This window comes from Triticum urartu, chromosome 3A (genome assembly GCF_056163025.1).
Source record: "Triticum urartu cultivar PI428250 chromosome 3A, HENAU_Tu73, whole genome shotgun sequence".
NCBI classification, from domain to species: Eukaryota; Viridiplantae; Streptophyta; class Magnoliopsida; order Poales; family Poaceae; genus Triticum; species Triticum urartu.
This window is the reverse complement of record NC_141875.1, coordinates 669,219,394-669,291,482: the sequence shown is the minus strand read 5'-3', so window position 1 is coordinate 669,291,482 and position 72,089 is coordinate 669,219,394. Positions and strand designations below refer to the sequence as shown.

The window sequence follows — 72,089 nt, the reverse complement described above, 5'->3', positions numbered from 1 at the left end:
TCTTCTGGAACTACCTTCAGGGGGTGGGCTTCTCCACTCGAGCCAAGGAAAAGGGAGGAAGTCCAGTCGACTGACCCGGGGTCGGCTGATCCTTGCAGTAGAACCAAGGCGACTGCCAGCCCCGGACCGAGTCGGGAAGGATCATGGCTGGGAAGGTACTCTTGCTCCTCATCTGGATCCCCAGACCCCCGCACATCTGGATCACTTGTGTCTTCTCGTCACTCGATTTGGCCTTTTTGACCGACTGGGAGCGGCAGGTGAAGATGTCTTTGAAAAGACCCCAGTGCGGTCGGCAGCCCAAGAAATTTTCACGCATCGACACGAAAGCAGCCAGATAGACTATGGTGTTTGGAGTGAAATGGTGTAGTTTAGCCCCAAAGAAGTTCAAAAAAGCCCGGAAGAAAAGATGGGGAGGCAGTGAGAATCCGCGATCTACGTGGGTGGCAAGGAGAACACACTCACCCTCCCTTCGCCGCGGCTCGGTTTCGTTCCCCGGGAGCCGTGCCGACTTGTGGGGGATCAGTCCCCCCCTCCACCAGGTCGTCGAGGTCGTCCTGGGTGATTGTCAAGCGGATCCAGTCACCCTGGATCCAGCCCGGCGGCAGGCCGGATCTCGACGAGGATCCGCCCCGGCTGGTCCGCTTGCCCTTCGCCTTCGCGGTCGCCTTCTTCGCGCGCTCCAGCGCCACCGTCTTCTCTTTCCCCATGGCAACGGGTCGAGCTCGAGCGAGAGTCCGGCGACGAGAGCGGAAGCGAGCGTGGTGGAGAGATCGGGAGAAGAAGAAGAGAGAATGGGAGCGCACGGGGCAGAGGCCTGGTCCGGGGCTTTTATAAGGTCGTCACCCGAGTGACTGGCTGGTGGACCCAGACGATCTAAACAAATCCCGCAACAGTCGCGCGCGCAGTACGTGGCGAAAAAGGTGGCGCGGGAATCGAGGAGACTTGCCTAATCCGTCCCGATAACCTCGGTTCCATCCGTCTGGCGCGCTTCCCAAAATTCGAAACCCGCGAAATCCGCGGAGAGCAGAGCGACCTGTCAGACTGAAGACAAACATCCTCTACATCATCATTCGAAATTCTACCGTCAAAATTCACTCGACAAAAACCAAGAATGAACCAAGGCGACTGAGAAAGGAGTCGACGTCGTCACCTGAACTCATTGTTCCAGAACAAGATATACTCATAGCACAAAGAATGGGTCGGAAGTGTTCCCAACTCCTTCCTCACTCAAACCCTGATCCATTCGGGGGCTAATGATGAAGCTATGTACCTAGGGTAGGGTCATGGATCTGTCCAACATACCCTCCCCAAGGACATCTCTACAAAGAATCAGAAGCAGTCGAAGAGAAACCATCATCCACTCGACCATAAAGATGTGCTCACTCGACCACCTTGAAGACACTCGACCAGCAGAAGATGAGAAACCCTCCACTCTGCAACGGTCAGGACTTAAACCATAGCTTTATGTGAATTTACAACACTTTATTGCAGACGTTACCAGTAACGCCCCTCCTTTTATGAGCATTGAACCTTGTATAACGGAGGGGAGCTGGGGTCCTGGCGCACTCTATATAAGCCACCCCCTCCTCTGAGACAAGGGTTCGAACTTTCTGTAATTCACACACATATATTCAGTCGACCGCCTCTGGGCTCCGAGACGTAGCGCTGTTACTTCCTCCGAGAAGGGCCTGAACTCGTAAACTCGTGTGTACAACTCCTTCATAGCTAGGATCTTACCTCTACATTCCTACCCCCCTATTCTACTATCAGTCTTAGAACCACGACAGGTAGCTCGGGATATTTTCAACCGGTTTGGATGGCGGTCATGTAATAGGATAGGCATGTAGTGCTCCTATTTTATTTGCCAGCCGGTTGTGGCTTTTTGTTTAGCTTTTATGAGCATTTGTTTATTTCACACTTCAAGACTTGGAGACTTGTTGCTGGATTTTTTAATCAATTTGAGCCGTATGCATCTTTCTGATGCAGAGGCTGGGGTAAAACCCCTTTTCGAAAAAATAGATATTTTCCGATGCCCCTTAAAAAGATGCCCCGTGACCCCGTCATGGTGGAATATCTGGAAATTTGACCTGTTGGATGTTAGTTGTTGATTTATTTTCCCATCTACTGTTTTTGTTTGTGTACCATCATCGCCTGCGGTGATGCAAACCATGCACCAGTGCGTTGTTGCTTCTACGTTTGTAGACGCTTCCCCGTCCTCTGTTGGGTTTGGGAGCCTTTGCATTGCAAGTGAGGCAGCGTGGTGCTCCCCTTTCCTGTCTCCCGTGCTTCTAATTTTCAATACAGATGGTGCGCAGCCAGAGCCATTGATTGATCCGAGCCGGCTGTAGCAACTGGAGAGTCCATTGATCTATGTTTGTCCTGTTGTTTCCGTTCGGAGATATGGGTGCATTGGAGAGAGAGGGCGGGGGCGGAGGTGGGGGTCCTAGGATTTAATGTAGCCAATGATAGCCCTTAGACCCGCCGCGTTACTGTTAGACTTTTCTCTAATAGTGGCCGTAGATTCTCTTTCAACGGCAACAAGGAGAACGCCGGCCAAATGCTTTCCGGAAAGCTGGTGCGAAGACAGCCATGGCATGCGCGGTGCTGGTTGGGACAACCCTTGTGAAAGACGGCACGGCTGGGGAGGGTGGTTGCGGCGGCAGTGTCGAGGCGCGGAGGGAGGTAGAACAAGAGAAAAGGGGGGGTCTGTCTCCCTGACGGGCGGGTCAGGGCAGGACAAGGGCACGCGCCTCTCGTGTTCACGCGTGTTCGTTCGGTCGCAAACTCGGCTCATACTTGGACCAAGAATGGGTCAAAAGCGGACAGAAAACGGACGATGGTATATTTGCAGCCGCGTATTGGAAGGCCTACATTATTCGTTTACCCCCAAACCGACGCGAGCAGACAGGATGGAGTCGCGGTTGGAGTTTGCCTTAGCAGCCCATGCAAGAAGTTTACTGCCGGATCTTGCTAAGAAGGATTTATACCATAAATCTCAGGTTGCTTACATGCTTTTTGATTGAGAGAGTAATCTTCCATATCTAAATAGCTAGCCCCCATTAATCTATTTCTCTCAGCATGCAAGTATGACACCTCATCAAGCAACATGCATTAGAAAAGACCCACTTCAACATTCAATGAGTCATAGGAAAAGATTCACTTCAACATGCAAACATGCATGATATATTTAATAAATATTTTACAAAAATACAATAATCAAACACAAATAACAATATGTATTTTTAGTTTTAGCTCACATATTATTTCTCCAAATATTCTTATTTCCATAAAATTATTAATATCTTAGAAATATATTGCAAAATATTCCCGCAACAACGTGCGGGGCATTGTCTAGTGACTAGTTATGGTGGAGTGCCTGATCATTTCACCTGTTGGCTGTTTGGTTCTCTCCAGCCCGCTGTTGATTTATTTTTCATCTACTGTTGTGTACGTACTATCGGTGTGTGATGTCTCACCTGGCCCCATCTACTGGGCGAGGAGTACAAATGATGGTTGATCAACTTAGAGTTTCCTCTGCAGGATGGCAAGCTGGAGAGTTAACTGAAGGAGAATTTCTATTTTATTTGGGCTTTTACTACTCTTACAATGGTTGACGACCTGCTAGTATGTATTATGTTTTTCTCTTCTTTTGTTTAACTCCCAGATAATCAAAGAGGACCAGGACTCCCACTGAGAATTGTTGTAGAGCAACCGACGCGGCGAGGCAGGTGTATCATTCTAGTCTGCTGGACGCGCAGGTCTAGCTCTCTTGGGACACCATGCTCCTCAACAGTTACCTCCTATCTTGCTACGGTGACTGCTGAGATGACCGTAATTAGGTCAATCACACAAGCCTTAAGAAGGTGAGTATGAATATATTCCTGGATGCCTACTATTCCGAGCACAAGCAAGCTACATGTGTCTCACTCCCATATCAAAAGTCCCATGGCTTCCTCTTCATCTTAACTCTCGACATTCGAGAGATAGTGTAGTAGGCGGGAAGCCATAGGAAGAAGACCACACGAGAGCTAGATAGATATATACCGAGCTCAGATTGTCGGCAGTGATTCTCTAATATATTTTACAGCATGAGATCCAGGGTTGGTGTGGTGGTGCGAATTAAATATTTACAAACCCAAATCAATGTCATAGTATCTTCTAGTACAATAAAAATTCATATCTGAATTCATGCCTCAATTCATTGGTTGTTTTGTAGAATTGTACTGTGTTTTAGTAAAACGATTGAGCCACTGTAAAGGGAATTAAATTCAATGGTTGTGCAAGAAGAATCACGTGGCAGAAGCGATGGAAATGAGTGAATACTCTATTCTTAAAAAGTTCATCCGCACTACAAGCAAAAAAACTTTAATATGCAGTCTTCCACCTCATCAAGTGTGCCAGGTCAGCATCCACTAGCACTATTATACATCCATGCATCACATCCACTAACTTTAATTCTGACAACATGCACACTCCTACCTCATAACTCATGCATGTTTGCCACATCCTAATTAGTTATGTACTTATTCATGTTGTGCATCTTAGACAAACTCATGTCATTAGCATGTCGTCCTATTAATATGGTATGGAAAATTGATTGAAATTGGCCACGTCATGCATCTTAGTCTTCTTAGACAAACTCATGTCACTAGCGTGTCATCTTATTCGTGCGGTATGAAAATTGACTGGAATTAGCAGTAGACATTGATCATTAGGCTGGATTAAAGACTGAAAATATGAATTGAAGAAGACAATATGTGCATACAAGTATTGACTGGTGTGTCATCTATTAATAAACAATAAAGCACGTTTTCTTGAAAAACTCTACAATGCTACTACCTCAGTAAACCTTTATAAGACCATTTAGGTCACTAAGGGAGTACAAGACATTTTGGGGATACATTATTGCAAATGAAAAGAAATACCGTGTATTAATCTGACAGTCTGCCTTGAGATGTTTTTTCGTTAGAAAAATAATTTAATTCATTTCAAAAGTTCCTCGAATCGTTAAGTTGCTAACTTCACAAAAAAATGTTAGGATGTGGTAATAATATTTCATACCTACATGTCTCTTTGTTTTTCCGCAGCAATGCGCCCGGAATCATCTAGTGACTATATGTATTGATCGAGTATATTCCCCTCCCAAATCGCCCCGCGCGCGACCGGGAGGAAACCCTAGTCGCCGCCGGCCGGGTCCCCCTCCTTCTTCCCCTCTCCCCTTGCCACCGCCAGAGGGCGCGGCCAGGCAAAGCCCGGTCGTCGCCGGCGGCGGCGGGGAGTCCCTGTCCCCTCTCGCGTCGAGCTCGGGGCGGGCCGAGGCTAGCGGGTCGGGGTGCCTCGCTTGACGGCAGGCGCGGCAGCGCGCCGGTGCAGTGGCGGCAGCATGGCGGCGGCGTGACGGGCGTCGTGTGGGGAGGCGTGCTTGGGGGCGGGATGCGGTGGCGGCTCGGCCGGATCTGGCCCTCCGGGCGACGCGGGCCGTGGGCGGCCTTCTCTGCCTTGGCCGTCTTGGCCGGGGAAGGTAGCGGCGCAGGTGTGGTGGTGTGTGCGGCGGTGCCGGTGGTGCGTCCGGTGCGCTGGCCGCTCTGGTGGCTGCGTGCCCGGCGGATTCAACGCTTGGAGTCCGGCGGGCAGCACGAGATGGGCAGTGGCCTGGTGTGGCTGCTGCTCCGGCCGTGGAGGGTTCCACGGTAGCTTGGCAAGTCGGCTGCGGCGACGGCTGACATGTTTCAGCGTCGGTTCGTCCATAGGCGGCGTGCAGCGGCCTTCGATTCCTCTCCCCTTCGCCCGCACACCACTTCCGTCGAAGGACTGGGCTTTTCCCAGCCGTGGTCCATCGCGCATCTCACGCCCGGCAGTAGGACTGCGCTCGTCTCGCGCCCGGCAGCAGGACCACGCCCGTCTCGCGCCCAGCAGCAGGACCGCGCCCGTCTCGCGCCCGGTAGCAGGACCGCGCCCGTATCGCGCCCGACAGCGGGACGGGCCGATGGCGGCCAGTTGGGGGCAGCTCAGGGGTGCGAAAGGCGGGGCCTTTCCACCCGTCTCTATAGGTGGCGTGGCGCTGGGTAACTGGTGAGGTGGCGTCGAGGTCTTGGATGCCGGGGCGGCGGCCCTGGTGGTGGTGTCGCGGTGCTCATGGGAAAAGCTCGTGCCTGGGTGTTGCACTATGACCATGGTCGTGTGGGCGGCATGGTCGCCGGGGTGTGGCGTTCGGTGGCGGTGAGTATTGGCCGGGGTGAAAACCTATTCTATCTTCGGACGGGCCGGCGGTGGCGAAGCTCGTTCCCTTCCTGAAGGCATCGTCGCGGCCATCATTGCCTGTCGTGTTGCTCCAGGGAAAACTCTGACTCTCGGGTCGGGCGGTGGCGGCGCTCCGGTGTCGTATCATTTCTGAAGGCACCGCCTTGGAGCCCACGGTTCGTCATATGCGGCTTCATCTCTTCGCGGTGGCGTGTTCACAGTCAAGGACCCGGCTGCTCTTGTAGTGCTTGGGGTGGTGTTGCTGCGCTCAGCGCTTATGTATCTTGCCTCGGGTGTGTGCGTGTATTGTGGTGGCGTGCGTTTGTACCGGGTTGTTGTTTATCAATGCTTTATATATAAAGCGGGGCGAAAGTCTTTTTCAATATGTATTGATCCTAAAGAAAGTTCTTTCTCTGAGAATCATGTATAACTCACTCCCCGTATCCATTTTACTGAATGAAACCAATAGAGTTCAGAAGCTTAACATGGCTGAAGCCCTACCAGAATCCTAAGGAATTGTAGAATAGCGCACATAGTATATGTCCAATATTACCTTCGTCCCGAAAAGGTTGTCTTAGGTACAGATGTATGTAACAACAAAACGTGTTTAGATACATCCATCTCTAAGAAAACTTTTTGAGACGAAGGGATTATATGCTAATTAACAAAATGCCAATAACTTCTGACAAGTCGTCTGAACTATATTGTACACACACAAAAATACCATTTGGATGTGCAGTGAGACATCGATAAATAAGAAGTTGACGTATATCTTTTGATTATACGTAATTGTAGAATTGCTCTTGCACTTCACTTATAAATATTAGAGCGCAGGGGAATGACATTGTTTTGTAGAAAATATTAGGACTCTCTTGATTCACTTATAACCTTTTAGAGAGCTGAATAGTAATTGGTAATTTGCTTGGGTTATATGTTGGTCCTAACAATGACAGGTATACATTAGTGATATGACAAAAACTTGCATATGACTTGTGGCTCATTGATAAGTGAAGCAACCATATTCATACTTCTGCACTCGCTAAACTGCCTAGTGTGAGTCCTCGACAAAGTGTGAGTCGATACGGAAGTGGGCGCTGCGGTTGGGTCAGTGCCTAGGAGACAGTCCTTCACACTTGTTCTGTTATTCCTACTTGTGCACTCACTAAATTGCGATACGGTGATTGTACTCCCATTCATTTCCTCCTCGGGGTGGCATACATGTTTCAAACGTCACTGAACATGATGGTTTATACACAAGACACGGGAAGGAAGACACTATAGCTCGAATGTGACGCAAGGTATGCGGTGCCTTGCCTCCCCCTCTGTCATCAACGTCCATGGTAGAGCAGACAACCCACCTAGGAGTGTGTATGATTATTGTCTTCAAGACATGCAACTCTTGGTCTCTTGTTGAAACGTTGCGTCCTCCACGAGCAACCCTCTACCTAGTTGTGGTGCCTAGAACAATGGCCAAAAATAGACTAGTTACATCACGTTCAGCACTGTGTGGATGAACATATTCCCGGATGTCTACTATTCTGAGCACGTTGCACATGCCTCACTTCTATATTCTATGTGCAGCTACTTTCTCTTGCTCTGTGGTCTCGACATTTGAGTGAGTGTAGGCGGGAGGCAATATAAAGTACACCACAAGACAACGATATGGGCATATATCGAACCGAGACTGAAGCCAGTGTGTCCCTAAATAAGATTGAAGATCCTTGTGGTGGGTGCGCGTTAATACGTAGAAATTCTAAATCAAGATCACTATATCTTTTAGTACAATGAACAACCAGATATCAAACTTCGCACTCCAATTCAATGGTCGTTGTATGTTGGGGCAAACTCGGGACTCTCTCTCTCTCTCTCTGTGTGTGTCTTTCTCTAAGACGAAAGTGGAAGAAGGAGCACACTAGACATAAGGAATTTTCCGGGGAAAAACTCCTCGCCGCACGAACGGCGATTTATTTTCTCAAACCGGGGACATACCCGGACTCAGCAACTCACCGTCATATACATGAGAGACTAAACGCTCTGGAGACTAACTCCGACTACTACTCCTCATGGTGAGCACACACATGTGAGAGACCATCAGAGATTACATTTTTTTTCTCTCCTAGCTACTCACTGCTGGCCTTACCTACCAGGGGCCGCGCTCGAACGCACACCTAACCACCTACCAGGCCAGCACGCACGCACGCACTAATCACTGACCTTACCTTCTGCTGGAAACTCTCTAACAGCCACACACGACTTGGCCAAGTTATTAACCAACAACCACACATGACCCTGCTAACTAACCTATGCATGTCAAGATTATGTCTAACAATCTCACCCTAATCTTGACTTGCCGTAGCAGGAGTTGTTGCAGCTCCCGTCGTCATGGCCATGGCCACTGTTACGGCCTCCGCCACGCTTGAAAAATCCTCCATCCTCTTCCTCGGCAACACATGCCTGATGTTCCGGCGACATATGCCATCTTTCTCTGGCTCTGGTTGCGGCGACATAAACCATCTCCTCCGGCTCCGGCAACACATGGCAATGACAGCCGCAGCGCCATGCATCTCCTTAGGCCGGCCCACGACCCGATACTCCATCGCGCAGTCATCAGCGAACGCCGCCACCGCCAGCACGCCTCTAGCAAGGGGAGCGACACCCAAGACAACCAAGCTCTGATACCAAATGTTGGGGCAAACCCGGGACGAACCCTAGCTCTCTCTCTCTCTCTCTCACTCACTCACTCGCTCAGACGAAGGTGGAAGAAGAAGCACACTAGACACAAGGTATTTTCCGGCGACAAACTCCTCGCTGCATGAATGGCTATTTCTTTTCTCAAGCTGGGCACATACCCAGACTCCGCAACTCACACCGTCACATACATGGGAGACTACACACCCTGGAGACTAACTCCGGCTACTACTCCTCATGGTGAGCGCACACACGTGAGAGACCACCAAAGACTACATTTTTTCTCTCCTAGCTACTCACTGCTGGCCTCACAGCCGAGTACACTTTATAGCCCAGACACAGGCACGCTAGCCAACCACAATACTAACGAAAAAGGGTCCCCTCCCCCCGCTTTCTATATACAACAACCATCACCGAACAAGCCGAAACCAGCCCACACACACACACAAGGCTGGATACCAGGACGCTTAAAACAACAACACCACCTAACAAATTCCTAGCAAACAACAGATGAAACACTAAGCACTACTATGAAGTCGTCGGGGCTCCCAACCGTGGGAGAGTCATCGCGAAGTGGAGAAGCCATGTATGATGAACAATGGGCTCCAAGGAGGCGCCTTCAGCAAGGGAATGACACCATAGCGTCGGCACCGCCCAATCCAAGGATTAGGGTTTCCCCCGAAGCACCACAGTGATCAATGAGATGCCATGAAGGCACCTTCAAGAAGGGGACAACACCAGAATGCCGCCGCCAGCGGCCTGGCACGACATAGCGGGTTTTCACCCCGGCCAACAGTCATCAACACCGGATTGGGTTACGGACAACCGCAACGCCGCCATTGAACAACACACCTCCGTCAACATGCCGCCCACATGGCCATGGTGACCGGACAGCGCCTGAGTCGCGTGCTCCGCCCATGAGCACCCCGGCTTCCACCAACCGGGCCACCTCCACGACATCCGAGCCACACCATCATCCAAGGACAGACCAAACCGACACGGCCGACCGGGACAGAGTAGAAAACCTCCCTTCCACTCCAAAGCTGACACCTAGGAAGGGTTGGTGTCCTCGGTGGCCAGATCTGGACTAGGGGAACTCCGGCAGCCACCCGAAGCAGCCGCCATATGCAACGGAGGGGGCACCTTGCTCCCATCCCGAAGTCCCCTGCCACCTCTGGCAGGCCTCGCGCACACTCACACCGCACCAGGGAGCCACCCCGGCCTGACGAGCCCGTCACTGAATCCTTAGAAGAGGGAGGGAGCTCATCCGAGCCTGACGTAGACGAATCGCCGCCGGAGAGACCCGTCGTCGCCACGTGCGGACCGGACGACCACCGTGGCCGCAGCAGCGCCGCTGCAGACCACCCCACGCAGAGGCCACGATAGACCTCTGCCATCACCTCACACCGCCCGCCGCCAACCTGGAGCCGGATATGAGTGGATCTGGCCGGATCCGCGCCAGCACGTCACCGCCCAAATAGGGACACCCCACGGCCGCCACACCGCAGGCGTTCCTCCCGCTCGCCGGCGCGTCCCCACCAGGCGCACCCCGTCGCTGAACAAAAAGCACGCAGCCACACCACTGGCCCGGCAATAGCCCAGTGTCCCCGCTCGACCGGCCGTCTCGCGCCAGCTCTGGTGCACGAGGGGAGGGGAAGAAGAGGCCCCGCCACCGCCGACCTGGCTTTACCCGACGGCGTTGCTGGGCAGCGGTGAGGGGGGAGAGAGGAGGAGGTCGAAGCTGCGGCGGCTTGGGTTTCCCCCGGTCTCTCGCAAGAGTGACTTGAGAGGGCATCTAAGCTCCAGCCACCCACGATACTCGGCGCCACTAGCACACCGCGCGCAGGACGCGCTCGAACCACACCTAACAACCTACCAGGCCACCACGCACGCACTAATCACTGACCTTATCTTCTGCTGGAAACTATCTAATAGCCAACAACCATGCATGACCCTGCTAACTAACATATGCATGTCAAGATTATGTCTAACATTGTATACTATTCTTTTCTTTTAGTACTAGAAAATTGAAGGGTAAATGCAATTCAATTCAATTGTCGCTGCATCCGGTATTGCGAGAATCACATGGTTGAAGTGATGGAAACAGTTGAATGACTTATATGCACTGACTAGCGCATAGTATGTGTTATACTCCCTCCGTCCGGAAATACTTATCATCAAAATGAATAAAAGAGGGTGTATCTAGATGTATTTTAGTTCTAGATACATCTCCTTTTGTCCATTTTGATGACAAGTATTTTCGGACGGAGGGAGTACAAATAAAAAAAATGGAAATAATGTACAACAGTAATGCATCATGCATAAATAACAAGCGCATGGTGTCCGGTCGGCGAGCAATGCTCCGAACCATGTCCAACCATACGCCGGCCACCACCTGATCTTTCACGGGAGGTCAGTTGGATGCCATTATATTAAGGAAAATGTTTCTTTTAAGGCGGATGAAAAGAAGGAGATGTAAAGCCTCGTCCTACAATCGACACGCGTCCCCTGGCTGGGCCCAGCCGCCGCTTTACCGTCTGCCTTATCGCACGCAAAAGCCCACAGCCATCCACTTCTCTACCACATCGCCGTCTTCCTCCCGACTCAAATCCCCTCCCCTCCTGCAGATCCCCCTTTCCCTTTCCCTTCTGCTGCCCACTGCCATGCCCATGCTCTCGATCTCCTGTCTCGCGCTCATCCTTCTCTTCCATGGCAGAGTTGTTGCTTCTGCAAGGGGCACTGCTGCGCTGCGACGAATCTGTTGAATAACACGTACATGTATATTCTATCCGTTGTAACTATGTAACAGTGTATCTCTATTTCTTAGGGTAGTTAGATCGTGGCTATGCATGCACCTGCGCGTGCCTCTGCATGCCACCGCAAATCCCTCTCTCCCTTCTATATTTGTAACCATCTCGGTATGGAATGAGATCATTGATTGTCGTGGGTAATTCTTCCTTTCAACTTGGTATCAGAGCCTACCATGGCCGGCACTGCGGCTAACACCACGCCGGCCACCAACTCATCCACTCTGTCTTCTACCTCCAGCCAACCTTCACCGGCCCTTGGCACCAACCTCGCCGGCTCCCTCTCTACCACTGCTCCCTCCTCGTTTTCCCACCACCCTCCCCTCTCTGTTCACAACTGCAACATCACCAACTATATCCGCTTTCAACTCGATCCGGCTCTCGACAACTATCATCGCTGGCGCCATCTCTTTTGGTCTGTCACCATCAAGTACAATGGCCTCGACCATATTGATGAGGACGCCGACCCAGACATCGATGACCCGGAATGGCGCCAGGCCGACGTCTCCGTTCTGTTGTAGTACCATGCCACCATCGTGGACGGCTTCCTCGACATCGTCGCCGACGACGACTCCACTGCTCTCGCCGTCTGGACCCGCATCGAGCGCTACTTCCTCTCCAACCGCGCCTCTCGCTCGATCCAGCTTCGACGGCAGTTCAACAACCTCGGCCAAGGCGATCTCTCCATCGCCGAGTACACGCGTCGTCTGAAATCCCTCGCCATCGCCCTCAAAGACGTTGGTAAGGCTGTCAAGGAAGATGATCTAACCAATCAGCTCCTCAGCGGCCTCGCCAAGCCGTTCCATGGGATCGGCGACTTCATCAGCGAGACGGTGCCTCTGCCGGACTTCGAGACTGCCGTCTCCCGCCTCTCCGCAGCCGAGGACAAGATGAAGCACCGCGCTCTCCTTGAGGGCACCTCGGCGCTCGTCCTCCATGCCGGGTCCAGCGGTTCCTCCTCCTCGGACCCCGGCGGCTCCTCCGGCGGTCGCGACCACGACTCCTCCGTCGGGCGTGGCGGCCAGCGACGCAGCTCCTCTCCAGATCGTGGCCATGGCAATGGCGGCCGTGGGCGCGGCCAAGGTCGTGGTCGAGGCCGGGGCAATGGTGACCGCGGCCAGTCCACCACCCGCGCCCAAACTCCATGGCTGGGCTATTTTGCGCCATACGGGATGGCGCTTCCTCGGCCGCCCTGGGTTCTGCCGAACGCTGCAGGCGTGCTTGGCCCGAGGCCCAGTCCACCTACCCAGGCATACCCCGTCATGTACTCCACGCCGGCACCGTACACCCACCCCGTGCCGTACCATGCTGCTCCTCCGACCATGCTGCCCGGGCCGTCCAGCTGGGATCAGGCTGCCCTCTTCCACAACGCCTTCAGCAACATCGCCCATCAGCACCCGAACAGCGGCACAGAGTGGATCATGGACTCGGGTGCCTCGTCTCACGTGACTGGACATTCTGGTAACCTCTCCCATTGTCATTCTCCTTCATGGCATCATTCTTCTGGCATTGTTGTTGGTAATGGCAATAGGCTTCCTGTAGTTGCTGCTAGCTCCACCACACTTACACCTTCACCTTTTCCGTTTAGATGACGTTCTAGTCACACCTTCTATTGTTCAAAATCTTATTGGTGTACGCAAATTTACAACTGATAATTGGTGCTCGGTAGAATTTGACCCCTTTCGCTTTCTTGTGAAGGATCTGGTCATCAAGGCTCCTCTGCTGCGCTCCAATAGCCCCGGACCGCTCTGCCCCTTCCATGGTGGTTCTACTCACAGCTCTGCGGCGCTCTCTCTCACTGTTGATGCGACACATGGCACAAGCGGCTCGGCCACCCGGGACGTGCTGCCTTCTCCCGGCTCTCTCATGATTTTCTTCATTCCTGTAATAATGCTAAGTCCATGTGCGCCACTTGTCAGCTTGGACGCCACACACGGCTCCCTTTTAATTCCTCACAACATTGTACCACGACTCCCTTTCAAATAATACATTGCGACCTATGGACCTCGCCGGTTGCTAGTTTCTCCGGCTACCAATACTACCTCATTGTACTCGATGATTTCTCTCATTTTTCATGGTCCTTTCCCTTGCGTTGCAAATCCGACACCTCCCCCACCCTCCAACGCTTCTTCCAATATGTGCTTACTCAATTCCACGTTCTCATCAAATGTCTCCAATGCGATAACGATGGCGAATTCATCAACTCTTCCCTTCGCACCTACTTCTCCAACAACGGCATCACATTTCGCCTCTCCTGCCCATACACTTCCCCGCAAAACGGCAAAGTGGAACGTCTCATTCGATCTACAAATGACATCGTGCGCACCCTCCTTATACAAGCCAATTTCCCCCCTCCCTTCTGGGTTGAGGCTCTCCATACCACCACCTACCTCCTAAACCGCCGACCATCCAGCCCCATTAACTTTCTCACTCCATTTTATCGCCTCTTTGGTGTGCACCCCACTTATGATCATCTACGAGCGTTTGGATGCCTATGTTTTCCTAACACCTACCCCACGTCCACCCACAAATTGGCCCCACGGTCCCTTCGGTGTGTTTTCGTTGGGTACCCTCTTGAGCACAAAGGCTATCGTTGTCTGGACCTCAGCTCACGTCGCATTTTAATTTCTCGTCATGTAGTGTTTGATGAATCCTGCTTTCCTTATACAGATCCCGCACAACCAGCTACACCACACCCATGCACACCGGATCCCATACAGCCACACCACCTGATCCCCCTCTGCCCTCCCGCCCCACCTACCTCGTCCACTGCCCACCACTCTCCCCCGCGTCGCGCGCCCCATTCCATGCCGACCGCATCACCCACCTCGACCCCACCCAGATCTCTAGCACGAGGCGCGCCCCACTCCGGGACTACCGCGTCCCCCACACCGATCTCCACCAGATCCTCCTCTCCTTCCGTGCGCAACTCCCGCCCATCTGTAGACCAGATCCCAACCGGATCCCCCTCTCCATCCGTGCATCCCGCTGCCCACAGCCCCACCGACCCTACCACTGATCCCGGGACGCCGTGTACGTCTCCACCCCGTACCCTCTAGTTGCCACAGAAATCAATTCCGGTAGAGCCGCCCACTAACGCCCACACCATGCGCACACGCTCCAAATCTGGTTATCACATGCCAAAGCAAATTTATTCCCTCACCGCCTCTCCCGCCATTTCCCCTATTCCGGCCACATACAAAGCAGCACTTAAGGACCCTAACTGGCACAATGCGATGCTAGATGAATACAATGCTTTGATGCAGAATGACACTTGGTCTTTGGTTCCATGTCCTGCAGGTGTGAACGTTGTTACCGGCAAGTGGATTTATCGTCACAAGCTCAATCCGGATGGTACTCTTGCTCGCTACAAGGCGCGATGGGTTCTTCGTGGGTTCACTCAAAGAGAGGGCGTGGACTATGATGAGACCTTTAGCCCCGTGGTCAAGCCTGCCACCATTCGCGTTGTACTCAGTCTTGCCACCTCCAAGGATTGGCCCATGCATCAATTGGACGTCAAAAATGCTTTCTTACATGGGCATCTCCAAGAGACGGTATATTGTCAACAACCTTCTGGCTTCATTGACCCTCACGTACCCTCTCACGTTTGTCGCCTTCACAAATCTCTATACGGTCTCAAGCAAGCACCCCGCACATGGTTCCATCGGTTCACCACTTTTCTCCATACCCTTGGGTTTGTTGCCTCCAAGTGTGACTCCTCGCTGTTCATCCTTCACCATGGTAGTAGCATTGCATACTTACTCTTATATGTTGATGACATTATCCTCACCGCCAACACATCCAAACTTTTATGCTCCATCATTCATTCTCTCAAGTGGGAATTTTCTATGAGTGATCTTGGTGATCTTCATCACTTCCTTGGCATCAACGTCTCTCGCAACAAATCTGGTCTCTTTTTGTCCCAGCAACAGTATGCACTTGAAATTCTGGATCGTGCTCACATGCTTAATTGCAACCCCATTTCAACCCCCATAGACACCCGCGCCAAATTATCATCCACCGATGGACCTCCATACACCGATCCCTCTCACTATCGGAGCCTCGCCGGAGCACTTCAGTATCTTACCTTGACACGCCCAGATTTATCTTATGCTGTCCAACAAGTATGCCTTTTCATGCATGATCCCCGAGACGCCCACTTTCAGTTGATTAAGCAGATACTCCGGTACATCCGCGGCACCACTCACCTCGGGCTTCAGCTATACCGCTCCTCCTCATATGACTTGACGGCATACTCCAATGCGGATTGGGCGGGCTGTCCGGATACGCGCAAGTCCACGTCCGGGTTTTGTGTTTTCTTGGGTGACAATATTGTTTCTCGGTCCTCCAAGAGACAACACACGGTATCACGTTCCAGTGCCGAGGCGGAATATCGCGCGGTTGCGAACTGTGTCGCCGAGTCCACATGGTTGCGCCAACTGTTGCATGAGTTACATCTACCTCCATCTCGAGCTACTGTTGTGTATTGCGACAATGTCTCGGCCATGTACTTATCCTCCAATCCGGTGCAGCACCAAAGGACCAAACATGTTGAGATCGATCTTCACTTTGTACGGGATCGTGTCCATCTAGGTGAAGTTCGAATCCTACATGTTCCCACGACGTCCCAGTTCGCGGATATATTCACCAAAGGGCTACCATCAGCAGTCTTCACAGAATTCAGGTCCAGCCTCAACGTCAAGTCAGATGACATTGCCACTGCAGGGGGGTGTTGAATAACACGTACATGTATATTCTATCCGTTGTAACTATGTAACAGTGTATCCCTATTCCTTAGGGTAGTTAGATCGTGGCTATGCATGCACCTGCGCGTGCCTCTACATGCCACCGCAAATCCCTCTCTCCCTTCTATATTTGTAACCATCTCGGTATGGAATGAGATCATTGATTGTCGTGGGTAATTCTTCCTTTCAACTGAATCGACAGAAGCTTCGACGCCGACAATCGGCTGCCATGGTCGTCGGAGTTGCTGCTGCGTCGGGGAGCATCTGCCATGGCGTTGGACCTGTGATTTTGAGCATCGCGCATGGCCTCCCTGAGCTACAATGGAGCGTGGCCGGTGCTGCGACGATAGCCGCAGCGGAGTGAGCGACGAGGGGCGGCGCTGCAATTCCGACGATGTTGCTTGAGACTCTTGGGATCATCGTCCGTGGTGCATTGCAGCAAGCCGGAAGCATACCTGGGGCTGCAACGAATCCTCGCCGGAGTTGCAATGAAGCTTCGTCGGACGCGTCGATGTTGCGTTGAAGCCCCGCCGGCGCTGCAATGCAGCTTCGTCGGATGTGTCTATGCTGCGTTGAAGCTCCACCGGGGCTGCAATGGAGTTTTGTCGGACGCCATCGGTGCTTCGTTGAAGCTTTGCCGGACGCTGGCGGTGCGCCGTGAAAACTGCAGTGTTTTTGCCGGCTGCAGCAACGCTACGTTGAAGCAGTTGCGTGCCTACTGCTGCCGTGGCATCCCTGTGATCCAACGACCATCAACGCTATGATCGGACGGCTGTCTAGCTGAGAAATCATCCGGCTAATTCATAGCACTCGCCTTATATTAATTATACAAATTGACGAGTTGCGGAGGTGTGGTTAAACCATCAGGGCGCGTAGGTTAAACAAAACCATCATTACCACAAAACAGCACAGCGTGGCATAGTATGGGGCTGTTTACTGTCTCGTGGGACGTGCATGTCCAAGCACCACCTCGAAGAAAGAGGGTCGTCGCGGGTGTGGTGCACCGTGCATGTTTGCTTGCTCCGGCCGGGGCAGTGTCCAGCAGGGGAATCACATTGTCTGTCTGCTCTTAGAGCATCTCCAGCCGTTGGCCCCCCAGGTGGCATAAAAATCGTTGCCTGGGGGCGAGCCGGCGGTACAATCGACGCTGGGGTGGTTGGACATCCAGCCGTCGCCTTCAGGTGGCCCCAGGTGTTGACACCGGCCTAGTTTTTGGCCTACTTTCGGCGAATAAAGGCCTCATATGGACGAGAATCGGTCCATATTCAGCGTGGTTCGACGTTGAATTCTCAACATAAATATTTTTTATCACATAGTTCATCATAGAAAATCAAATAGTTCAACAAAATAGTGCAACAATAAATAGTTCAATAAAAATTATATAGTTCAACAAATAAAAACTCATATTTCATCACACGTCGAGCCCAGCGTCGACCTTGAGCCTCCATAGGTGCTCCACCAGATCCTGTTGCAGTTGATGATGCACCTGTGGGTCTTGGATCTCCTGACGCATACTGAGGTAGGCAGTCCAGGTTGCTGGTAGCTGGTGATCAACTTCGGCTAGAGAACCCTACCTGTAGTATGGTTCAGTGTCAAACACTGGCTCTTCCTGCCCGCTCTCGCTGATCATGTTGTGCAAGATGACACAACAAGTCATGATCTCTCACATTTGATCTTTCGACCAGGTCTGAGCAGGGTACCGGATAACAGCAAATCGAGATTGGAGCACACCAAATGCCCGCTCGACATCCTTCCTGCAAGCCTCCTACACCTTGGCAAAGTGGGACTTCTTGCCTCCTGGTATAGCGTTTGAGATAGTCTTCACAAATGTAGACCATCTCGGATAGATGCCATCAGCTTGGTAGTACCCCTTGTTGTAGTGTCGCCCGTTGACCTCGAAGTTCACCGGAGGAGAATGACCTTCAACAAGCTTGGCAAAGACAGGGGAGCACTGCAGCATGTTGATGTCATTGTGAGTTCCTGGCATACCAAAGAAAGAGTGCCAAATCCAGAGGTCCTGTGTGGCCACCGCCTCAAGTACCACACTGCAACCGCCTTTGGCGCCTTTGTACATCCCCTGCCAAGCAAATGGGCAGTTCTTCCATTTTCCAATGCATGCAGTCGATGCTTCCAAGCATTCCAAGAAATCCTCTTGCTGCATTCTGTTATAGGATCCGATCAGTGTCTTCCGCATTGGGTGTTCGCAAGTATTGCGGTCCAAACACTGCCACCACTGCCCGACAGAACTTGTAGAAACACTCAATGGTGGTGGACTTGGCCATGCGCCCATAGTCATTGAGTGAATCACCGGGAGCTCCGTATGCAAGCATCCTCATCGCTATCGTGCACTTCTGGATCGAGGTGAATCCAAGTTTGCCGGTGCAATCCATCTTGCACTTGAAGTTGTTGTCGAACTCCCGGATGGAATTCACAATCCGGAGGAAGAGCTTTCGGCTCATCCGATAACGGCGCCGAAATGTTTTGTCGCCGTGCAGTGGAGCGTCGGCGAAGTAGTCGGAGTAGGGCATGCAGTAGCCTTCGAGACAATGCCGGTTCTTTGCCTTCATCCGCCCCAGTGCCGAGCCACCTCGCTGCGGCTTTTCATTGCTCGCCAGCAGGGCGGCGAGGCCGACGAGCAGTGGCGGAGCTTAATGCAAAAGGTTGGCGGGCCAGGCTAGCCAAGCTACAGAAGTTGACCCTTGTTTTGACGTTCCACAGTTTAAAACTGAGTGTACAGTAAAGAGAATCCTGTTGAGCTGGGTGGGCCAGGGCACGTGTTGGCCCTCACGTAGCTTCGCCCCTGCCAGCGAGGACCATGAGATGTTCCTTTTCCTGGACGTCGGCCTCGGCTTCCTCCTCCAGCAGCGCGGCGAGCGCTTCCTCGTCGTCCGAGTCCATTGCCGAGGCAGGCAAATCACCGAACACCTTGCGGGCACGGTGGGCCCGCACCCGCCGCTACACCGCCCTCCGCGGCCGGAAACGCCGGGAAAATCGCCCAGCCGGTGGTGGAGAGGCTACCTCGGTGAAACCTCTGCTCTTTTTCCGACGGGGTGGGCTATCTAGCGGTGGCGGGCGGTGGGCGCGCCGGGGTACATCCGGTTGGTGGCCGAGCGCGCGGGGGGTGGGAGGAGAATCTAAAAGAAAGACTTGACTTTTCGCCTGACGGTGTGGGCCAGACGTGTTTTTCCCTTGCGCCTGAGCCCCCGAACGCCCCCCAGTGCGCCAGGTTCGTCCTGCAATCGCTGGGCCCAAAGCGGGCCGAACCGGCGGATTACGACGTCCTAGGAGCGCGACTGGGACGTTTTTCTGCGCCGGCGCCGAAAAAATCACCTGAGGGAGTCTGTTGGGGGCGCGGCTGGAGATGCTCTTACTTCCACACTTGCTCAATAGCAACATGATGCATGTGTCGCGTGATGTACGTGTCGCAAACATTACCGAGTGGCATTACGATGGACCCTACGTGGGACACAGGAAGACAGGAAGCTTATAAAATTTTCCAACAATTCGGACTTGATGCAAAATTTCCTATGAAATGGACTAGAAAAGTTCCATGGAAATGGCTCCTATAGATTGCATTTCTACAAACCAAACAACGTCCATAGGACAAATTCCATAGAATCACAATTCTATGAAAATCCTCTGTAAATATCCAGTGAATCGAAGGTGCCCTATTTCTTAACTGAACTGTTGTTTCTATTCGTGGACTAAGAGTTGGCCGCATGCACCAGATTGGTCCTCGTGCAACACAATTCATTAGCCATGCCTGCTGCATGCGTGCTGGCTAGCAAGGTTTTTAATTAGGGATAAATCAGTCTACCTGTTCTTAGAAAAACAACATCGTTCATAGTAGTTGAGGGAGTATGTTATGTCATAATTTTGTATTCAATTTTTGTTGACGAAATTCACATGGGCTTTGTTCTGTTTCCAAGTTGGCTTCTAACTTTGTCGGTGCTAGCGTGAAAGATAAAGCTCACAACATAACAGACAACGTCAATCGTCTGATAAAAAATCAGGAAAAATACATAACCCTCCAGATAATAAATAACCACTAGAGAAATAATCAACACTATAGTACAGGTTTTGATTTGTCTTCTAGTCTTCTCGATATGCAACTCTCATTGTCTTTAAGAAGGTTTGCCGTCTCCATAAGCAACGATGGTCATAATTAGGTCAATCACACAAACAAATTCCCGGATACCTACTATTCTGAACACGGTACATGTGTCTAACTCCTACATTCCAGGTGCCACCGCTTCTTCCTCTTAAGTCTTGACATCTGTGAGATGGTGTAGGAGGAAGGCCATATGAAAAGACCACCCGATAAGTCAATCGGTAATATGCCGAGTTGATATGGTAGGAAGTGCGTCCCTATGTTTTGCGAAACGAGATTGCAAGTTAGTGTGATGGGTGCATATTAAATACTTTCAGAGACCAAATGAAGATGGTACTATCTTATGGTACAAAAAAATATTCATATATATTCACGCTTCAGGGTGCAGTGGTCATTGTATCAGGTCCAATAAAAATATTACATGTTTGAACTGTCGGAAATGACTGGCACATGTAGTATGTCCTATGCTGGTAACGAGTAATTAACTTGGAGAGAGCCAACTATGAGAGAATATCGCATGAAAACCATGCTTCCAAGAAATCTTCGTTAAGGCCTCTTTTGGTTCATAGGATAGGATTATCATAGGAATAGGAATTTTGTAGGAAATGAGATGGCATGTATCTCAAATCCTATGAGTAGGAATAGGAAACGAGATGTCATTTGGTTGACACCAAAGGAATTTTTCCATTGAGTCTAGGCTCATTTTTATTTTCCTATGAAATGTGGAGATAGGAATCAATCCTATATAGGAATAGGAATCTATTCCTATGAACCAAAGGGCTCTAAAGGAAAAAATCCTATAAGAATTCTATCCTCTAAAATTCCTATGAAATTCCTCCAAACCAAAGGAAGCCTAAAATTGTGTTTCAAAGTTTTGAATTTTTTTGAGAAAAATATAGGATGTTAAGTGGGTGATGCTCTATGTTAACCGCGCCGGGTCCGGGTGGAGAACCTGGATGCAGGCGAGTCTCTCCCCCTCAAGCGACTCCACATAAATGGCCACTAAATCTTGCCCACTGGCTCCGAGACTGCCTTGATGATGTGATCCTGCTTGGCCTTCTTAGGCAGCCAGAGATGGAGATCAGACATGAGACAAAGCGAAAGTCCCCTCTGGCTCCACAGAACCCTCCCTCATATTGAGCAAGTACTTGTGCAGCCGAAAGAATTAGTGCACAATTGCAGCATCTCCGCAGAGGGGAAACAGAGAAGTCTCTCAGACCTCCCAAGTGAAGGTGTCATTGCGGAAGTTGGCAATGTAGGGGGTGTTTGGTTCTGGAACTTTTTTGTGTTGGGACTAGAAAAAGTCCCTATCAAACCAAACAGGGTGAGACTTTTTTGAGACTTTTTGCTAAAAGTCCTTAGAAGCACCTCCTTGAAAGTCTTTTTCAAAAAGTCCTAGGGACTAGAAAAAGTCTTAGGACTAGAGAACCAAACACCACCGTAGTCACAGAGCTCGTGGTGATGATGTCGACGGTGACCTCAATGGCCCGAGAGGATCCTAGCCCGGGACCCATGATGACGTCCAGGTGCGATGGGGTGGGCCATGGACATCTCTTATTAAGAAAAAAAGTTTAAAGTGCAAACGCGATTCAATTTGACAGCCGTTACATCCAATCAGGTATGAGGAGAATCACATGCATGGCTGAAATGAAGGAAAAGAGTGAATGTCTGCATGTACTAATCCTAAACAAGTGTAGAATAGCGCACTGTATGTTCTATGCTAATAAACAAAATAACATGCAAAATTGTTTGGGGTGCCCGGTAATGCATTGTCCAGAAACAATAAACACAACAACTTGGACATGGGAGGTGTCATGTTCTGGTGTAGGTCCGGCCATACTCCAGCCACCTCCTTTTTCTTGGGAGAAAAGATCGACAACAAGAGGATCATAGTGTAGCAAAGGGGGAGCAACCGGTGGCGGTGGGATTCTTACTCCATAAAAGAAAACCGACATGGAGCACATTGTGCATTATGTTTTCTCCGACCGGGATAGTGTCTAGGAACAAATTTCTCATTTTCTTTTCACACTTGTTGGTTCATCCTTACTTTCACACATGTTGTATTGCAACAAGCTGCTGGTGTACGCCCGTTGATTTTCATGTTTTTTTTGTGGCTATGTGTCGCAAATAATATCAAATACTTCCGCCTGCTAAAAAAATGACGTAGTTTGACTTGTTAAGTTCGTGCTTTGACCATCAACTAGTCAAATAATATGTTGCTTATATTGCACAAAATAGACATCATTAAATTCGTACTCAAAAGCACGTTCGCTTGATTAGGATGTTATGACCATTGTACGAAAGAATTACGGCTAAAGCAAGAATTTGGGCAGTCAAAGTACACATTCTTTTGGGATTCGAAGGGACTACATATGATGGTTCCTACACATGACACAAGAAGCTAGACACCATGAGGGTGTTTGTTTAGTCCCATCTAAACCAAACAGGAAGGACTTTTAAGGACTAAAAGTGGGCATTTGGAACTAAAGAAAGAAGACCCTGAGTGAGAGTATTTTGGGACTTTTTCCAACAGTTGTCCCTGCCCCGCATCGCACCTTATCTCTATTAGTTCATTACTAGGGTAACATGGTCTTTTAACATGTCATTTAATAACCCTTACACCATGTTTAGTCTCTAAAATCAAGTAGGTAGAGACTATAGACTTTTTAGTTGGGACTAAAAAAAGTCCTAGGACTTTTTAACCAAACAGGGCCTATAGCACGGACGCAACAAATGGTATGTCCTCCCTTGCTCCGCGTTAACACTAGCCAATCCAAATTGTAACCGTCCTTCGGTACCACGCTCACTCAGTCCCAGCTGAAATGGCACAGCAGTTAATAAATGACCTACAAATACTGCGTCGAGCCTGCCTACCAGTGACCTACTTGCTCGTGCTATTGCCAGTAGTTATTCCTAACCATCTACCTCCATGCGTCGCACCTGCAAACTCGTTCAACCAAGCGAGTTATTGTGTAGCCCCAACTCTCTCACGAACTTTGTCACCTCCTCCTCCATGGAAACACCGGGTACCCAACCCTAGCTCTCTCCTGAATGACCCGTTGCTCCCAAAATCATATGCAGGAGTTGGTGTTACTAGAAACCAAGGCGTGGGAGCCGCTGGTGCAGAAACCGAAACCATGGGAGAATAAGGTGTTTACTATTTCTGGATGCCTACTATTCCTAACATGTTGCATATGTGTCAACTCCTAGATCCTAAGTGCCACTTATTACTCTTCCCCTTAAGTATAGATGGTGTAGGCGATATGCAATAGGAATGGGACTATACAACTAGATTGGTATATATTGAGCTAAGATTGAGGGCATGCGTCCTTAATATTTAAAGTACAAGAATGGAGTTGGTATGGTTGGGTGCACATTAAATATTTACAAAGCCCATATGAAGACCATACTTCCTTTTACTACAATGGAAATTCATGCTTAGTTCCATTATCGCCCAATCCTTTAGTGAAAAGAACTGTAAATGTTATTAAATTTTTTGAGGTGAAGAGTTGGAGGAGGAAGCTTACTCCCACACAGAGGTTTGTGGTTCTGGGGAGGGGATTAGGAGGATGCAGTAGAAGCCAATATATTTGAATTTGTTTAGTAAAAACAGAATGCCTCATGATATTTCTTATTTGTGTGTACTAGCTGTAGCAGGACTGTTGGACAATGGAGCGCCCGATGGAGTGGACCCTAGGGTTTAAATTTTTGGTAAGACCATTATTTTGGACGACAACAAATATCCACGAAATTAAAAAAAATAAAGTTTACTCCATGTAAATCCCATTGATTTTGAATGAATTTTGATCAAATTCAAAATTGTATTTAATCACTCAAATCTTGGCAAACATTTGAAGGTAAAAAATGTTTTGATACCAAACAAAATATTAAAAAAATCTCTTTTTTTTTGAAATTTAGAACCCCTGTTGATCCATTTGTACTTGAACACAAAACAATGCCATAGTCAAACTGCACTCGCTATCAGCTATCATGATCGACATGCTTGCAGATCGGGCACATAACACCACGATGTCCACCTTGTTAAACATGTGCAATGGTAGAGCTTTTGATTGATGGGTGAGCATGTGTTGATGTCGCCATCTATTGATTGGGTCGAGCGAGACCATAGTACTGACTGTCTCTCGAAACAGACTTTCGCCCCGCTTTATATACAAAGCAATCATTGAACCAAGTACATGGGCGAACGATACAAGATGGTGAGGTAGCCCTCAAACAATGTCGATCCCAAGATAGCTGGATCACGTAGAACTACGACTACACTACCGAAAGAAAGCATTGGGAAAACTGAGTACAACACTACACAGTGCCCTTAACACCTAAGCTCCACAACAACGCCCCCCCCCCCCCCCCCCCCGGAGGAAAAATGACGCAAAGCATCGCCGTCGCCATGTTTAGAAGGGACAAGGGTATTGATCTGCAGCTCTGACACACAGAGGAGCACCACAAGAACGTCTTCAGGAAGATAACGGCGCCCGCAAGCATAGTCTGAAGGAAATATGCCCTAGAGGCAATAATAAAGTTATTATTTATTTCCTTATTTCATGATAAATGTTTATTATTCATGCTAGAATTATATTAACCGGAAACATAATACATGTGTGAATACATAGACAAACAGAGTGTCACTAGTATGCCTCTACTTGACTAGCTCGTTAATCAAAGATGGTTATGTTTCCTAACCATGGACAAAGAGTTGTTATTTGATTAACGAGATCACATCATTAGGTGAATGATCTGATTGACATGACCCATTTCATTAGCTTAGCACCCGATCGTTTAGTATGTTGCTATTGCTTTCTTCATGACTTATACATGTTCCTATGACTATGAGATTATGCAACTCCCATTTGCCGGAGGAACACTTTGTGTGCTACCAAACATCACAAAGTAACTGGGTGATTATAAAGGTGCTCTACAGGTGTCTCCAAAGGTACATGTTGGGTTGGCGTATTTCGAGATTAGGATTTGTCACTCCAATTGTCGGAGAGGTATCTCTGGGCCCTCTCGGTAATGCATATCACATAAGCCTTGCAAGCATTGCAACTAATGAGTTAGTTGCGAGATGATGTATTACGGAACGAGTAAAGAGACTTGCCGTTAATGAGATTGAACTAGGTATTGAGATACCTGTTGGAAATATGCCCTAGAGGCAATAATAAAAGCATTATTATTATATTTCCTTGTTCATGATAATTGTCTTTATTCATGCTATAATTGTGTTATCCGGAAATCGTAATACATGTGTGAATAACAGACACCAACATGTCCCTAGTAAGCCTCTAGTTGACTAGCTCGTTGATCAACAGATAGTCATGGTTTCCTGACTATGGACATTGGATGTCATTGATAACGAGATCACATCATTAGGAGAATGATGTGATGGACAAGACCCAATCCTAAACATAGCACAAGATCGTATAGTTCGTTTGCTAGAGTTTTCCAATGTCAAAGTATCTTTTCCTTAGACCATGAGATCGTGTAACTCCCGGATACCGTAGGAGTGCTTTGGGTATGCCAAACGTCACAACGTAACTGGGTGACTATAAAGGTAGACTACGGGTATCTCCGAAAGTGTCTGTTGGGTTGACATGGATCAAGACTTGGATTTGTCACTCCGTATGACGGAGAGGTATCACTGGGCCCACTCGGTAATGCATCATCATAATGAGCTCAAAGTGACCAAGTGTCTGGTCACGGGATCATGCATTACGGTAGGAGTAAAGTGACTTGCCGGTAACGAGATTGAACGAGGTATTGGGATACCGACGATCGAATCTCGGGCAAGTAACATATCGATTGACAAAGGGAATTGCATACGGGGTTGATTGAATCCTCGACATCGTGGTTCATCCGATGAAATCATCGTGGAGCATGTGGGAGCCAACATGGGTATCCAGATCCCGCTGTTGGTTATTGACCGGAGAGTCGTCTCGGTCATGTCTGCTTGTCTCCCGAACCCGTAGGGTCTACACACTTAAGGTTCGGTGACGCTAGGGTTGTGAAGATATGTATATGCAGAAACCCGAATGTTGTTCGGAGTCCCGGATGAGATCCCGGACGTCACGAGGAGTTCCGGAATGGTCCGGAGGTAAAGAATTATATATAGGAAGTGCTGTTTCGGGCATCGGGACAAGTTTCGGGGTTATCGGTATTGTACCGGGACCACCGGAAGGGTCCCGGGGGTCCACCGGGTGGGGCCACCTATCCCAGAGAGCCCCATGGGCTGAAATAGGATGGAACCCAGCCCATAGTGGGCTGGGGCGCCAGCCCCTATAGGCCCATGCGCCTAGGGTTCCACCATGGAAGAGTCCATGTGGTGAAAGGCACCCCTAGGTGCCTTGGGGGGGAGGGAATCCTCCCCTTGGCCGCCGCCCCCCCTAGTAGATCTCATCTACTAGGGCCGGCGCCCCCCCCCCCCGTGGCACCCCTATATATAGTGGGGGGAGAGGAGGGATTTAAGACCAGCCCCTGGCGCCTCCCTCTCTCCCCGTTACGTCTCTCCCTTGTAGTCTTGGCGAAGTCCTGCTTCTGTGACGCCCTGCATCCACCACCACGCCGTCGTGCTGCTGGATCTTCATCAACCTCTCCTTCCCCCTTGCTGGATCAAGAAGGAGGAGACGTCTCCCGTCCCGTACGTGTGTTGAACGCGGAGGTGCCGTCCGTTCGGCGCTGGTCATCGGTGATTTGGATCACGTCAAGTACGACTACATCATCACCGTTTTTTTGAACGCTTCCGTGCGCCATCTACAAAGGTATGTAGATGCATCCGATGACTCGTTGCTAGATGAACTCCTAGATGATCTTGGTGAAACGAGTAGGAAATTTTTTGTATTCTGCAACGTTCCCCAACAGTGGCATCATGAGCTAGGTCCATGCATAGTTCTTCTTGCGCGAGTAGAACACAATTAGTTGTGGGCGTAGATTTGTCAACTTTCTTGCCGTTACTAGTCTTTTCTTGCTTCAGCGGCATTGTGGGATGAAGCGGCCCGGACCAACCTTACACGTATGCTTACGTGAGACCGGTTCCACCGACTAACATGCACTAGTTGCATAAGGTGGCTGGCGGGTGTCTGTCTCTCTCACTTTAGTTGGAGCGGATTCGATGAACAGGGTCCTTATGAAGGGTAAATAGAAGTTGACAAATCACGTTTTGGCTTTAACGTAGGTAAGAAGACGTTCTTGCTAGAACCCTATATCAGCCACGTAAAACTTGCAACAACAATTAGAGGACGTCTAACTTGTTTTTGCAGCAAGTGGTTTGTGATATGATATGGCCAAAGTTGTGATGAATGATGAATGATCTATATGTGATGTATGAGATGTTCATGCTATTGTAATAGGAATCACGACTTGCATGTCGATGAGTATGACAACCGGCAGGAGCCATAGGAGTTGTCTTTATTCTTTTATATGACCTGCGTGTCATCGAGAGACGCCATGTAAATTACTTTACTTTATTGCTAAACGCGTTAGCCATAGTAGTAGAAGTAATAGTTGGCGAGCAACTTCATGGAGACACGATGATGGAGATCATGATGATGGAGATCATGGTGTCAAGCCGGTGACAAGATGATCATGGAGCCCCAAGATGGAGATCAAAGGAGCTATGTGATATTGGCCATATCATGTCACGTTTATTATTTGATTGAATGTGATGTTTATCATGTTTTTGCATCTTGTTTACTTAGAACGACGGTAGGAAATAAGATGATCCCTCATAACAATATCAAGAAGTGTTCTCCCCTAACTGTGCACCGTTGCTAAAGTTCGTCGTTTCTAAGCACGCCGTGATGATCGGGTGTGATGGATCCTTACGTTCACATACAACGGGTGTAAGACAGTTTTACACATGCAAAACACTTAGGGTTAACTTGACGAGCCTAGCATGTGTATAGACATGGCCTCGGAACACAGTAGACCGAAAGGTCGAGCATGACTCGTATAGAAGATACGATCAACATGAAGATGTTCACCGACGTTGGCTAGTCCGTCTCACGTGATAATCGGACACGGCCTAGTTGACTCGGATCATGTAATACTTAGATGACTAGAGGGATGTCTAATCTAAGTGGGAGTTCATTAATAATTTGATTAGATGAACTTAATTATCATGAACTTAGTCTAAAATCTTTGCAATATGTCTTGTAGATCAAATGGCCAACGTAGTCCTCAACTTCAACGCGTTCCTAGAGAAAACCAAGCTGAAAGACGATGGCAGCAACTATACGGACTGGGTCCGGAACCTGAGGATCATCCTCATAGCTGCCAAGAAAGATTATGTCCTACAAGCACCGCTAGGTGAAGCTCCCGTCCCACAGAACCAAGACGTTATGAACGCTTGGCAGACACGTGTTGACGACTACTCCCTTGTTCAGTGCGGCATGCTTTACAGCTTAGAGCCGGGGCTCCAAAAGCGTTTTGAGAGACATGGAGCATATGAGATGTTCGAAGAGCTGAAAATGGTTTTTCAAGCTCATGCCCGGATCGAGAGATATGAAGTCTCCTATAAGTTCTTCAGCTGTAAGATGGAGGAAAATAGTTCTGTCAGTGAGCACATACTCACTATGTCTGGGTTACATAACCGCTTGTCTCAGCTGGGAGTTAATCTCCCGGATGATGCGGTCATTGACAGAATCCTCCAGTCGCTTCCACCAAGCTACAAGAGCTTTGTGATGAACTTCAACATGCAGGGGATGCAAAAGACCATTCCTGAGTTGTTCTCTATGCTGAAATCAGCGGAGGTAGAAGTCAAGAAGGAACATCAAGTGTTGATGGTCAATAAAACCACTAAGTTCAAGAAAGCCAAGGGTAAAAAGAACTTCAAGAAGGACGGCAAGGAGGTTGCCGCGCCCGGCAAGAAAGCTGCCGGGAAGAAGCCAAAGAATGGACCCAAGCCCGAGACTGAGTGCTTTTATTGCAAAGGGAAGGGTCACTGGAAGCGGAACTGCCCTAAATACTTAGCGGACAAGAAGGCCGGCAACACCAAAGGTATATTTGATATACATGTAATTGATGTGTACCTTACCAGTACTCGTAGTGACTCCTGGGTATTTGATACCGGTGCCGTTGCTCATATTTGTAACTCACAGCAGGAGCTGCGGAATAAACGGAGACTGGCGAAGGACGAGGTGACGATGCGCGTCGGGAATGGTTCCAAGGTTGATGTGATCGCCGTCGGCACGCTGCCTCTACATTTACCTACGGGATTAGTTATAAACCTCAATAACTGTTATTTAGTGCCAGCTTTGAGCATGAACATTGTATCGGGATCTCGTTTAATTCGAGATGGCTACTCATTTAAATCTGAGAATAATGGTTGTTCCATTTATATGAGAGATATGTTTTATGGTCATGCTCCTATGGTGAATGGTTTATTCTTAATGAATCTCGAGCGTATTGCTACACATATTCATAGTGTGAGTACCAAAAGGAGTAAAGTTGATAATGATAGTACCACATACTTGTGGCACTGCCGCCTTGGTCACATAGGTGTCAAACGCATGAAGAAGCTCCATGCAGATGGACTTTTAGAGTCTCTTGATTATGAATCATTTGACACGTGCGAACCATGCCTCATGGGAAAAATGACCAAGACTCCGTTCTCAGGAACAATGGAGCGAGCAACCGACTTATTGGAAATCATACATACTGATGTGTGCGGTCCAATGAGTGTTGAGGCTCGCGGTGGCTATCGTTATGTTCTCACGCTCACTGATGATTTAAGTAGATATGGGTATATCTACTTAATGAAACACAAGTCTGAAACCTTTGAAAAGTTCAAGGAATTTCAGAGTGAGGTTGAAAATCAACGTGACAGGAAAATCAAGTTTCTACGATCAGATCGTGGAGGAGAATACTTGAGTCACGAGTTTGGCACACACTTCAGAAAATGTGGAATAGTTTCACAACTCACGCCGCCTGGAACACCTCAGCGTAACGGTGTGTCCGAACGTCGTAATCGCACTCTATTGGATATGGTGCGGTCTATGATGTCTCTTACTGATTTACCGCTATCCTTTTGGGGCTATGCTTTAGAGACTGCCGCACTCACTTTAAATAGGGCTCCGTCGAAATCCGTTGAGACGACACCGTTTGAATTATGGTTTGATAAGAAACCTAAGTTGTCGTTTCTGAAAGTTTGGGGATGCGATGCTTATGTCAAGAAACTTCAACCTGAAAAGCTCGAACCCAAATCGGAAAAATGCGTCTTCATAGGATACCCAAAAGAAACTGTTGGGTACACCTTCTACCTCAGATCCGAAGGCAAGATCTTTGTTGCCAAGAATGGGTCCTTTCTAGAGAAAGAGTTTCTCTCGAAAGAAGTAAGTGGGAGGAAAGTAGAGCTTGATGAAGTATTACCTCTTGAACCGGAAAATGGCGCAACTCAAGAAAATGTTCCTGAGGTGCCTGCACCGACTAGAGAGGAAGTTAATGATAATGATCAAGATACTTCTGATCAAGCTCCTACTGAAATTCGAAGGTCCACAAGGACACGTTCCGCACCAGAGTGGTACTGCAACCCTGTCTTGGATATCATGTTGTTAGACAACGGTGAACCTTCGAACTATGAAGAAGCGATGGCGGGCCCGGATTCCGACAAATGGCTAGAAGCCATGAAATCCGAGATAGGATCCATGTATGAAAACGAAGTATGGACTTTGACTGACTTGCCCGTTGAACGGCGAGCCATAGAGAATAAATGGATCTTTAAGAAGAAGACAGACGCGGATGGTAATGTGACCATCTATAAAGCTCGGCTTGTCGCTAAGGGTTATCGACAAGTTCAAGGGGTTGACTACGATGAGACTTTCTCACCGGTAGCAAAGCTGAAGTCCGTCCGAATCATGTTAGCGATTGCCGCATTCTATGATTATGAAATATGGCAAATGGACGTCAAAACGGCATTCCTTAATGGTTTCCTTAAGGAAGAATTGTATATGATGCAGCCGGAAGGTTTTGTTGATCCTAAGAATGCTGACAAGGTATGCAAGCTCCAACGCTCGATTTATGGGCTGGTGCAAGCATCTCGGAGTTGGAACATTCGCTTTGATGAGATGATCAAAGCGTTTGGGTTTACACAGGCTTATGGAGAAGCCTGCGTTTACAAGAAAGTGAGTGGGAGCTCTGTAGCATTTCTCATATTATATGTAGATGACATACTTTTGATGGGAAATGATATAGAACTCTTGGACAGCATCAAGGCCTACTTGAATAAGAGTTTTTCAATGAAGGACCTTGGAGAAGCTGCTTATATATTAGGCATCAAAATCTATAGGGATAGATCGAGACGCCTCATAGGTCTTTCGCAAAGCACATACCTTGATAAGATATTGAAGAAGTTCAATATGGATCATTCTAAGAAGGGGTTCTTACCTGTGTTACAAGGTGTGAAATTGAGCTCAGCTCAATGTCCGACCACGGCAGAAGAAATAGAAGAGATGAGTGTCATCCCCTATGCCTCAGCCATAGGTTCTATTATGTATGTCATGATGTGTACCAGACCTGATGTAAACCTTGCCGTAAGTTTGGTAGGAAGGTACCAAAGTAATCCCGGCAAGGAACACTGGACAGCGGTCAAGAATATCCTGAAGTACCTGAAAAGGACTAAGGAAATGTTTCTCGTTTATGGAGGTGACGAAGAGCTCGTCGTAAAGGGTTACGTCGACGCTAGCTTCGACACAGATCTGGATGACTCTAAGTCACAAACCGGATACGTGTATATTTTGAATGGTGGGGCAGTAAGCTGGTGCAGTTGCAAGCAAAGCGTCGTGGCGGGATCTACATGTGAAGCGGAATACATGGCAGCCTCGGAGGCAGCACATGAAGCAATATGGGTGAAGGAGTTCATCACCGACCTAGGAGTCATACCCAATGCGTCGGGGCCGATCAAGCTCTTCTGTGACAACACTGGAGCCATCGCTCTTGCCAAGGAGCCCAGGTTTCACAAGAAGACAAGGCACATCAAGCGTCGCTTCAACTCCATTCGTGAAAATGTTCAAGATGGAGACATAGAGATTTGTAAAGTGCACACGGACCTGAATGTAGCAGATCCGTTGACTAAACCTCTCCCTAGAGCAAAGCATGATCAACACCAGAATTCCATGGGTGTTCGATTCATCACAATGTAACTAGATTATTGACTCTAGTGCAAGTGGGAGACTGTTGGAAATATGCCCTAGAGGCAATAATAAAAGCATTATTATTATATTTCCTTGTTCATGATAATTGTCTTTATTCATGCTATAATTGTGTTATCCGGAAATCGTAATACATGTGTGAATAACAGACACCAACATGTCCCTAGTAAGCCTCTAGTTGACTAGCTCGTTGATCAACAGATAGTCATGGTTTCCTGACTATGGACATTGGATGTCATTGATAACGAGATCACATCATTAGGAGAATGATGTGATGGACAAGACCCAATCCTAAACATAGCACAAGATCGTATAGTTCGTTTGCTAGAGTTTTCCAATGTCAAAGTATCTTTTCCTTAGACCATGAGATCGTGTAACTCCCGGATACCGTAGGAGTGCTTTGGGTATGCCAAACGTCACAACGTAACTGGGTGACTATAAAGGTAGACTACGGGTATCTCCGAAAGTGTCTGTTGGGTTGACATGGATCAAGACTGGGATTTGTCACTCCGTATGACGGAGAGGTATCACTGGGCCCACTAGGTAATGCATCATCATAATGAGCTCAAAGTGACCAAGTGTCTGGTCACGGGATCATGCATTATGGTACGAGTAAAGTGACTTGCCGGTAACGAGATTGAACGAGGTATTGGGATACTGACGATCGAATCTCGGGCAAGTAACATATCGATTGACAAAGGGAATTGCATACGGGGTTGATTGAATCCTCGACATCGTGGTTCACCCGATGAAATCATCGTGGATCATGTGGGAGCCAACATGGGTATCCAGATCCCGCTGTTGGTTATTGACCGGTGAGTCATCTCGGTCATGTCTGCTTGTCTCCCGAACCCGTAGGGTCTACACACTTAAGGTTCGGTGACGCTAGGGTTGAGAAGATATGTATATGCAGAAACCCGAATGTTGTTCGGAGTCCCGGATGAGATCCCGGACGTCACGAGGAGTTCCAGAATGGTCCGGAGGTAAAGAATTATATATAGGAAGTGCTGTTTCAGGCATCGGGACAAGTTTCGGGGTTATCGGTATTGTACCGGGACCACCGGAAGGGTCCCGGGGGTTCACCGGGTGGGGCCACCTATCCCAGAGAGCCCCATGGGCTGAAATAGGATGGAACCCAGCCCATAGTGGGCTGGGGCGCCAGCCCCTATAGGCCCATGCGCCTAGGGTTCCACCATGGAAGAGTCCATGTGGTGGAAGGCACCCCTAGGTGCCTTGGGGGGGAGGGAATCCTCCCCTTGGCCGCCGCCCCCCTAGTAGATCTCATCTACTAGGGCCGGCGCCCCCCCCCCCCCCATGGCACCCCTATATATAGTGGGGGGAGAGGAGGGATTTAAGACCAGCCCCTGGCGCCTCCCTCTCTCCCCGTTACGTCTCTCCCTTGTAGTCTTGGCGAAGCCCTGCTTCTGTGACGCCCTGCATCCACCACCACGCCGTCGTGCTGCTGGATCTTCATCAACCTCTCCTTCCCCCTTGCTGGATCAAGAAGGAGGAGACGTCTCCCGTCCCGTACGTGTGTTGAACGCGGAGGTGCCGTCCGTTCGGCGCTGGTCATCGGTGATTTGGATCACGTCGAGTACGACTACATCATCACCGTTTTTTTGAACGCTTCCGTGCGCCATCTACAAAGGTATGTAGATGCATCCGATGACTCGTTGCTAGATGAACTCCTAGATGATCTTGGTGAAACAAGTAGGAAATTTTTTGTTTTCTGCAACGTTCCCCAACAATACCGACGATCGAATCTCGGTTAAGTAACATACTGATGACAAAGGGAACAACGTATGTTGTTATGCGGTCTGACCGATAAAGATCTTCGTAGAATATGTGGGAGCCAATATGAGCATCCAGGTTCCGCTATTGGTTATTGACCGGAGACGTGTCTCGGTCATTTCTATGTTGTTCTCGAACCCGTAGGGTCTGCACGCTTAAGGTTTCGATGATAGTTATATTATGAGTTTATGAGTTTTGATGTACCGAAGGAGTTCGGAGTCCCGGATGAGATCAGGGACATGACGAGGAGTCTCGAAATGGTCGAGACGTAAAGATCGATATATTGGACGACTATATTCGGACATCGGAAAGGTTCCGAGTGGTTCGGGTATTTTTCAGAGTACCGGGGAGTTACGGCAATACGGCAGAAGAAGTATATGGGCCTTATTGGGCTTTAGGGGAGAGGGAGAGGCAGGCCGCGCGCCCCCCCAAGGCCTAGTCCGAATTGGACTAGGGGGAGGGGCTGCGCCCCCTCCTTCCTTCTCTTCCTTCTTCCCCTTCCTTGTCTCCTACTCCTTATACTTGCAAGGACTCCTAGTTGGACTAGGAAAGGGGAAATCCTACTCCCGGTGGGAGTAGGACTCCCCTAGGGCGCGCCATAGAGAGGGCCGGCCCTCTCCTCCTCCACTCCTTTATATACGGGGGCAGGGGCACCCCATAGACACACAAGTTGATCTTCGTGATCGTGCTCTTAGCCGTGTGCGGTGCCCCCTTCCACCATAATCCTCGATAATATTGTAGCGGTGCTTAGGCGAAGCCCTGCGATGGTAGAACATCAAGATCGTCACCACGCCGTCGTGCTGACAGAACTCTTCCCCGACACTTTGCTGGATCGGAGTCCGGGGATCGTCATCGAGCTGAACGTGTGTTACTCGAAGGTGCCGTAGTTTCGGTGCTTGGATCGGTCGGATTGTGAAGATGTACGACTACATCAACCGCGTTGATATAACGCTTCCGCTTTCGGTCTACGAGGGTACGTGGACAGCACTCTCCCCTCTCGTTGCTATGCATCACCATGATCTTGCGTGTGCGTAGAAAATTTTTGAAATTACTATGTTCCCCAACAGTGGCATCCGAGCCTAGGTTTTATGTGTTGATGTTATATGCACGAGTAGAACACAAGTGAGTTGTGGGCGATATAAGTCATACTGCTTACCAGCATGTCATATTTTGGTTTGGCGGTATTGTTGGATGAAGCGGCCCGGACCGACATTACGCGTACGCTTACGCGAGACTGGTTTTACCGCCGTGCTATGCACACAGGTGACTAGCGGGTGTCAGTTTCTCCAATTTTAGTTGAACCGAGTGTGGCTACGTCCGGTACTTGCGAAGGTTAAAACAACACCAACTTGACAAACTATCGTTGTGGTTTTGATGCGTAGGTAAGATTGGTTCTTGCTTAAGCCCGTAGCAGCCACGTAAAACTTGCAACAAACAAAGTAGAGGACGTCTAACTTGTTTTTGCAGGGCATGTTGTGATGTGATATGGTCAAGACGTGATGAGATATAAGTTGTTGTATGAGATGATCATGTTTTGTGGAAGTTATCGACAACTGGCAAACGCCTTATGGTCGTCTCTCTATTGCATAAGATGCAAGCGCCAAACAATTGCTTTACTTTATCGCTATGCGATAGCAATAGTTGCAAGAGCAATAGTTGGCGAGACGTCCACGTGACGACACATTGATATAGATCAAGATGATGGAGATCATGGTGTCATGCCGGTGACGATAGAGATCATGACGGTACTTTGGAGATGGAGATCAAAGGCACAAGATGATCATGGCCATATCATGTCACATATTTTGATTGCATGTGATGTTTATCTTGTATACATCTTATTTTACTTATTTCGACGGTAGCTTTATAAGATGATCTCTCACTAAATTTCAAGATAAAAGTGTTTTCCCTGAGTATGCACCGTTGCCAAAGTTCGTCGTGCCCAGACACCACGTGATGATCGGGTGTGATAAGCTCTACGTCCATCTACAACGGGTGCAAGACAGTTTTGCACACGCGAAATACTCAGGTTAAACTTGACGAGCCTAGCATATGCAGATATGGCCTCGGAACACTGGAGACTGAAAGGTCGAGAGTGAATCATATTGTAGATATGATCAACATAGTGATGTTCACCATTGAAAACTACTCCATCTCACGTGATGGTCGGACATGGTTTAGTTGAAGTGGATCACGTGATCACTTAGATGATTAGAGGGATGTCTATCTAAGTGGAAGTCCTTAAGTAATATGATTAATTGAACTTAAATTTATCATGAACTTAGTCCTGGTAGTATTAGCATATCTATATTGTAGATCAATAGCTCGCGTTGTTGCTTCCCTATGTTTGTTTTGATATGTTCCTAGAGAAAAACTATGTTGAAAGATGTTAGTAGCAATGATGCGGATTGGATCCGTGATATGAGGTTTATCCTCATTGCTGCACAGAAAAAATTATGTCCTTGATGCACCGCTAGGTGACAGACCTATTGCAGGAGCAGATGCAGACGTTATGAACGTTTGGCTAGCTCAATATGATGACTACTTGATAGTTTAGTGCACCATGCTTAACGGCTTAGAATCGGGACTTCAAAGACGTTTTGAACGTCATGGACCATATGAGATGTTCCAGGAGTTGAAGTTAATATTTCAAGCAAATACCCGAGTTGAGAGATATGAAGTCTCCAACAAGTTCTATAGCTACAAGATGGAGGAGAATCGCTCAAGCAGTGAGGATGTACTCAGATTGTCTAGGTACTACAATCGCTTGAATCAAGTGGGAGTTAATCTTCCAGATAAGATAGTGATTGACAGAATTCTCTAGTCACCATCACCAAGTTAGTAGAACTTCATGATGAACTATAGTATGCAAGGGATAACGGAAACGATTCCCAAGCTCTTCGTGATGCTAAAATCGACGAAGGTAGAAATCAAGAAAAACATCAAGTGTTGATGGTAGACAAGACCACTAGTTTTAAGAAAAGGGCAAAAGGAAGAAGGGGAACTTCAAGAAGAACGGCAAGCAAGTTGCTGCTCAAGTGAAGAAACCCAAGTCTGGTCCTAAGCCTGAGACAAAGTGCTTCTACTGTAAAGGTATTGGTCACTGAAAGCGGAACTACCCCAAGTATTTGGTGGATAAGAAAGGATGTCAAAGTAAACAAAGGTATATTTGATATACATGTTATTGATGTGTACTTTACTAGTGTTCATAGCAACCCCTCAGTATTTGGTACTAGTTCACTTGCTAAGATTAGTAACTCGAAACGGGAGTTGCAGAATAAACAGAGACTAGTTAAGAGTGAAGTGACGATGTGTATTGGAAGTGGTTCCATGATTGATATGATCATCATCGCACACTCTATATACTTTCGGGATTAATGTTGAACCTAAATAAGTGTTATTTGGTGATTGCGTTGAGCATAAATATGATTTGATCATGTTTATTGCAATACGGTTATTCATTTAAGTTAGAGAACAATTGTTGTTCTGTTTACATGAATAAAACCTTCTATGGTCATACACACCAACGAAAATGGTTTGTTGGATCTCGATTGTAATGATACACATATTCATAATATTGAAGCCAAAAGATGCAAAGTTAATAATGATAGTGCAACTTGTTTGTGGCACTGCCGTTTAGGTCATATTGGTGTAAAGCGCATGAAGAAACTCCATGCTGATGGGATTTTGGAATCACTTGATTATGAATCACTTGATGCTTGCGAACCATGTCTCTTGGGCAAGATGACTAAAACGCCGTTCTCCGGAACAATGGAGCAAGCAACAGATTTGTTGGAAATCATACATACTGATGTATGTGGTCCGATGAATATCAAGGCTTGCAGCGGGTATCATTATTTTCTGACCTTCATAGATGATTTGAGCAGATATGGGTATATCTACTTGATGAAATATAAGTGTGAAACATTTGAAAAGTTCAAAGAATTTCAGAGTGAAGTGGAAAATCATCGTGACAAGAAAATAAGGTTTCTACAATCTGATCGCGGAGACAAATATTTGAGTTACGAGTTTGGTCTTCAATTAAAACAATGTGGAATAGTTTCACAAATTCGTGCCACCTGGAACACCACAGCATAATGGTGTGTCCGAATGTCATAGCCGTACTTTATTAGATATAGTGCAAATCTATGATGTTTCTTATCGATTTACCACTATCGTTTTTGAGGTTATGCATTAAAGCAGCTGCATTCATGTTAAAAAGGGGAACCATCTAAGTCCGTTGAGACGACACAATCTGAACTGTGGTTTGGCAACAAACCAAAGTTGTCGTTTCTTAAAGTTTGGGGTTGTGATGCTTATATGAAAAAGTTTCATCCTGATAAGCTCAAACCAAAATCGGAGAAATATGTCTTCATAGGATACCCAAAGGAGACTGTTGGGTACACCTTCTATCACAGATCCGAAGGCAAGACATTCGTTGCTGAGAATGGATACTTTCTAAAGAAGGAGTTTCTCTCGAAAGAAGTGAGTGGGAGGAAAGTAGAAAACTTGATAAGGTAATTGTATCATCTCCCTTATTGGAAAGTAGTTCATCACAGAAATCTGTTCTTGTGACTACTACACCAATTAGTGAGGAAGCTAATGATGATGATCATGTAACTTCAGATCAAGTTACTACCGAATCTCGTAGGTAAACCAGAGTGAGATCCACACCAGAGTGGTACGGTAATCCTGTTCTGAAAGTCATGTTACTAGACCATGACGAACTTGCGAACTATGAGGAAGCGATGATGAGCCCAGATTCCGCAAAATGGCTTGAGGCCATGAAATCTGAGATGGGATCCATGAAAGTGTAGACTTTGGTTGACTTGCCCGATGATCAGCAAGCCATAGAAAATAAATGGATCTTCAAGAGGAAGACGGACGCTGATAGTAGTGTTACTATCTACAAAGCTAGAATTGTCGCAAAAATAATTCGACAAGTTTAAAGGTGTTGACTACGATGAGAGTTTCTCACTCGTATCTATGCTTAAGTCTGTCCGAATCATGTTAGCAATTGCCGCATTTTATGAAATCTGGCAAATGGATAAACAAAACTGCATTCCTTAATGGATTTATTAAAGAAGAGTTGTATATGATGCAACCAGAAGGTTTTGTCAATCCTAAAGGTGCTAACAAAATATGCAAGCTCCAGCGATTCATCTATGGACTGGTGCAAGCATCTTGGAGTTGGAATACACGCTTTGATAAGTTGATCAAAGCATATAGTTTTATACAGACTTGCGGTGAAGCCTGTATTTACAAGAAAGTGAGTGGGAGCACTACAGCATTTCTGATAAGTATATGTGAATGACATATTGTTGATCGGAAATAATGTAGAATTATTCTGCAAAGCATAAAGGAGTATTTGAAAGGAGTTTTTCAAAGAAATACCTCGGTGAAGCTACTTACATATTGAGCATAAAGATCTATAGAGATAGATCAAAACGCTTGATAAGTTTTTTCAATGAGTACATACCTTGACAAGATTTTGAAGTAGTTCAAAATGGAACAGTCAAAGAAAGAGTTCTTGCCTGTGTTACAAGGTGTGAAATTGAGTAAGACTCAAAACACGACCACGACAGAAGATAGAAAGAGAATGAAAGTTATTCCCTATGCCTTGGCCATAGGTTCTATAAAGTATGCCATGCTGTGTACCAGATCTATTGTATACCCTACACTGATTTTGGCAAGGGAGTAAAATAATGATCTAGGAGTAGATCACCGGACAGCGGTCAAAATTATCCTTAGTGGAATAAGGATATGTTTCTCAATTATGGACGTGACAAAAAGGGTTCGTCGTAAAGGGTTACGTCGATGCAAATTTTGACACTGATCTAGATGACTCTAAGTCTCAATCTGGATATATATTGAAAGTGGGAGCAATTAGCTAAGAGTAGCTCCGTGCAGAGCATCGTTGAAATAGAAATTTGCAAAATACATACGGATCTGAATATGGCAGACCCGTTGACTAAACTTCTCTCACAAGCAAAACATGATCACACCTTAGTACTCTTTGGGTGTTAATCACATAAGCGATGTGAACTAGATTACTGAATCTAGTAAACCCTTTAGGTGTTGGTCACATGGCGATGTGAACTATGGGTGTTAATCACATGATGATGTGAACTATCGATGTTAATCACATGGTGATGTGATCTAGATTATTGAGAGACTGAAGGAAATATGCCCTAGAGGCAATAATAAAGTTATTATTTATTTCCTTATTTCATGATAAATGTTTATTATTCATGCTAGAATTGTATTAATCGGAAACATAATACATGTGTGAATACATAGACAAACAGAGTGTCACTAGTATGCCTCTACTTGACTAGCTCGTTAATCAAAGATGGTTATGTTTCCTAACCATGGACAAAGAGTTGTTATTTGATTAACGGGATCACATCATTAGGTGAATGATCTGATTGACATGACCCATTCCATTAGCTTATCACCCGATCGTTTAGTATGTTGCTATTGCTTTCTTCATGACTTATACATGTTCCTATGACTATGAGATTATGCAACTCCCGTTTGCTGGAGGAACACTTTGTGTGCTACCAAACATCACAACGTAACTGGGTGATTATAAAGGTGCTCTACAGGTGTCTCTAAAGGTACATGTTGGGTTGGCGTATTTCGAGATTAGGATTTGTCACTCCGATTGTCGGAGAGGTATCTCTGGGCCCTCTCGGTAATGCACATCACATAAGCCTTGCAAGCATTGCAACTAATGAGTTAGTTGCAAAATGATGTATTACGGAACGAGTAAAGAGACTTGCCGATAACGAGATTGAACTAGGTATTGAGATACTGACGATCGAATCTCGGGCAAGTAACATACCGATGACAAAGGGAACAACGTATGTTGTTATGCGGTCTGACCGATAAAGATCTTCGTAGAATATGTGGGAGCCAATATGAGCATCCAGGTTCCGCTATTGGTTATTGACCGGAGACGTGTCTCGGTCATGTCTACATTGTTCTCGAACCCGTAGGGTCCGCACGCTTAAGGTTTCGATGACAGTTATATTATGAGTTTATGAGTTTTGATGTACCGAAGGAGTTCGGAGTCCCGGATAAGATCAAGGACATGACGAGGAGTCTCGAAATGGTCGAGACGTAAAGATCGATATATTGGACGACTATATTCGGACATCGGAAAGGTTCCGAGTGGTTCGGGTATTTTTCGGAGTACCGAGGAGTTACGGGAATACGGGAGAAGAAGTATATGGGCCTTATTGGGCTTTAGGGGAGAGGGAAAGGCAGGCCGCGCGCCCCCCCAAGGCCTAGTCCGAATTGGACTAGGGGGAGGGGCTGCGCCCCCTCCTTCCTTCTCTTCCCTCTTCCCCTTCCTTGTCTCCTACTCCTAATACTTGAAAGGACTCCTAGTTGGACTAGGAAAGGGGGAATCCTACTCCCGGTGGGAGTAGGACTCCCCTAGGGCGCGCCATAGAGAGGGTCGGCCCTCCCCTCCTCCACTCCTTTATATACGGGGGCAGGGGGCACCCCATAGACACACAAGTTGATCTTCGTGATCGTTCTCTTAGCCGTGTGCGGTGCCCCCTTCCTCCATAATCCTCGATAATATTGTAGCGGTGCTTAGGCGAAGCCTTGCGACGGTAGAACATCAAGATCGTCACCACGCCGTTGTGCTGACGGAACTCTTCCCCGACACTTTGCTGGATCGGAGTCCGGGGATTGTCATCGAGCTGAACGTGTGCTAGAACTCGGAGGTGCCATAGTTTCGGTGCTTGGATCGGTCGGATCGTGAAGACGTACGACTACATCAACCGCGTTGATATAACGCTTCCGCTTTCGGTCTACGAGGGTACGTGGACAACACTCTCCCCTCTCGTTGCTATGCATCACCATGATCTTGCGTGTGCGTAGGAAATTTTTGAAATTACTACGTTCCCCAACATCGTCGTCGTTGGCAACAAAGCGCAGAGTTTTCGCTCGGCAGCTCCCTCATGCCACCATGAGGTCTTCAGGACAAGCGGAACGAGTTTAGTTCCCAAGGTCCGGACCGAGGCGACGGCACCGCCAAAGGCGGGGGAGCACCGAGCCACCCACGGCTACTCTCCTGTCACCCACACGACCAAGAGGGACAGCCACCACCACAAAGATGGCGCCCGCCGGAGAGCCAACCATATGGACCGCCTTCCGAAGCCGCCGCTCCGGCATCCACTGTCCATCCGCATCATGGAGCACCAACCTCGGAAGGTGGAAATAAAGGAGTCTCCTTTGATTCCTAGCCCGGCATCAGTCACAGAGTCTGGGTCGATGCCCCCACACCTGCGCCCCCAGTCTGTCCCGGTGGACCGAGGGGACACCGACTGCACGCAAGGGGTGTCGCAGATTTGCCGATTTGGCATGGTGGGCATGCAAATAGAGCAATGGTGGATGAAGGGAGAGGAAAGGGTGGGGGTGTTATGGAGGATGGCTGTATACAAGACTTGTGACCGTGGTTGTGTGATCAAAGGTGAGCTAGGTGCCCAGGTTAGTGCATATTTTCTGTAATTTGCTTTCTTAGAAATGTACATTGTTTTTTCACCATAGATGTACTCATTTTTTTAGATTTTTTGAGTCCTATTTGTTTGAGATAACAAATGTTGTACTACTCATAGTTTGTGGTGCATTTCGACTCACACGGCCCATTCCAGCAATAAAAGAAAAAAGTCATAGCGGCCCAACCTCCACTCCCCCATCGTCTTCGCTACCGAGCTCCCCCGCATCTCGCAGCTGCGCACACCGGCACAGATGGCAGCTGACGCTCTCGCCGCTCTTCGATTCACAGTTCTCCCAGCCTCCACTCACGGCCGGGATTTTTTTCTCGAATACGCACGAGTGTGCGTATCATATATTAAAGGAGAAAGAGATAAAGGCCCCGGTCTACACGGAGGTGTTACAGATTACAAACTACTTGTACACCGCCACAGCCGCCACATCAATCTAGCCTACTACTCACTCATGATCCACCTTTCTACGTCCGAGAGGCACACCTCCCATGCTCCTTTCAGCTTCCCGGCTTGTAGCAATCGTCGGGCTTCTTCCACTATGCGTGCCGCGAGTGCTGCAATCGAAGGCGAGGCTCCATCAAAAACGATGGCATTTCTATGCTTCCAAAGTTCCCACATTACCAGCGTGAAAAGGGTTCGTATGCCCGTGGGTCGTTGCTCCGCGCTGATCTGGGTGACGCACCAATCCTTTAATGTGTCCTCCGGCGTTGGCGTCCAGTTCGGCCTTCTGACAGCTGTGCAAATCGCCGTCCACAGTGTTCACGCAAACACACAGCTCAGCAGAAGGTGCTCAATGGTCTCGTCCGCTTGTGCGAAGAAAGGGCATGCTGGCTGGTGAGGCAATCCTCTGCGCGCTAGTCGGTCGGACGTCCAACATCTATTCTTGAAGATGAGCCAAAGGAAGAATCGGCATTGCAGCGGCGCGCCGGACTTCCAAGTGAAGGCGGCCGTTGGGTTGACTTCTCGGCCTACAAATTTAGCCGCATACGCCGATCTAACGGAGAATTGGCTATCCTTTTCCCAGGACCAAGCCATAGAATCATCAACCTCATCCAATAACACGACTTGCTGAAGCCTTTCCCAGAGTTGCAAGTATTCGCCTAGTGAGTGCGCATCCAAGTTCGGCCCAGCCTCACGCGCCCAGAGGTTATCCTCCAAGGCCTGTTGCACCGTCTGCGAGGCTCTGATGCGTCGCGGAACCGCTGCAAATAATGATGGGGCCAGCTCTTGTATTCTCATGCCTGACAACCAGCGGTCCTCCCAGAACAAAGTATTTTGTCCGTGCCCGACTTAGGCCCTAGTTGCCGCTGCGAAGAAGGCCCTCGGTTCCTTTGGGACGTCAATAGTGAACTCTGACCACGGCCTTGTGGCATCTGTTCTTTGGAGCCATGGCCAGCGCGCCTGCATGGCAATGTTAAGCCATCGAAGGTTTGGGATCCCGAGCCCACCCGTCCATTTGGGGGTGCACACGTTCTCCCAAGCCACTGCATAGTGCCACCTCTTGCTTTGGCCTTACCACACCACAAGAATCCTCTGATGATTTTGTTCATGGCTACAATAGTCTTGAGCGGAAGATCCAATGCGAGCATGCTATGGATAGGCACAGAGCACAACACCGAGAGGACAAGAATTAAGCAACCACTCTTCGGTAGCATAGCCGCTTTCCAAGTGGGGAGGTAGTTCGCCAGCTGCTCCACAATGCCCTGCAGCTGGGAAGCAGATGGCTTTCGCAGGCAGGGTGGCAACCCAAGGTACCGGCAAGGGAAGGCTCCCAGAGGGCATCCCAGCATGCCCTGGATCCTCAAAGTGTCTTCTTCCGAGCATGTGATGGGTAGAGCGGTTGTTTTCTAAAGATTGACCCGAAGGCCAGAGGCTGTACCAAACATCCGAAGGATCTCAGAGCAAGCTGCAAGCTCTGCCGGTGCTGGCTTCAAAAAGACCATAACATCATCCGCGAATATTCATAGCCGGTGCTTCATGCCCGTGCGGCCCAGAGGAGACAACAGCCCAAGGTCCGATGCCACCGAAAACAAGCGTTGCAAGGGTTCCATGGTGAGGATGATAAGCATTGGCGATAGCAGCCCTCCTTGTCGTAGCCCCTAACAGCCAAGGATTGGCGCCCCAGGGATGCCGTTTACCATGATGCTAGTAGACGAGGTGGCCAATAACCCACATATCCAGTCAATCCACCTTGCTCCAAATCCCATAGCGTGCTTAACCTCGATGAGGAAAGGCCATTGTACTGTGTTGAACGCCTTCGAGATGTCAAGTTTTAGAATCACCGCCGGTTCCTTGAGGGCATGCAGCCTCCTAGCTGTGCACTGCACCAACATGAAATTATCATGTAGTGTCCGGCCACGCACGAAGGCGCTCTGATGAGCCCCAACCAAGGACGGGAGTTCCATCGCTAGTCTGCATGCTAGGATTTTATCGAAGATCTTGATTGCTCCTTGAACTAGGCTGACCGGTCTGAAGTCTTTGTGCTCCTCCGCCCCATCTTTCTTGAGCAAAAGCGTAACTAGGGCCTTGTTTATGGAGGCCAATCCTCGCATATCCCCGCTGTAGAACTGCTGAGTGCCCTCATGAAGTCATGCTTAATGATCTGCCAACATAGCACGTAAAGGCGTCAGGTGAAGCCGTCGGGGCCCGGTGCTTTATCAAGGGGCATAGACTTGATAACGTTTAGGACCTCATCCTCGGTGAAGGGAGCCTCCAGGTGGCTCAAGTCTCGTTGCGGTAGGCCTAGGATCTCCAAGTGCAGAGCATGCTCTCTTGGGACAGCGGTCCCGAACAGGTTCTGGTAGTAGGCGTCCACAATCTCCGTAATCCTCTCCTGACCCGATGCCACCGACCCTTGGTGGCGCAAAGTCATAATCGCGTTCCGTCGTTGCCGATAACGAGCATGTTGGTGAAAGAAACGTGTGTTGGCGTCCCCCTCTTTGAGGTGTAGCAGCCTCGATTTTTGTCTAGCGATAGTTCGTTCCAGCGAGCATAGCCCCAACAGTTTCCTTTTAAGCAGTCGTCGGAGATTCATCTCAGTCCCCAACAGATTCCTCGAGTCGGACGCCATATCCAACCTAAGAATGATTTCCATGGCTATTGCAATCTGCATGCGGGGTACTACAAGAAGGAGAAGGCTGTGGAGGTGAGCGATCCTACGGCCTCCTCGTGGAGATCATCTCGCGCGTGCCATACAAGTCCACCTGCTGCTGCAAGTGCGTCTCCACGCGCTGGCGCGACCTCTTCTCCCACCCGGACCACCGCAAGAAGATGCCGCAGTCCCTCGCCGGCTTCTTTTATGAAGGTTATAACAGGAATCGCTTTCCCAAGGAGGCTCGCTATTTTACCAACGTGTCAGGGGAAGGTGACCCTCTCATCGACCCGTCACTCTCCTTCCTGGCCAAATGCGAGAGCCTTGCCATTATGGATTGCTGCAATGGCCTCCTCCTCTGCTGCTGCGGGAAGGCGACTGATCCCAATACAATGGATTATGTGGTGTGCAATCCCGCCACTGAGAAATGGGTGGTTGTGCCCGCCACTGACTGGTCCTGTAAGGTGAGTGTTGCTCGCCTGGGATTCGAGCCGGCCGTCTCCTCGCACTTCCATGTATTCGAGTTTATAGATCAGAAGACCTGGGGTATGGATGACGGCAAGCTAAATAACCACTGATTGGTCCTGCACTGGCGATTTATTCGTCCAAGGCTGGAGCTTTGAGGAACTATGAAATAGCTGAAAGTTCGGTTTATTTGAGATGCCCTAGAATGCAAACAAGCGCATTTTTAAATGGGATTCTGCATTTGGTTGACTTTGATAATTCAGTAGTAGCCTTTGATGTGGAAGGAGATAATTGGTGGCGTATTCCCATTCCTATGACAACACCTGATGTTCGTACCGGGATGTATTTCCATCACAGGGACAGTTGTAGGAGTACTTCGCAAATAGTACTACTGATTCTGATGATACTGAACTTGATGTCTGGGTGTTAGACTGTATATACGTAGCCTTTGTATATCTGTATTGTAACATTGTATTGTACCCCTTGAGTACCTCTATATAATGAGATAGCCACACCCCAGGTTAGGGATGTCGAGCCGTTCCCAAATGATATGTTTAACATGGTATCAGATTAGGTTACGATGTCTTCCGCTGCCGCCGCCACCGCCGCCGTCGCACCAATCTTGGTTCCTCCGGCCGCCGCCGCCGCGGTGCCGGCTCTCGCTACTGCCTCGCCATTTCTTGCCTCGCAGCCTCTCGTGATGGCCCATGGTGCCTCGTCGTCGCCTCGCTCCCCGATCGGATCGGGAGACCGCGGTGCCACCCCGATCGGTGCTCCCTCTGGTGCTGCTCCTCCTGCGGGCGGCCTTCCCGCGACCCATGGTGGGCCGCTGCCGCCATCGTCTTGGCCGGCGCTGCCCCAACCCTATGGCGCGCCGCCCCTGCAACAGCCCTACGGCGCCCCGCCACCTCACTCCTACTACGGCGCGCCGCCGCCGCAACCCTACTCAGCGCCCGCGCCGCCGCAACCCTACCTGGCGTCTTCCCCGCACCCGCACGGACCTGCGGCTGCATCGCCGCCCGCGGCTTCGGTCGCGGCCGACCACAGTGCCTTCGCGGCACCCTACCACGGTGCCCCTGCGGCACCCTACGACGCCCCCGCGACACACTATGGTGCTCCTAGGGTGGCGTCCCCTGGCTCCTACCCGCCCTACCCGGTGTATCCCGTGCATCCTGGGGCGGCCTCGTCGATGGGCCTGTATGCATCGCCGCATGCCCATGTTGATTCGGCCACAGTGCCTGCGCCGTTCTACTTCTCGCATCTGCTGTCGATGAAGCTCGCGTCGGACAACTACCTGTCCTGGCGTGCCCAGGTGCTCCCTCTTCTGCGGAGTCGCTATCTGGAGGGCTACGTTGACGGATCCACCCCGTGTCCGCCCCCTCATCACCCGGCGTACCACACTTGGGTGGCTCAGGATCAAGCCATCCTCTCCGCCATCCAGTCCTCGCTCACCCCGAGCGTCTCGTCGCTGGTCATCTTCGCCGCTACGTCCCGGGAGACGTGGGCGGCGCTTCACACCAGTTTTGCCTCTCAGTCTCAGGCGCGTGCTCACTCTATACGCACCGAGCTGGGTGAGACAAAGCTTGGTGACCTCAGCATCACCGACTACTTCAACAAGATGTGGGGTCTTGCCGACACGTTGGCCTCGGTTGGCCAGTCGCTGCAGGATGAGGAGTTCAACACCTTCGTGCTTAATGGGCTTGATGATGATTATGACAATCTCATCGAGAATGTTCATGGCCGTGATGACCCGCTTCCACCTCGTGAGCTCTATGCACGTCTGCTTGGCCGTGAGCAGCGCATTAAGGCGCGCCGAGCCTCCCCCAGTTTCGCCTCCGCCAACGCCGCAACTCGTGGCAAGCCCCAACGGTCATCATCTTCAGGAGGCAGACCGGCGCTGCCCTCACAACCGACCTCGAGGGGCCGTGCTCCGACCATCACAGGTTGTAACCGACCGGTGGCGTGTTGTTCTTCTTGTGGTGCCCAACAGGCCTGCCAGTTATGTGGTCTTGAGCGCCACACTGCCTCTCGCTGCCATCGTCGCTGCAAACAAGATTTTCTGGGCCTCGGCAACAACGGCAAAGGGAACGACAAGCAAGCCGCCGCTGCCGTGACGAGTCATGATAATGGTCGTACTCCGTCTTACTCTATTGATCCCACATGGTACATGGACACTGGAGCTACCAACCACCTCACCGGTGAGATGGGTAAGCTCTCCACTCAGGAGCCATACCGTGGTCATGATCAGGTGCACACCGCCAGTGGAGCAGGTATGCGCATCTCCCATGTTGGTCAGGCCTCTCTCCTTGCACACAACTTTCGCACATTACATCTCTCTAATGTCCTTCGTGTTTCTTCTGCTACACGTAGTCTTTTGTCTATTCCTCAACTTACTCGTGATAATAATGTCCTTGCTGAGTTTCACCCTTTTCGTTTCTTTATCAAGGATCGGGACACGAGGGCCGTTCTGCTTAGCGGTCGTCTTCGCCATGGCCTGTATGCACTTGATGCATCATGTCCACCTTCCATGCCGTCCTCTCCTCAGGTGTTCAGTGGTGTTCGTGTGTCGCCTACACACTGGCATGCGCGCCTTGGTCACCCGGCGGCTCCCATAGTTCGACATGTTTTGCATCGTCATGATCTTCCAGTTGTGCCCAATAAAACTGCTGAAACTATTTGTGATGCCTGTCAGCTGGGCAAGAGTCATCAACTTGCTTTTTCAGAGTCTAGCCGTGTTGTGAAACATCCTCTTGAGCTTGTGTTTTCTAATGTATGGGGTCATGCCCAGACATCCGTTAGTGGTCACAATTATTATGTCAGTTTCATTGATGCTTACAGCCGTTTTACTTGGTTATATCTTATTAAACGTAAGTCTGATGTGTTCGATGTCTTTATTCAGTTTCAAGCACACGTTGAGCGTCTTCTTAAGCAGAAAATCATCCATGTCCAATCCGACTGGGGGGGGGGTGAATACCACAACCTCAACTCGATTTTTAACAAACTTGGGATTTCGCACCGCGTGTCATGTCCTCATACACATCAGCAGAATGGTACTGCCGAGCGTAAGCATCGCCATCTTGTTGAAACTGGTCTAACCTTGCTCGCTCATGCCTCCGTCCCGTTTCGGTTCTGGAGTGATGCCTTCTCCACAGCTTGTTTTCTCATAAACAGGCTTCCCTCGAGACTTCTGAAAATGCAAACCCCTCTTAAACTTCTGCTTAATGAGATTCCAGACTACACTTTTTTCAAAGTGTTCGGTTGTGCATGTTGGCCTCACTTGCGTCCTTACAACAAGCGCACGCTAGAGTTTCGGTCTAAGAAGTGTGTTTTTCTTGGGTATAGCTCTCTTCACAAAGGGTACAAGTGCTTGCATGTTCCTACCAACCGCGTCTACATCCCTCGTGACGTAGTGTTTGATGAAAATGTTTTCCCTTTTCGTGCACTTCCGACTAACCCTACCACTTCTACACCACCGGTGCCTGTGTCCACACCTACGCCTGATCAATTTGTGGATGTTGCATATGCCCCTTCGTTGCTCCCTAATCATGCTGCAGGTATTGGACGCGGTGCCCGGCTCGAGCTACTTGATGAACAGGTCACCGATGAGCTTCCTAGTCGGGACGTGCATGTGCCATGCATGACGGGCGGCACCCGCCAACCCGTCATCATCTCGCCTGCTTCGCGGGTGCCGAATCAGCCTGGCTCCACGCTGGCCACACGGGTGCTGGGCTCGCCAGCGCCAGCCTCGCCTGGCTCGCTTGCCTCGTCGGCACCAGTGGCCTCGCCAGCGCCCGCTTCGCCCGGCGCGCAGGCCTCGCCAGCGCCAGCCTCACGTGGCTCGCCCGGGCCACTGGCGGGTCTCTCGCCCGGGACGGCTACTGCTGCCGCCAGCCTGGAGGCCCCGTCACCTGCTCCGGCCCGGTCCGCCTCGGCGCTAGGGTCGCCAACCAGCCCTGCCTCGGTCACCGGCGTGCCTGACTCGTCTGACTCGGTGCCGGCCTCGTCAACATCCTCGGCTGCACCGACTTTGCCAGTTGAACCTGCTGTCACTCTTCGTCCTCGCACACGGAGCCAGTCTGGTGTCTTTCGTCCAAAGAAGCGGACGGATGGCACGGTTGCGTGGCTTGCTGCGTGCATGGCTCACACTGCTGGCGATCCCACTGGAGAGCCTCGTCACTTTTAGGCTGCACTGAGTATTCCTCATTGGCGTGCTGCAATGGAACAAGAGTTTCAGGCCCTCCAACAGAATGATACTTGACGTCTTGTTCCTCCAGTGTCTGGTGTCGACGTCATTGATTCCAAGTGGGTTTTCAAAGTCAAGAGACATGCTGATGGCTCCATTGAACGCTACAAGGCACGGTTAGTTGCAAAGGGCTTCAAACAGAGGTATGGTCTTGATTATGAAGACACTTTCAGTCCTGTCATCAAGCCTACTACCATTCGATTACTACTGTCTCTTGCGGTTACTCGCGGATGGTTCCTTCGTCAGCTTGATGTGCAGAACGCTTTTCTGCATGGCATTCTGGAGGAGGAGGTTTATATGCGTCAGCCACCTGGTTTTGTTGATCTGACACGACCTCATCATCTCCGTCGTCTGGTTAAGGCATTGTATGGGCTCAAACAGGCTCCTCGTGCATGGCATGCTCGCCTTGGATCTGTTCTTCGGGCTCTTGGGTTTACTCCCTCCACTGCTGATACGTCACTGTTTCTCCTCCAGCGCCCTGAGGTTACGATGTATCTTTTGGTTTATGTTGATGATATCATTCTCATCAGTTCCTCCGCTGCTGCTGCTGATCGCCTTGTGATTGCTCTCCGTGATGATTTTGCTGTCAAGGATTTAGGTGCTCTTCATTTTTTTTCCTTGGTCTTGAGGTTTCACGGTCCTCTGCTGGTTTGACTCTAACTCAGAAAAAGTACGCCTTGGACTTGTTGCGTCGTGCTGGAATGCTCACATGCAAACATGTTCACACTCCGATGTCTGCCACTGATCGGTTGTCTGCTCTTGATGGTGACCCTCTCTCGTCTGATGATGCTACTGAGTATCGCAGTATCGTTGGTGGTCTGCAATACCTTACTATTACCACGCCTGATATCTCCTATGCAGTCAACCGTGTCTGTCAGTTTTTGCATGCACCGAGGACGTCTCACTGGTCAGCTGTGAAGCGTATTTTGCGCTATGTCAGTCTTAGTGCCTCCTATGGTTTGCTCCTTCAGTCTGCACCGTCGTATGAGCTCTCGGCTTTCTCTGATGCAGATTGGGCTGGTAGTCCGGATGACAGGCGATCCACGGGGGGCTATGCGGTATTTCTGGGTCCTAACTTGATCGTCTGGAATGCTCGCAAGCAAGCAACTATGTCTCGCAGTAGTACTGAGGCTGAGTACAAAGCGGTTGCTGATGCAACTGCTGAGATCATATGGGTACAGTCTCTGTTGAGAGAGTTGCGTGTTCCTCAAGCTCGTCCTCCGGTCCTGTGGTGTGACAACATTGGTGCGACATATCTTTCTTCTAACCCGGTGTTTCATGCTAGGACAAAACACATCGAGGTGGATTATCACTTTGTTCGGGAACGTGTTGCACAGAAGCTACTCTGTATCAAGTTCATCTCGTCAAAGGATCAACTTGCTGACATCTTCACGAAGCCTCTTCCACAACCACAATTTGTAGGCTGTAGGCGCAATCTTAACTTGCTTTGTACTTCAGGACATAGTTAAGATTGAGGGAGGGTGTTAGACTGTATATACGTAGCCTCTGTATATCTGTATTGTAACATTGTATTGTACCCCTTGGGTACCTCTATATAATGAGATAGCCACACCCCAGGTTAGGGGTGTCGAGCAGTTCCCAAATCATATGTTTAACCTGGGTTCTTGAGGACTATGATACTTCAGAATGGACTTTGAAGCACAATATCAACCACTTGCAGTTGCTTGGAAGAAAGTATTTATCGCACGCGGAACGTTACAGTATTATTTCAATCCATCCAGAACACAATTTGGTTTTTATAGTATGTGGAGATGAGAGTGCACTAATGTCATACGACATGGATTCTGGGAAGCGGTTTTTTATATGCCAACTTGGATGGGATTGCAGGTCTCTCCTTATGTTCCATATGTTCCCTTGTTCTCAGAGTCACTTGGAGATGGGCACTAGAATTGTTCACATATGTCTTTCTGATGATATTGGAGCTAGGTATTGCATACAAGCAACAGTGAATTGGGTAGATCTTTATGGAGTTATGGTAGTTTTTGTTGGGCTGCACTATGTACTTGACTATATGGGGCTAGCTATTCAGTCAACTTACTGAATCTGTGTTTGTGTACTTAATATGTATTACCTCCCAAGTACCTAACGATGGTTACTATGATTCTTCTGTTTGAACTGTTATCAATGTCGTTAATATCTAGATTGTGGTCTCTTTTTATTTACTTGCTTGTGATAATATGTATTGCAACTTTTGGATGCAAAAGTTGTGTTCTGGACTTGGTTGGTATGTGGAGAATTCTTGTCCTCGATCCTGATACACACATGGATCTTTTTTTGCTTTGTCGTGCTTGGCTGTCTGAAACCCTGACATCCGAATCCCATTATTTCATTGAGCTAACAGTATGGCTTTGAAGCTTTTTTCAATCTCCTCCTGATGATGGAATGTTTCTCATAATTAGATACCCTTTTTAAGAATGTGCAACTTGGTAGTTCAAGCTGGATTTATGTCATTTTGTTCTCAGTATCCAGCCTGGAATTTAAGACATGGAATGGCCAAGCCTGCTGTTGTATTGCATCACATCCAAACAACTAGAAATTACTTCTTTTATTGCCCGCTGGCAAAGATGCATTGCTTGCCCTGGATATATTGTTTGATAGATTCCTTGAACTCGCTACTGCACTCTGGGGTTGCTGTACTGGGATACTAGTTGTGTTGTGGACTTGGTATATGGAGGATTCTGGTCCTGAACTCCTGTTACATGCATGGACCCTTTTTTCTTCTTTGTCATGCCTGACTGTCTGAAATCTGACTCCCATTATTTCAATGTCTAACAGCATGACTTAGAAGCTCTTTTCAATCTCCTCCCAGGAGATTGCGGGTTGGTGTGGTGGGTGCACATTACACATTTACAAAGCCCAAATAATGATCAAAATATCTTTTAGTAGAATGAAATATCATACTTAAATGCAGCTTCATTTCCATGGAGTATCTTTTAGTAAAAATATTGAGGTATAAATTTGGTTCAATTCAATGCTTATTGCATCCGTATAAAGTGGATCGCATGGCTAAAGTGATGTGCGTGAGGCAGACTTGAACATCCACTGCCGTTGCCTGATCGGAGGCTTGCTTGGAAGCCTCGTCGTTGCAGACCAAGATCTCCTCGATTTTCTTCACGGGATCGGCCACTTTTTTCTCCATGTTGTCAAACCGATCCATCTTCTTCACCATATTGGTGTTGACTACAATCTTTGTCTAGAGTTGCTTCAGTAGAATTCTAGTTTTCGCAATTTCATCATCGCATCACAGATAGGATCACAACTAACTTTGGTACAAAGTCTTAACAGCCCGAATACCGCTCCCTCTTTTAAACTTGATTTCCTTTATTTTTTTACTTCAAGAAATTAGGGCATCTAGATACAAATATGTAGGTACAGGTAAATGAGACATAATACAAATAAGTTGCCGGAGAGAGGAGCTGAGATGAAAGGAGTTTCTTTCCCTTTGAGATAAAGTCATTGTTTGATTACACGCAAAAAAAGTCATTATTTGATAGTTTTTTCTCCAGAAACATGTTATTCTTAGGTAGGAATGACGCCTACCATTGGCATGTACCTCCCGTAAAATGGGTGTGTGTGTGTGTGCTGGGGGGAGGGGGGGGGGGGGGGGGGGGGGTTGAACTTCTTTTGTTAGAGCATGTCCAATAGTACACCAAAAATGAAGTCAATACCTAAACACAAGTATTTTTGGATTTTTGGCCAGAAAAATGACTCCAACTGAAGACCTTAAACTGCATAGGAACCAACAAAATTATTGGTGACCGCCTAAAATTTGCTACCAAGATCAAAATATAGGTAAAACGACCGGGAAAGCAAGTGCTGACCCTTGAAGTTTCACCCGCGGCCACACCACCTCACCCCGCCCGATTCTAGCCACCCCCGCTGCTCCGAGCCCCGCCGCCTGATTTCGGCCTTCTTGAGTTTTCGCGGCCAGATCTACTCTTACCATCGCCACATCCGCCCAGTCGCTGTCCTCTTGCCACTCTTCAGCCATTCATCCGAGCTCGGTGTCGGCATTTTCCAGCTCAAGCTGGCCACCGACATCGATTTTGGTCATGCAGAGCACATCACCGACCTCCCTACTACGCCTCCTACAAGCTCTCCGCTGCATCACCGACGAGCTCCTCGCCACACTAGTTCGAGCCTGAGCTCCTTCCCGCCGCTGCCGCACCCGAGCTATCGCGACATCGGGCAACAACCAAGGGGCAAGTCGACAGCAGAGATCCATAACAGGGACACCTACGCGCGCTTGTGGCTTCACATGTTCATCACGAGGGAGGATGGAGAGCGCATATGGCGCCACAATGCTTTAATACTCAAGACTTGAGCGACACTCAACTTCCCTGCCATGATAGTCCTTGCACCTCCCACTAGGGTCATCTGCTAGGCCGGAGAGGGAAAACCGCATGGTTGAGGCACAACTCGTGGCTGAGTGCGTTGACAACCTCTTTATGGCAAAGCTCCACCAAGTGGACCCATAGCTCCTCACCGAGAACTAATCCTACCTCAAGTCTGTGCAGCATGAGCACAATGCAGCGTGAGCAAGGACCAACTCGCCCGCCTCCAAGCCGAGCGTGAGGAGATGTTCCACGTGCTCGACGAGCTTCCCCTATGATGATGATGAGGAGGAGGAGGACAAGATAATGTGGAGTCGTCTCACTGCCAACAACCATGGTGCTGGCTCCTCTGGCCTCTGACGGGGGGAGGGGGAGGGTGGTGATGAATATCTCCTCTGACTCTGATTTCTCCGACTACCTCACCGATGTGGCCCACTCAAGCGAAATGAAAATGAAAGCGAGATACCTTTTGCTGTAGCATTTATTTATTTTATTTAGAATATAATGTAACATTTAGTTACAAGAAGAAAAATGAAAATGTACTATTTGTTTTCTAGAGAGCATATTTAGGGCAATTTGAGAGAGCATTTTACATCTTTTGTTTTAAGATGGTGAGAATTTTACAACTTGTTTTTTGAGGGACAAAGAGCATTTCGCCCGACGCGGCCCATTCAAGTGAAAATGAAAGAAACAGCCACACGGCCCAACCTTCACTCCTCACTCCCCCATCGTCTTCAGTCTTCACTCCCGACCTCCGCCGCATCTGGCGGCTGCGCACACCCTCGCTCGCCGGCGCCGACGCCCTCGCCGCCCCTTGCTTCGCAGTTGGCGCACTAATGCCACGCATCTGGTAGCGGTACATCCTCTCTTCCCAGGCTTGCCTCAACGCCAGGGGATAAATTCCTAATCTCTCCGTCCCCCATCTCATCAGATCGGACGCTCCAAGAAGAAGAAGAAGGGTATGGAGGGGAGCGACCCCATGGCCACGCTCACCGACGACATCCTCGCTGACATCATCTCGCGCCTGCCCTACAAGTCGACATGCTGCTGCAAGTGCGTCTCCAAGCGTTGGCGCGACCTCATCTCCCACCGCCACCACCGAAAGAAGATGCCGCAGTCCGTCGTCGGCTTCTTCTACGAAGGTTACAACGAATGCCGCTCCCCCAGGAAGGCTCGTTATTTTACCAATCTGTCGCGGGAATATTATCCTCTAGTCCACCCCTCACTATCATTCCTGCCCAATTGAGGAGGCGTGGGGTGTACCCGAGGACGAGCAAAAGAGTGATTGACAAAAAACAAGTTTAGTGGTTTGCGTCCCACAGAACTACCACTTTTTTAAAAGTGGCCGAAAACTATAAAAAAACGTAAAAACGTGACTAAAAACTACCAGGTTGACTGAATGGTGGTTTTGACCGTTTTAACCGCGATTCTGACGTGAGTGGCCCACGTGCCAGGCTGGCGGCCCGCCTAACGGCTAACGGCGCGCGCGCGGGGCCGTTAGAGCCGCTCGTCGGTCGCACCTGGTCGGAACCAGGTCATAACCTGGTCGACCAGGCCGCTCGTCCCCACCAGCTCTCTCACTCTCCCCCGAGCTCCTAGCCCTAGCCGTCGGCAGCCATGGCGGCTGTGGATGCAAACTCCAGCGGCGATTCAGGCATACCTCCTGGCGGCAGCGCGGCGCAGCAGCCTTCTCAGTCCGAATCTAATCCTTCCGCTGGCGGCGCGCAGCAGAGGTTGGATTGGTCGGTGCCGGCGCGACCACCGTCGACGACAAGAAGCAGAGCTCAAGGTCGGTGGAAGCTTCCTCGTTTTGCTGGCGGCGGCAGGTACGGCCTAGTTTTTTGCATGGTTGTGAGATTCAGAGATTCAGAGAATCGGTAATTTAGGCTAGTTTTTTGCATGGTTAGATTCAGTTATGGTCATCTTGGAAATTGTTAGTATTGTGCATACTTTGCTGTGTAAGAAACTGAAAAAAGCAGTTTGACAGAAACTCAATATTGTGCCTACTTAGGTTCAGTAATCCTGTATTCAGTTAATAAAGGTATTTCATTTTATAATTTTCAGAATTGATGACCCAAAGTGGTCAATTTGGTTCCATTTCAATGCCAGAGAATCTGTGGTTTGAAATTTATACCAGTCAGACATATCATATTTGAAAATGCTTTCTCTTATTGGGAGTGAGGGCTTTGTGGCTGATGATTATATATACTATGTATTTGATGAGGAGAAAGGATTAGAAGGTTTAGATAAAATATGCTGTGAAGATGATGTGCAGCAGATGTTGGCACACTCTCATAATGAAAAGTTTCTGAACATAAGAGTAGTGGGAGCTCTTGAGGAATATAATGCAGATGAGAACAGAGATAGTTATTTTGCTGAACATTGCATTAACACTCAACAAAGTTGCACTAAGGTGGTGGATATAAGCATGGACAGAAAGGAATAGCTGAAGAAAAGCATGGTGCAGAGAGAGGCTGACCTTAACCATTTTGAAGGTGATACTGATGTGTCTGAATTTGTTTCTGATGATGAAGCTGCAAATTCAGGTTCAAATGGGAACAATGTGGATTTTCAGTCAGAGTATTCCTCTGAAGATGAAGCTGCAAAACAAGATACAGCGGTGGTACAGAAACTGAGGGTAGTGAGAAAACCTGGTCCAACTAGTAGATCCCACCATGAGATTGAGAAAATGGAGAAAGCAGATTGGTTCCCTGAAGCAGATGAAAAATGTTTCCCTGGTGACTATGGCATCAGTGATGAAGAAGATGAGCCTGAAGGATCCTATAAACTACCAAGTGGTAGGAAGAGAAGGAATAAGAAGTTGAAAGACAGGATATGGTATGATCACAAACTTCAAGGACCAGTAGAACAGTTTTGTAAGGGCTTGTGCTTCACCACTGTGTATGAGTTCAGAGATGCACTTAGGGATTTTCACATTAGGACTTTGAGAAATTTTCAATACCACAGAAATGCCCCAGATAGGATTATTGTTTGGTGCTCAGAGAGAGCCACCCAGGGATGTGATTTTTATATATGTGCCTCTAAGTTAGCTCATGAAAAAACATTCTGCATCAAGAAGTGTGATATGTTGCACACTTGTGGAGCATGTGCAGAGTCCACAAAGGTTACTAATAAGTGGATGTCAAGGTCAGTGGAGGCAGCATTGAGAGAAGACATTAGATCTCCTGTGGATGCATTAATTAAGAAGACCAAGAGTAAGTTTTCAGTGGATGTATCAAGAAGTGTGGCATATAGGGCAAGGAGGAAGGCTGTTGATGTAGTTCAAGGTGACCACAAGCAGCAGTACTTGAGGCTCAGGAATTATCTTCAAGCAGTTCTTGACACAAAACCCAGGTAGCAGGTGTATAGTAACAACATTTGAAGATTCAGAGAACCCAGCACCTACTCCTAGATTCAAGTATATGTTCTATTGTTTAGCAGCTTCAAAGGAAGGTTTCCTTAATGGTTGCAGACCATTTATAGGTCTTGATGGATGCTTCATCAAGTTAACCACTAGATAACAAATTCTTGCAGCCACAGGAAGGGATGGAAACAACAATATTTATCCTATAGCTTTTGGTGTGGTTGACAAGGAAGATGGTGAAAGTTGGAATTGGTTTTTAACTCAATTGAGATGTTGCATTGGCAGTGGCAACAAATTTGGAACATACACTATCATGTCTGACAGGCAAAAGGTTGGGAAGAATTTCATTGAGCAATTTATGTTATTACTTTTTTCAATTGTATTAATAATTTGTGAATGTGCAGGGCTTGCTTAAGGCAATAAATGAGGTATTCCCTGATTCACCTCAAAGGTATTGCCTTAGGCACATATATGCAAATTTTCAATCTGCTGGATTTAGAGGCCAGGAACTAAAGAAGTGTATTGACAAGGCTAGCTACTCCTACACTAAACATGGGCATGAACTAGGCATGGCAGAGCTGAAAGCACAGTCTGAGGATGCTAGGAAATGGCTCAAAAAAATTGAGGTCTCTACTTGGGCTAGGTTTGCTATGGATCATACTTGCAAAACAGATTTAGTTGTGAACAATCTAAGTGAAGTCTTCAACAAGATGATACTGGATGTTAGGGCCAAACCAATAAAGACAATGTTTGAAGGGATTAGGACCAAGCAAATGATCAAGAGGCAACAAATTAGGGAGAAGTTACAGATTAGTAGGTGGACAATCACACCAACCTACTCAGAGATTTTAGAAGAGAACAAGCAGTATGCCAAGTATTGTCAGGCTGACAAAGCAGGTCCAACAATTTGGCAAGTTACTAGCAAAGAAAAACAGTATTGTGTGGACATGGAAGGGTATACATGTGACTGCAAGAGATGGAACATGACTGGTGTACCTTGCAGTCATGGCATATCTGTACTGACAAAGCAAAAGCTGCATCCTGAGGACTATGTCAATGACTTTTTCAAGAAGCCACTTTATCTGGAGACATACAAAGAAATTATATACCCTGTTCCTGGTCCAGATTTCTGGCCTCACACAAACACTCCAGACATTGAACCTCCTATGTTCAAAGAAAAGGCAGGCAGAAAACAGACTGCAAGGAGGAAAGGAGAGTTTGAAGTTCCTGCCCCAAGAGACACCAGTAGGATGGGAACAATTACCTGTGGAAATTGTGGGTTGGAAGGACACAAGTATACAAGTTGCAATAAGACTCTTAGGCCTAAACTGCAAATGAGGAAAAACAAACACCAGGTAATTATCAAGCATCAGAGCAATGTTTCCTTTTACATAGTCTAATCTAAGTTAAGTTGGACCTTTAATGTAGGAAAACAGGGCAGTCTATGCACCTACTCCATCTGCTCCAATACAAACTCCAAGAGCACCAGCCCCTAGTGCAAGAGCACCAGCTGCTGGTGCATCAGCACCAGCTCCTGCTGCAAAAAGGGGTAGGCCTATAGGTGGAGGGAGAGGCAAGGAATTCAGTGCACCAAGATCTGTTGCTGCAACTTCAGAGGTTTTGGCTGGTAACAAAAGGAAGAGGTTTGCAAGCAGTAGATTGAGGGGTTATTTCTATGCCAGTGGTAACTGACACTATAAAAAGGTAGAACTTCTCTCTTTGAACCTGTTTGAATTAGTTTAGAACCTGTTTCTCTTTGTTTTGAACCTGTCTATACTTTTCTGCATGAGTATGTCTGAATTTGGGTGAACCTGACCGAACCTCACTGTACTTGTATCAAATTTGTGGTGTACCGTGGGCCTGATGGTGGGCTTTCATGTTGGACCTAACTAACCCACCAAGCCTGCCACACTGTGTACATAAGAGAGGCCACCAGAAACCACTGGATCCCTACGCCTCATTCCCCTTGACCTAAACCTAGCCACCACTGATGGATCCACAGTTAGGAGAGGTAGTTGATGAACAAGACGAGGTTGCTAGGGCTGAAAGGAGGGCTGAAAGGAGGGCCAACCGTCAAGCACAGGCACAGGAGCGACGCCAGAGGATTGCTGCCATGATTATGGCGGAACGCAACCAGAATGACGTGAAGCAGTTCAAGGAGGTGTTCCCAGAAGGAACCAACATCACAGATGAACTAATCATCTGGTGGGCCAGAGACAGGGCTTCTTTCCATCGATTCCAAGCAACAAGGAAGAGATGGACTCAGATCCTGGCTGCAGTAGAAGGAAGACGAGATTGGGATTAGTTCTACGCGGTAGTTTCTGACTAAATTGTGGTGTTTCTGAATCTGCTTGTCTTGTGCTCAATATTGCCCTGAATCTTGTTCTTAGTCTTGCTTTGAATCTTGTCTTCTTCTGAACTTTCTAAACTTTATGATTGCAGTGAAGGATGCAGTTTAGGAGATGCACCAACCGTGATGAAGACGATGCAATGTGGCTGCCTGAATCTATGTTAAAGAGAGTACTCATGTTAAAGACTATACTTATTTTCTAAACTATCTATGTTTGGGTTGTTGGAAAATCTATGATAAAGACTATGCTTATTTTCTAAGAAATGTATCCATGGCACAGTATTTTTAAGTCTGAACTTATGCCTGAATTCATCTATCTGCATTTATCTGAATGTTCCTATACTTGGGCTTTGCTGAAATGTGATTTTTTGGTCACTCTAATTTTTGAAATACTCCACTGTTTGACCATCAACTACTCCACTGTTTGAGCACACAAGTTCCAAGTTGCTGGGTTTCGACGAAGACTTTAATTGCAACACAACTACCACCATTTCTCATCACTCAATCTCGAAAACCTCACTTTCACACTCCACCGCACTTCCTCCACTCCAACATTTAAGTAGCCCAATAGCTCACTCTATCTCTGCTCACTCTACCTCTCTCTCGAAAACCTCACTCCACCTACATCCATGGCTGGTTCTTCCTCTACGCCAGACCCATGGCTGAACCCCTTTCCCACCGGCAAGGGCTGGGTTGCCATGCTTTTTGGGTCGGCTCGCGGCGACGAAGACCTCTTCCTCGACTACATGAAGATTGCCATGAGATACAGCAGCGCACAAGGGCTCGTGGATGCATCAGAAGAGGTGAGGAAGAAGGCGACGACTGAGGAGAAGCAGCGCATGGACCAGCGCTATGCAACCCCAGGTAAGGGTATCATGCCCATCGACATGTTGCTGTGGGCAATGAAGGAGGCAGACTCCGGCGATGCTGGGCAGAGGGAACGGTGGGCAGCCCACCGCTATATCCTTCCAGCACAAGCTGCAACTCCAACTACTATGGGCAACGCCGACGAGGACCTGCAGATCATCGCCCCACCAGCACTGCTGGCTCGCCAACGTCCTCCTCCCATCATCGTCATCGATGGAGATGAAGAGGAGGTGCCAGAGCTTCCACCTACCACTCAAGTCAAGCAAGAGGTGCGACAGTCAGGTCGCATAGCAGGGCAGGGGCCTAACAATCTGAAACAGTAAGTTTCAGATTCAGTTATCGCCAGATCTATGTGAGATTCAATTATGTCAGTTTAGTTCTATCAGTTTATCAGGGTGTTTGCAATCTCAGTGAGATTCAGTTCTGTCAGTTTAAGTGTCTTTGAACAATTTCAGTGTCCATGTCCTATCTATGTAAGACTAAATGCTATCTATGGGAGACTAGATGTCTTCCAAACTTCTCTGAATTTGTCTAAACCTGTGATGAAGCAATTTATGAAGTAAACAGATCTCAGCAAGAACTTATGATACAACACACACAAATAAACTACATCAGACTTAGATAATTTAGTTCTTAACTTAACTTAGCACCAGTTCTCAGCATCAGGATAATATTTGGGCAGTACAGATCAGGGCAAACACCACCCCCACACCAACCAAAATGATCTGAACCCATTACAGTTCTTAGGTAGTTCAAAGGTAGTTCATAAGTAGATCAGGGCATATTTGCATTAGACTGATCATTCCTAGGCCAATTATATATATAGGCCTCATATATACTTACCATCCAGAGAGCTGCCACTTCACTCCTCCATCACAACTTCCTTTATCTTGTCCAGCTTTTCCTTGCACCCATGACCAACCTTAAGGAGCTCAGCAATGACATTCTCCAGCTTCTTCTTCTGCTCTTTAAGGAGATCTTTCTCCACCTCTAGCGCCTTCATGGCCTTCCTTGTGTTCTGGATTATATCAGCTTGACTCTGAAGGATGCACCTTTGTTCTTTCTTGAGCTTAAGCTTCTCCATTTGAAGCTCAATCTTTGCCTGCTCCTCAAGTTCCTTCTTCTTCTCCTTCAGTTCATTGATTGCCTGGCTTGTGCAACCCATGTCATGAGATTTGATTCCATCCTGATAATCAAACAACTTGGACACATCATCCACCAACTGGCTATACTGATTGGCCAGAGAAGCAAGCTCCTTCTGCAGTTTTGCAACCTCTATCCCATGAGCCTCATTATCCTGGGCTCTAGCAAGGTTCTGCTCATGATACATATCCCAGAGCTTGCTTAAGCACCTTTGCAGAATTACAGGCCAGGGGGCATCTACCCACTCTAGAACACGACAGTTCACACCATCCTGAAAATCAATTTAATTTTACAGTGAACAAGCAAATTCAGAATAACAAATCATAAACAATAATGATATAAGCTACACTAGCTAGTTAGTTAGATACTACAAGTACAGTATTCATACATGTTTCCAGTGCTCTTTACTACAAGTAAAGTATTCAGACATACCAATGTTTTCAGACTTAAGGAAAATTCAGAATAACCGCAACTAAACACTCTGTTTCCACTACATAGCAGAAATTCAAACTAATCAAATCCACACCAACTTGGTCCATTACCTCAGTAGCACATCCTATGAATCTCCTGCCAGTGTCAGTGCTTCAAATGCCACAAACTTGCCCGCCCTCTGCCTGTGCAAGATGCACCTTCTGTCAGATTCAGTCACAAGCCCACAGAAATTAGGGTCTATCACAGTGTCAGGAGTTTGCTGCAAAAGCAAAAGCATATCTATATCAAGAACAACTCACATATATCAACTTAAATGGAAAAATCTCAAATATCTTCAAACCCTAACCCTACCCTAACCCTAGAACAGAACAGACAGGAGAGGGAGAGGATAGACTGAGATGACTTACAAAGTACTCCATCTGCATGCTGCTGAACTCGCTCATGTACTCGTCATCGTCGTCCGACATCTCGTTGCTGTTCGGCCACGACGGCATGGTCGCGGCGTCGCCGGAGCGCGAGAAGAAGAAACAGAAGCAGAGGAGAGCAGAGAGGAGTTGAGTGAGCTCGGGGGAGAGTGAGAGAGCTGGTGGGGACGAGCGGCCCGGTCGGCCAGGTTATGACCTGGTCCCGACCAGGTGCGACCGACGAGCGGCTCTAACGGCCCCGCGCGCGCGCCGTTAGCCGTTAGGCGGGCCGCCAGCCTGGCACGTGGGCCACTCACGTCAGAATCGTGGTTAAAACGGTCAAAACCACCATTCAGTCAACCTGGTAGTTTTTAGTCACGTTTTTACGTTTTTTTGGTAGTTTTCAGCCACTTTTAAAAAAGTGGTATTTCTGTGGGACGCAAACCCCTAAACTGATAGTTTTTTGTCAATCACTCCGAGCTAGACAACGATTTTTATCGACGCATCCACACACTAGCAATTTACTCATCCAAAGCCGGAGTTTGGAAATATCAAACAGTTAAGCACAGTCCATTTGCGATACCCAAGCATTCAGTAAGCTCATTTTTAAATGGGGTCCTAAATTTGGCGGCAGATTATAATCTAATAGTGTCTGTCGATGTGGAAGCAGATAATTGGTGGCTTGTTCCTATTCCTGAACGGCCGGACTATGTTGATGATACCAATGGCATATTTTACATCTCAGGGACGGTTGTATTTTGCTGATTCTGATCGTTCTAAACTATCAATCTGGATTCTCGAGGACTACCCTACAGGAAAATGGACCTTGAAGCACAATGTGAGCCACTTGCAGTTGTTCGAAACAGAGTATTCATGGTATGCGAATGATTATAGTGTTATTTCAATGCATCCAGAACACAGTTTGATTTTCATAGTCGCTGGACATAAGAAGACACTAATGTCATACGACATGGATTCTATGCAGCTCTGTTTTATATGTCAACTTGGCTCTGAGTGTAGAGCTGAATTGCCTGGCTGTGGTGACAAGACTCCTTTTTGTCCACACGTTCCCTTGTTCTCAGAGTCATTGGCAGATATGCACTAAATGTCTATGCAGCTGTGTTTTTTGTGAACATGGATCTGAATGTGAGGTTGAATGGCTTGGCTGCTGCACGCTGCAGATTCATAAATGTCCATGTTTCTGACGCTATTGGAGTTAAGTCTTGAATCTGGATAGCAGTATAACTGGTGTAGACATTTGTCAAGTTGTGATAGTATCTGTTGGTGCTTGAGCACCCTCATGTCCTGAATATTGCAGTTAACTTAGTAACTGAACTTGTGTTTGTATAATTGTACATATTCATGGCTGTTACAGCCAATACAGTTGTAACACCCTGCTACTTTAATCATGGATATAATGATCATTTTGTTGAACCGTTATTACTGTGTTCTATATGTAAATTCATATATGTGTCGCAACTTTTGCCTTTGGATCTGCTCTTGCTTTGGCATTCTAATGAATGTCTGAATTCCAATTTAAGTATATGGCCTCGAAGCTTCTGTTTATCTCCAGTCAACAATGAAATGATCACATGTAGAGTATTTCTTTTGGAATTAGATAATGTTGTCCAGGATGTAAATTTTTGAAAGGTTGAACTGGATTTATTTAATTCCTTTAGGACTTTTTATTACTTAATTGCATACTTCATTTACTGCAATATGAGATCTTCACGTAGTATGTAGTGGATGATTGGATTCATCTGAAGTAGGAGACTTTTGACAGAAGATACCTTATCTGTATGTTAGTTTTGAAGTATTGGAAGATAGCTATCATTACAGACAGTAGAACATGTGGGGACTATACTGGAGTCAGGGTGGACGACACGGTCCGGTCTGGCGGTCCGGCTCGTGGCCCGCTCGGCTCGGGTCAGCTCGGTCCTGGCCCGCTGAAAAATTCAGCCGGTCCGAGCTCAGCAAATCAGCCCGACAAAGCTTCGGTCCGGTCCGGGTTTTAACCGAGCCGACCGAGCGGACCGACGAACACGAGCTGTGGCATGGCGAGAGCGTGGCGGGGGCATGTCAAGACGAGGCAGGGGCGTGCCAAGGGCGTTGCAGGGGCATGGCGGGGGCGTGTCGAGGTCGTGGCGGGCGCGTGGCGAGCGTGTGGCCAGAGCTGCGTGGCGGGTGCGTGGTGGGCGCGTCGGCCGTGCGCTGGTCTGTGCCGCCGTCGTTCATCCGCGCGGCCACCGGCCTCCCTGACGCTGGAAAGCATGTCTACTGGATGCGCCATGCTCGGATCTATCACCTGGAAGGTAGAACTTGAAGCGGGAGGACCTACACCGCCATTGTACACCGGCTGTCGTGCCAGATTCGTCGAATCCACCGTGAGTCATAGAAGTCGCTGGACACCTCCAAAATGAGCCCTACTGCCTCCGGCGCCCTCCCCACATCGCCGTGCTCCGGCGCGAGCTCTGGGGTGACCATCGGCCGATCCAAACGAGCCGCTCGGTCCGGCTCGGGCTTTCGTTGCCGCGGTCCGGTCCCTGAAAACAGGACCGCGACGCTGCTCAGTCCGGTCCGACGGCCGGTCCAAACGACGGCTCGGTCAGGGACTGGACCGGCCCGGACCGTGTCCACCCTGATACTGGAGTGTTAAACAACTAGTAGTACGTGTTCTTGTATGACGCCAAGCAACAATTCTGTCCTTGGATTGTCCTAAGTATATTTTATCAATGTCTAGTTTATCTCTGCTGTAAGTGACACTTCAGAATCCTCAAGAACTTGATCGGATTTGAGCAAGCAGCGCTGACTCTAGTGAACATTGTGTGGTGCCTGCTCTATTTTTAAAAATTCTCTTCCGTCGTGTTCGACGACCTGTCACCTGGGCAGACTAACTACTAAATTTTGGATGTTAATTTTCGGATAGCCTTAAAAGAGATTTCTGCCTTGTAGGACAACTAAATCTCAGTTTGCTTGCCTGCTTTTTTATTGGGAGAGTGCTGACTCTAGTCATGGTGCAATATTTGAACATTTCACCTGCTGGATGTTAGCTGTTGTCAGCTGTTGATGTATTTTTTATCTACTACATCAACGCGTATGGTGATGGAAACCTAGCACTCGTGTGTTATTGGCTTGTTGCCGTACATTTATTGACGCTTCCACATCCTCTGTTGGGTTGGTTACTTTGAGGTGAGGTGGCGCGGTGCTCCCCTTCACTGCAGCCATTGATCGATCTGAGGCCCTTTCCAATGCTCCATGGTGTAGAGGTGCTTAGCATGTCATATAGGCAAAAAGTCTGATGTGCCAAGGTAGTTGAGAAGGGAGAAGATTTTGGTAACCCCAGGAAAAACCAACGCCAAGCGCGCGGACCTATGCAAAAGATTTAAATGAAAGAAGTCTACCCTATGCATGAGAGAGTTTGGTTGTTAAACAATTAAATGTAGGAAGCTTAGCAACAGCAAACTAAGACTAGCCATAATGAATAGTAACATACACATATCCCTAGACTATGTTATTATCTTCATAGTGGGTAGTAACTTAAGGCTGGTCGTAATGGTAGTATCATAACTAGTATCATGCATGCCAACTAGACTATTTTGCTGAGGTGACATAGAATTAAATGAAGAAAGAGAGTGTTGAGTATCATATCATGATACCGTATCATATTAAATGATATGCTACTATGTGTCATGCATAGCAATAAATAAGGTTACCTACGATATTAGTATATGATAATGTGCATTACGGAGGTAGTATCATACCTTAGTATCATGTGCATGATACTAAGGTATGATACTACCCATTACAAGCAGCCTAAGTGTGGTAACATGCAAATATTTATTTATTAGATTATAGACTAATATTGCATTGAGACATGTGATGTTCCAGTAACTAGCTAAGTTACTATAACTACCTCTTTCTTCATTAACTCATTGCCACATAAGAAAATTTGCTGAGTTGGACTCGATGTTATTACTGAAGTTACTCCCACTGTGGCTAGTCTAAGAACCTATGCATTGTGAACTTCAGGTGCTAAACTCTTTAATGCTCTTGGCACCCCATCGAAGCACCAGTGCATTGGAAGTAGCCTGAGGAGTTGGATGTAGCAAGTTGTAGAGTTCATTGAAGTAGCTCTCGGGTGTGGATTTACCGCCTCTAAGTTCCATATAAATGGGAAGCTCTTCCTCTCCTCGAGGAAAGATGAATCCTCAATGAGCAACTATCTGCCTAACTTTGCTTTCTCTCGTAACTGCCGTAATATTCCTGGATGCTTCCTATTCCCAACATGCTATGTGTATAACTCCTATATCCTAGATGCCACTCCTCCTTCATCCTCTTAAGTCTCGACTTCCGAGAGATGGTGTAGGCAGAAGGACATAATAAGAAGACCATACGACAACTAGATGGATGTATAGATCAAGCTAAGATTGAAGATAGAACATCCCAAATATTTATAGAAGAGGTTGGTGTGGTGGGTGCATATCATGAATATTCAAAGATCTCAAATGACGATCATACTGTCTTTTAGTATAATATAAAACTTGTATGGTACCTACTCTGTTGTATTTGACAAGCAAAACAACTATCATGTTTGAAGTTAACACTCAGATGTCCCTACAAAAGATGCTTTTTGATAGGAACTGCACTATCATGCATCAGGATTTACAATTGGATGCAGTTTTAAATCAAATGTAAAGGAACTGGCATGATTGGAACTGTCATAATAATGGTGGTTCTGTAAGATGATGATATAATTTTCATCTACTGTTGTGTGCTACCCTGTGTGTGCACTGAACGTCTATTGAGTACACAGTTCCATTGGTATTTTCTCAAGCGTTTTGTTTCGCATGTCTCCATTTTATTAGGCGAGGAGTATAGGGAGGGTCATGGTTGATCAGTATAGGGAGGGTGCGCGTTAATTGAATCTGCCCATTAGTAAATTGGGCTTATCACAAGAAAAGGACAGTTACTACTCTTTCACGTTCTAATGGACCGATGATAAGGATAATTACTAGAATGAAAGGAAAGACAATTGCCTCTTGAAGTTGGGACGTCAGACATTGCCTACATATCAGATGTACTATGTGATAATATGACAGAAGGGATGACAAGCGCACCATATGTTCTGCTAGTACAAAACTCAATAAAAAAAAGGCAACGAGTGAGATACTGCAAGCTAGATGACGCAGCAAGGCACACATCTACTTGTAGTCTCCCGGACCTACTACTCTGTGCTCTTGCCCTAAACGATGCTTCCTCAATCAAATACCTAGACAACTTTTGCCTAGGCGTGGTGCCTTGCATGATGGCCACAATTAGGTTTGTTACACGAGTCTTCAGACCATGTGAATGAACATCTTCCTGGATGCCCACTATTCCAAACATGCTACATGTGTTTTAACTCGTAGATCAATGGGCACTGCTTCCTCTTGTCTTAAGTCTCACATTTGAGAGATGGTGTAAGTATGAGGCCATAGGAAGAAGAGCCCCCGACAACCATGTAGATATATATCAAGCTAAGATTGAAGGTAGTACATCCCTAATATTTACATAACGCGATTGGAGGTTCGTGTATAGTAATTATGTAAAAGGCCCAAAATTAATATCCGAATTCACGTTTGAATAAGATGGTTGTTGTATACTATCCTTTAATAAAAAAGAAGTGTAAATGCATTCAATTCAATAGTCCTAGCATCCGTATAAAGAGAATAACGTTGGCTACAAATATTGGAATGCGTAAAGTACTAGGCCTCCCTGCTCTTCTGAAAATATGACTGAATGAATTATATGTTTGCTTACATGGTCCTTTCCTTTCTGATGTGTGTGCGTTTTGTGTTAACATGTGCTCTGTTTATGTGTGGTCGCTTTTTGTTGTGTTTGATAAGGATGGTACTATGCTGTAGGGTTGTTGGCTAGAAACAGTTGTCGAAAGAGATCGCGGCTTATCTCATAGGTGTGCCATGCATGTTCTGCTACTAGCTGTATATCTTATCTTTATATTCCCGTTTTCTTCTATTTTCTGTTTTGGTCGGCCTACTTTATATAGGATGTATTTGGTGTTGGCAGCTAGAGGGATTAAGTCCCACAAAAAATGATCACCCCACAAAAATAAATTAAAGGAGAACAGGGCTGGTCCAGAAATATACGGGGCAGGGGAAAGATGATAGCAAGGGGCCTTTGTTGACACACAAAGCAAATTTCCAATACATAGCATAGGTTGATGATCTTAGGATTCGAAAACTAACACTAGACTCTATTTGTCGATCAAGAGAACTGCCGCGGAACACGATTTCATTTGCAATCCCCTGGAACTCGAGAAGCGTTTTTCTAAATGGGGTCCTGCATTTGGCTGCCTTCGATAACTTAATAGTAGCTGTTGATGTTGAAGGAAATATTTGGTGGATCATTGATATTCCTAAGCGACCATACTATGATGATGATTTTATCAATGATGTTTTCCATCAGAGGAAGTTCTATTTTGCAAACAGCACCGGTGCTCGTGGTTCTGAACTATCAGTCTGGGTTCTTCAGGACTACAATAGACGGAACTGGACCTTGAAGCACAAAGTCAGCAACTTGAAACTGTTTGGAGCAGAGTATTCGTCGTTTCAAAAGCATTACAAGTTCATCTCAGTCCAACGAGAACGCAATATGATTTTCATAGTCTATGGGGAGGAGAACACACTAATGTCATATGACATGGATTCTGAGTTGCATTTTATACGTCAACTTGGAGCTGATTGTCAAGTTGAAGGGTCTGTCTGGGAGGGGAAGACTCCTTTTCATTCATATGTTCCCTTGTTCTCAGAGTCATTGGCAAATGGATACTAAATATCTTGCTTGGGTGCTGCAGCCTCACAGTTGTCCATCTTTCCAATGATAATGGAGTTAGGTCTTGAATTTGGGCAGCAGTGACTTGGGTTTGGTATTTATGAAGTTGTGATAGCTTTTGTTGGTGCCTACTAAGGTAGCGCGTAACTTGTGTTTGTGTACTTGTATGTATTCATGGCAGTTAGCAGCCCATGTCGTTAACACCCTGCTACTTTAATTATGGATATTATGATCGTTCTCCTGAATCATTATTATAATATTTTGCTTGGATAGTGCAGCTTCACAGTTGCCCATCTTTCTAATGATATTGAATAGGTCTTGAATCTGGGCAGCAGTGACTTGGGCAGATGTTTATGTAGTTTTGATAGCTTTTGTTGGTGCCTGCAAAGGTAGTCCGGAGCTTGTGTTTGTGTACTTGTATATATTCATGGCAGTTAGCAGCCCATGTTGTTGTAACACCCTGCTACTTTAATTATGGATATTATGATCGTTCTGTCAAACACCATACATATGCGGTACATATGTGTGTCACGGCACATATTAGAGATATAGCTAGGAGGTAGTTTGTATGAGATATTCTTGTAACCATCTCCTCCTTTCTTCTCTCCCAATATGTATCTTAGATTCTCCCTTATCTCTCTCTCTCAAACCGCATGTGTAAGCCATATAGGGTTTGGCTCCCCTACTATATAAACATGGACACGTCACCCTCGACAGGGTAAGACGTTTACCGCTCGTACATGGTAATCAGAGCGCCTCTTCTTCAACTCATCTAGCTACAAGAACCACCTGTGTCGAAGCCGCACCATGTCTTCCTCGTCCGGCGCTTCCTTCCAGCCTAGTCTCAATGGCCAGGTCACCAAGAAGCTATCCCGCACGAACTACGTGCTATGGCGCACGCAGATCATATCCCCAACTGCGTGGTGCTGGGGTCTTCGGCTATATCGACGACACCCAGCCGGAGCCGGCAAAGCTCCTCGTCACCACCAAGGACGGCAAGGATACTTCAACGCCCAACCCTCTCTACCCAATCTGGGTCCGGGAGGACCAGCAGGTCCTTGGCTACCTGCTGAGCAACCTCAGGAAGGAGGTGCTCCTCACGGTGACCACAGTCACCACCGCGGGCGCGCTCTAGACGACGCTCGCCGGCATGTGCTCGTCGCAATCGGCGAGTCGCATCAACAACATCCGAACTTCTCTCATCAGCGCGCAGAAGGGCAACCTCTCTGTCGCCTCCTACTTCGCCACCATGCGTGCCTACGCCGACGAGCTGGCCACGACGGGCAAGGCGATCCTCGACGATGAGCTCATCTCCTACATCATCCATGGGCTCGACGCTGACTACCAGCCTCTGATATATGCTCCGTATGCTCGCGTAACTCCCGTCACCATCGACGAGCTCTTCGCCATGCTCTCGAACTTCGATCAGCGCATGGTGCACTTCCACGGCTCCGGTGGCAGCGGCTTCAAGTCCTTGGC

At 47.9% G+C, this 72,089-nt stretch overlaps 3 pseudogenes; all 3 read left to right on the top strand.

Annotated features, from left to right (window-relative positions):
• Window positions 1–11,911: 11,911 nt before the first annotated feature.
• LOC147981310 (uncharacterized) lies at window positions 11,912–13,327 on the top strand (annotated as a pseudogene).
• Window positions 13,328–14,433: 1,106 nt separating this feature from the next.
• Window positions 14,434–52,954, top strand: LOC147981309 (F-box protein At5g07610-like; annotated as a pseudogene).
• Window positions 52,955–58,304: 5,350 nt separating this feature from the next.
• LOC147981308 (uncharacterized) lies at window positions 58,305–59,134 on the top strand (annotated as a pseudogene).
• Window positions 59,135–72,089: the final 12,955 nt, after the last annotated feature.